We start from the raw sequence: 52805 nt of genomic DNA on the forward strand, positions 1-52805 counted from the left end.
GTTGGCACCCCAATTGCAACAGCGCACCCAGAAACCCGGGAATCTGAGGTCGAAGCTGCAGGCCAGAGGAGTGCGCTTGAGTCTATTTTGGTTGTTATTGTTTGGGGGGAGTATGAGACAGCCACGGCGGGAGACGCTGGACAGACAGACATGCCGGGGAGGAGGGGGCGCAGACGGAGGGATACCCGAGCGGAGGCGGTCCCGGGTCAGACAGGAGGAGCAGGCGACAAGCAGACGGCGGCTGTCTAAAGGGAAACCGGCAATTTGGGGACCCGGTTCTCCCCCGCTCCCATCACCGCATCCCCCCCACCCCGGGCTCCCGGTCGGCCCGTCTGTCCGCCCGGGCCGGTCCTGGCTGCGCCCAGTGCGGCCGCGCGGCCGGCCCGGGACAAACAGCCTGCCGGTTGCTAGGTGACGGCGTTCCACAGCCGGTCGCGTCACCGCGTCTGCGCGGGCGGGAGGAGGGGGGCGCAAGGAGACGGCGGCCGCGTCGTTTGTTGACGTTGCCTGGCAACCGCCGTGCCGCTGCCAGGCAACGCCGGCCGACTGTTCCTTCTCTTAAAGGGGCAGGCACATTGCACAGGCTCTGGCTCCCGCCGCGCGGCGGACCAAGGCGCTGCCGGGAGAAGAGGCGGTCGCTCCCTAGGCGTCGGGGAGGTTTAAGGGATTGGAGGCTGAGATAGGCCTTCCCCGAGCAGAGAAAGAATCTGAGGCGGGAGCTGTTGGTCCTTGAACCAAAGTATTTGAGCTGTTGGTGTTATATATTAGATTTATTGCATGTGTGCAGAAGCGCACTTGTGGACACGTCCACGGGGCAATGGGTGGCAGAGATAAACGGCTAGAGAAAGCTGGGTTCAAATACCCGCTCTGTGACCTTGGCCTGTGACTTCCTTTCTCTGAGCCTCTTTCCTTCCTGAAATGGAAGTGATAACATCACCGACCTCCAGAACTGTGACTGTATGAAATCCTGTTAAGCACTTAGTACATAGTAAGTGCTCCGTACGTGATGGGCGTAATTATGTTATTTAATAACTGGGTTCTGTCCTTACCTCACTGGGTTTTGGAATAAATGAGATGGTGTTTGTAAAAGCTCAGTGCACCTAATACATGGGGGGCTGTTGTATTATTACCGGGTTTTTTATGATTATTTTCTCTGCTCTGTAAAGGAGCACATGATGGGGCATTGCCAGTCATTGTCGTTCTTGCTGTCTTGGGGTGCAAAGGCTATGGAATCAGGCAGATATAGTTGGAATCCTTGTCCTGCTGGATCCTGGCTGTGTGACCCAGAGGAAGTGCCTTGCCCTCTCTGACCCTCTGCTTCCCCCTCAGTGAAACCCCTTATCCCTCACATCTCAGGGTCACTTTCAGGTAACGGTCCTGGAAGGGTGAGGGGTTCCCTCTCCTTAGGCGTGTCGGGTCAGTGCCCCATGTCTTCAGCATGACTCACGGGGCTATGTTATGTAAAGCTCCTAGATTCTGCACAGAGGGCAGGTTATATAAATGTATTTGATGTGCATCCTACTTACAGGACCTGGGGAGGGGACCTGGCTTGGTAAGCCTGCGATTGCCAAACTATGGCACCAGCTGCTTCTCAGAAGTAGGGCCTATCAAACTCGGGCTGCGTGTTTACCGTCTCATTTAAAAGCAAATGTGCCCCTCTTGGGGTCTCTCTATACCCTTAAATGGCTGTCTGTCTCTCAGTCTCTGCCTCTTAATGTGTCTCCATCTCTCTCTGCCTCTTTTTGACCCCTATCTCTCTGTCTCTGTCTCACCATCTCTACGCATCTCTGTCACTCTCTGCTTCTGTTCCCCTGAGTCCCTTTCTGGGTCTCTGCCCACGCCCCCTCCCCCCCACCTCTCTTTCTCTGAGTCTCTACCCATTTCTGGGTCTCTCCCTGTGATTCTCTTATTTTATTATTTAACTTAACTCCCAAACTTGTTCCCAGAGGGGTCCCAAGGAGGATCTGGACGGCACGGAGCCCCTTGTAGCTGCCTGCTGTGTGATGTTGTGGTAGGCCCTCTGCTCTCTGGGCCTCTGCTCTTTCCTGTGTACAAAATGAGGTGGAGGAACTAGTGTAGGCCGACGGGCGTCCTGCTCACCCGGGGAGCTTTGTAAAGGTGGCTTTCTCCAGTTCCGCACCCAAAAGCTGTGGGTCAGGACCTCAGAGGAAGAGGCAGCAGGGATCATGACACGTGAGATCTTCCCCGAGTGATTCTGAGCAGCCAGCCAGAACTGCTGACCTGGGCCTCCAGGCACTTGTCCCCGTGCCAGGTTCTGATGCCACATAATAGGTGAGGTTCTATGGTGACACATGGCCGGGGACAAGAGTGATTTCAATCCTGAGTGTGGAGGAACGAGAGAGACAGCGCTGGGGGTGAGGGTGAGGTCAGAGAGAGCCAAAGAGAGCAAGACAGAGACAGAGAGAGATAGAGACCAGATAGAGACAAAAAGATACAGAGACATAAAGAGATGGAAAGAAACAGAAATTGTGTGTTTTCTGCACACCACCTGAAAATACACCTTCACGATGGAGGGCCATATACCCGTCATCATGCCAAGGCGTGATTGTGTTTAACAGGTCGCTGTCTGTGTGCGAATATGTCCCTGTGTTTAACAGGTCTCTGCAGGTAGCCCTGGGGTGTGCCTGGTCCAGCGCTGGCACTGAGTGTGGGAGGCAGATGCTGGGCTGGGAGGTTCTGGGTGGACCCTCTCTGCGTGTACCTGCCTGCCTCTCAGCAAGTGTCCTGAGCCAGCACGGTGACTGCCTGACAACCTAAACACCAGTCAGGCAACATTCTCCCGTCGGGCCATCGCTTTCTACGCCTACTAGGTGTGGCTGATGAAATTGATCCAGGAGCCCTCGGGCTCATGTGGATGAGTTTGTCGCTCCGGGCATGGAGGGTGTTGTGTTTGGGTGTGTGGACTTGGGAATAGCCACCCTAATAGAGAAGTACCATATTTGGAGCCAGACCAAGCTGTGAGTCCTTGGGCAAGCTGAGTGACCTCTTTGGGTCCCAGTTTCTGCATCTGTAAAATGGAGATGATAACGACTTCTCTGGGGATGTTGTGAGCACCACCTGACATAATGGGAACTGCTGCCATCTATTGAGGGCTTGCCACGAATGTTCTTGTCAGCAAATTCTTCAGCTCTGTGTTCAAACACATCCAGAATCTGACTCCTGCAACCCCTAGTCCAATCTCCATCACCTCTGCCTGGACCATTGCCTGGGGCTCCTCACTGGTCTCCCTGCTTCCACTCTTGCCTCCCCAAGAGTCTTCCCCACAAACAGCCAGAGGGATGCTGTTAAGATCAAAATCAGTTCATGTCTGTCTTTTGCTCAAAATGCTCACGAGTCTCCTGACTCAGTAAAAGTCAAAGGCCTCGCCGTGGCCCATAAGGCCCTGGGTGCCATCTGCCTTCCTCTCTCTGACCTCGTCTCTGCCACTCCTCTCCCCTTGTTCTCTCTGCTCCCGCCACGCTGGCCTCCTCTCTGTGCCTCCGACACACCAGATATGCTCCCACCTTGCAGACTTGGCACTTGCTGCGCCCTCTGACGGGGATGCTCTTAGCCCAGATCTCTGCATGGCCTCCCCGGCACCAACTTCCCGCCTTCGCTCAAACATCACCTCCTCGTGGAGGCCTTTCCTGGCCCCCTACTGCAAATGGCAACCCCAACTCTCCCTCCCTCTCCACGTGCCCAGCACTCATTCCTTTCAGATGTGCTATCCCATTTGCTTATTTATGTTCATGTATCGTTCCTCAGTCCCTCCCCACTCCCAACGCGGAAGCTCCCGGGAAGACAGAGATCTTTGTCTTGTTAACTGTTGTACACCCAGCACTCACCACAGTGCCTGGCACATAGTAGGTCTTCAAGAAATATCTGTTGAATGAATGAATGCATGAATGATATGTCCAGGAATTGTGCTACGAGCTCCAGGTCGGTGAATTCACTGAATCGTCACCATGGCCCTATTTGCTAAGCGCTACCCATTTTACAGATGCGGAAACTGAGTCAGAGAGGGGCAGTCCCTGGCACAGAGCGCAGAGGTCCTGACCACAGAGGTAGATTATCCTGGTTCAGGGAAGCCCCTGCGGGCCTGAGGCTGTCCGTGTTTAATTTCGCTATCTCTGCGTTTATTTCCGGGGCCATCCTTGCTCGCTCTGTCTCTGTCGCCTGGTGTCTCTTTATCGCTGCGTCCCAGACAGCGCCCTGTGCCTTCGGCCTCCGCGATTTGCTCCCAGCTTCTTGCTCCGGGCCCTGACTCTCTCTTTCCGCGTTGCTGTCTCGCCGTCCCCGGGTCCCTGCAGACCTCTGGCGGCGAGGGCCGGGGCTCGGTGCGCCCGCCCCGCCTCCGCGCGCAGTCTGGGCCCCGGCGGCGCTGCCGGGCTCGCACCTGGCGGCCCTGGGGCGGGCGGGGCCTGTTGCCCGGAGACCAATGTTTTGCCGCCGCAATCTGGGTCTCTGGGCCACCGCGGGGGGGCGGCCTGGGAACCCGCGCCGGGCGTGGGAGCCGGCGGGGAGGCGCGCGGGCCGGCCCGGGCCCGGGGGCGGGGAGGGGCCGGGAGGCGGGGCGGCTGTCTGGGACTTTGGGGAGGGTTATGGGGGGCGTGATTTGGGGGGATGAAGTAAGGATATCGGGGCAGTTTCAGGAAGACAAGAGGGGACTGGGCTGGGATTAGGGAGGAACAAGAGCATTAGGGGTCAGTTCAAGGGAGGTGAGGAGGGGTGTGGGGAAGGCTGAGGTCATGGGGAAGCTTGGGGGAACCAAGGGAGGAGATGGGGGGCGGGTAGAAGCTGGGGGCCAGTTTGAGCGAGCAGGGAGGGTGCTCACTCACCGGGATGGGTGAGTGAAGGAAAGCAGGGGACACTGAGGTTTAGGGGACTCAGAAATCACGAGTGACGGGTGAGCGGGCAGGGAGTTTGGGGGAGGCGGGGTGTAGAGGACATATATTTGCAAGGTCAGGGAAAGGGCTGAATTGTAGGGGGTACAAGAAGTGAGGGTACAGAGTTTGGGGGAGATAAGGATCCCTGCGGAGAAGGAGGCTGGAACGGCCGGAAACAAGGGTGAATCAGAGGAGGGGGCGCCCCTTGCCACTTCCAGGCCCCCGGCGGGAGGGGCACTCTCCGCCCATTGTCCCTGGCCTGGTCAGGACGTCCGGCGACATCCCTGGGGACACGACGTCGGGTTATGTAACGCTGCCGGGCCCGAGGGAGGGGCTGGAGTCAGGACTCCCGGGTTCCTATCCACGCCTCATCCCAAGGGAGGGACAAGGGCCGGGATCCCCGAGGGCTGCTGACGTCACAAGTAGGCGGAGCCCACCAGCGGCGCGAACTCGTTTTCTTGCTCACCCCCTATCCCCCTGGAGAAGAGAGGACTAGGATCTGACACTCAGGGTGGGGAGGAATACCCCTAGATTCGCCTTTGGCTGAGGCAGCCTGATGGCCACGCTGTTAGCCAGGAGGGTAAACTGAGTCTCAGAGAGTGCTGACCCCTTTCATTTGATTCATTCATTCAACAAAGATGTACTGAGCACCCCCTCACCCCCACCGTGTGCCAGTTACTGTCCTAGGTGATGGGGACACAGCAGTGGACAAAACGGGGGTCCCTGATCCCAGCAGCCCCTGCTCTGACCCCTGATTCTGAGCCCAGACTGATTGCACCCCAGCCCCAGCTCCTTGAAGCCCAACCTCCTTCACTAGACCCCGCCCCCAAAGATGGAGCCTCACACCCAACGTCTGCGAGACCCGGCCCTAGCGCAGGGAGCAGAGAGCATCGCTCAGCTCCTGAGTCCCTGTCACCCCCACCCCCATGGCCTGTCACTTCCTCCTATCCTCATCCCCCCCACAGGGCATGACTAGAGGCTGGTCGTAACAGGCAGTTGTCGAATCACTCAGACGTCACAACAGCCGGCTGTGCTCTCACCGTGTCCCTGACATGTCATCAAGCAGCCTCAGTCTCCTATGAACACTTCTGGGGCCCCGTGGGCCTGAGGAGGGGACCCTGCCCTGGTGCCAGTAGTACCCCAGCCCCCCTCCCAAAAGGAGTGATTTATTTCCATCCAAACCCTTCATCAGAAGGCTCTGGAAGGCACCTTCCTGGCTACCCTCACTCCTCCTCCAGGCAGCCTTCCTTGAACTCCTTGCTGCCCACTCCAGTTCCCTTTTGGACCTGCCCCCTCTGATCTCACCCACTCCTGTGCCTTCAATTTTGAAAAGCGTTCAAAGTCACGCTCTCAGAAGGACACATCTCTGCACCTCAGTTTTCACTTCTCTAAAATGGGCACAGCAGTGGGGCCCGCACATCGGGCAGAGTGATGTGAGCAAGGTCACGTCTGTCACGGGCTTAGCACAAGCTGGGACACTGTGAGAGCTCAATGAATCCTATTGGGCAAGGTACACAGGAAGGAATTACCAGCGAGAAGTGGGGGTCACAGGGAGGAGAGAAATTCACTTTTTCCAGGCATACTCTTTTGTATTTGCCAATATATTTTTCCAAAATAAAAAAAGTATTATTATTTAAAAATTACCATCTCTGGACTGACTTTGAAACTTATCTGGGCGTCGTCCACCTCCACCTGCTCCTTCCTCCTCCTAGGCCTCATCTCAGGGATGATGCCACCACCCACCCTGCCACCTGGGTGGAGACCTGAGCTTCATCCTTCCCCTCACAGCCTCTCAGACACCAAGTCTGGTCTTTCCCGCTTCCTGTCTCCCAAATCTGCCCTCTCCTCCTCCTTCCCCTCCTCACATTCCTCCCTAGGCCCAGGCTCTTCCTCCGCCTCCTCCCCTCTTCCATTTACCTCCATAAGGCAGCCAGAAAGGTCTTAGGAAAGCATAAACCTGCTCCTATCCCTCCCCTGCTTAGAACCCCGCCATGGCTCCCCAGTGCCCTTGGGGGAATAGTCCAGGCTCCTCACCACAGCCCATGGGGGCCAGTTTGGTCTGTTCCTTGCTGACTTTTCCAGCCTCCTAATTTCTTCATCCAATGGCATGATTCTTCCTGCCTTAAAAGACCCTCCAGCTCAGTCTCTGCCTGGTGGCTGAGTCCCCAGCCATCCAGACAACATAACAACTGGACGCCTGGCTGAGGCTTGGTGTCCTGCAGGGACAGGGACCTTACCACCACTTGAGGCTGCCTTCCATCCACAGCCAAGCAGTTCTGCCTGAATTTTCACTGAACCATCATGTGTCTCTGGGGCCATACACGACAGGTCAGTTCCTCTGACCTGCGATATTTCAGAGACTAGAAAGGTGCAGTGTTGCCTTTGAGCCTCGTCTAAGATCCTTGAGGCTGATTCCTGGAGTAGGCATTGCAAGATCACAGAATATCAGAACGGGAAGGTGCCTTCGAAAAGACCTAGGCCCAGCGAGAGAAGGGCTCCGGCTGTTCCCACTGCCTGGAGCTGTTATATCCATCCAATCACTGACTTGCAGGGGAGGCAAGAATCCTAGCGGAATTGGGACGGGTGAACAAAACAGTAGGTGCCAGGCTGCGCCCGGACTCCGGAGGCACAGAGACCCCAACCTTGGTGACAGACCTGTGTCTGTCCCCAGCCTGAGCCCCAACCCTGGGCACAGGATGAGGAACGTGACCCAGCCCCAGCCCTAAGCCCACCCGGTCCACTGCAGAAACAAACCAAGAAGGCAGAGCCTCACCCCCAGCGCTCTGCGTGTCTGGCTTCCTGTGACCTCCACCCCACCCCCATAGAGGTTGGGCTGAGACTGGGATTGGGGGAGGGGGCAGAGGCAGATTCGGAGAGGCCGGAGGTTGGTGCTTTGGGTGGGGAGAACAGGGACAGGGCTTCGGGATGGGTGGGCTGAGCGATGGGGATGAACACCAGGTGGGGGGGGCTGGGGATGAAGATTAGGAAAGGGGGAGGGGACAATGGTCCAGGATGAGGATGCAGGGGAAGCTGAGGACGGGTTGGGGGCCAGGGGGTGGGGAATGTGGGGGGACGGCGGGGAGAGGGGAAGGATGCAGCGAGGCAGACAGGCTGGGGTCGCGGTGGGGGCGGGGCGGGGACGGCGGAGCCCAGCACCCCCCCCCCCCCCCCCCCCTCCCCCTCCCCCCCCCCGAAGCGCTGAGTCGTCCTGCCTTATCTGGGGGCCGCTATTTCGGGCTCCGCTCCGAGTGCGGCGACTATTTTTAGCCGCGCTCGGGTAAAAATGGACGCGGCGCCGCGCGGGTTCCCGAGGCCGCGCGCGCCCCCTCGCGAGAACTGCGGCCGCGCGCGTCCCCTCGCGAGAACTGCGGCGGCGCGCGCCTGACTCACCCCCGCCCGCCCCCTGCGCGGCCAGGAGCGCGGCTGCCGGCTCCGGACGCTCCGCATCCGCTCGAGCCTCCCCGGCTCCTGGGCGCCTGGAAGGCGGCGGGGCGCAGAATATTCCAGGCACGTCGGGACGCGTCCACCGATGGCCGACTTTTGGGCAGAGGCGCCGCGCCCCCTGGTGGCCCCCGCGGGGATCGCAGGCAGGAGCTGGACCAGCCGTCCATCCCCCTACAAGCCCATTTTATCCGGGAGGAAACTGAGGCCGGGAGGGGATCTGGAGTGGGGTCTTGCAGCATGAATTGCAAGTTACGCTCGTTCAGCTTCCCCTTGGACACTTCCCTGAATGGAGAACTCACTACCTATCAGAAAAGTAGGCACGATTTGTAGTTATGGAGCGTTCAACAAATATCTGTCAAGGGTTTGCTCTGTGGCCGGCACTTTGCTAGGTGGTGGGGACACAGCAGTGGACAAGACAGACAGACATCCCTGCCTTCCTGGGGCGGACGTTCTAATGGGGGAGACAGAAAGTAAATAGATGATTTCAGATTGTAATAAGCACTGTAAGGAAAGTAACCTGGGATGATATATTATAACAAAGGGGATATTTTGGTAAGAGTAGGCAGGGAAGGCCTTTCTCAGAGGAGGTGACACTTCCTGCAACCTGAGTGATGAGAAGGGGCACGTAAAACGACTTTCTGGTTTAATTCAATCCCCTCGTCCCATTTCATAGATCTGGAGACGGAAGCCTGAAGAGGAACCAGCTGGGGACTGAGCTGGCAGAATGTAGATTGCAAGAGCTTCCACGGTGGGATTGTTCGGCCTCAAGTTGGTTCCATCCTGTGTGGGGGAGCTCATTACCTCCCGGCATACAGACACCGTTCATTAGCAGCAGTAGTAATATTGATTACTATTTTTAAAATAATAGCTACCATTTATCCAGCACCTACTCTTCACGCGGCAGTCTGCTAAATGCCTTACCTGCATTATTTCACTGAATCTTTGCCCTAAACCTAAGAGGTGAAGTATTGGTCCCCCTCCATTAACAGATGTGGAAACCTATTTCCCCACCTCCCTTTCCTCCCAGCCACGTTGGCATCTATGGCTTCCAAGGCCTTCTGCGTGTCCTTTGGGAAACTACCCCTCTTTATTTTTTTAAATTTTTGTGAGGAAGATCAGCCCTGAGCTAACACCCATGCCAATCCTCCTCTTTTTGCTGAGGAAGACTGGCCCTGGGCTAACATCCATGCCCATCTTCCTCCACTTTATATGGGACACCGCCACAGCATGGCCGGACAAGCGGTGCATCGGTGGGCGTCCAGATCCGAACCCCGGGCTGCCAGCAGCAGAGTGCCAGCACTTAACCCATACCCCATGTGGCCCGCCCCCACCCCTCTTTAAATTTCAGTTCAGCTGGTTGTCTTGGAGCTTACCCCATCCTCCCTTTCCAGGGAAGGGCACATGACCCAGGACCAGCCAATCAGAGCATTCCAGTTCTTCTGTCCTCTGATGACAGTGATTGGTTCAGAGGTGGGCGTGTGACCCAGTGGGGCCTGTGAGTGATGGAAGCATTGGGCAGGAGACCTTTCTTCCCTTTGGAGTTGCTAAGAGGGTGGGAGGTGAGCTTAGAGCTGCTGGGGTCATCTTTGCTGCCTCAAGGGAAGTCTTCCTGAGGAAAAAAATTAGAGAAATATGGATCCCAGAGATGGGACAGTGACTTCATATCATCATCATTTGAGCTCCTGGATCAAGCTGTGACTGAAGCTGGTGTTACCCCTTGACCTTCTTTTAACATGAGTCAATACATTTCCCTAAACCAGTTAAAGCTGAGAGACTCCTGATTAATTCAGTTTCCCTCTCCAAGCCTCCCTGGGAACTGGTCCTGACACTTTCCACTGCCCCTAGTCCTTGGGAATGGATCACTGTACCCCCTGAAACCCCCCTTCATCATACACTGTCCCCATAGAAGCATGGACTGCTTGTGTGCATCCAGGCACCCCCACTGGGCAGGCACTCCTGTGGGGCTCTGGGTCTGCTCATCTCTGTGTCCCTGGGCGTAGACCAGGACGAGAACCTGGGCACCAACCGAGGCTGCTGTCCTGGGCAGGGCCACTGTCCACAGTCATTGCTGGGTGATGGTGACGTTACCTTACTGCACCTTCCACCTTCTGCCACTGTCAGGATTTCAGCCCTGTCTGACCTCTGACTGCCCCCCAGTCTCAGCCCTACCATCTCTCCTGCACTCTAGGCCCATGTGTCTAGCAGTCTCTTGGGTGCCACCTCCTGGGTGTCCCCCAGGATTTCACCCTGACCAAACAGCTTCCTTCCTGTGCCTCTTCTTCCCGGGTCCCCAGCTTAGGCACAGTCCCGTCACTGACCCTGTCTGCTGGACCAGAGGCCTGGGCCTTCTCCTGGCTGCCTTCCTCCCCTCACCTCCCATAGTCCATCTCTCCTCTCCATTCTATCTTTTAAAGATTTCATATGTTCTTCCTCCTCCCCTTCCCTACTTGATCCACTGTCCCCACTTCATCCTGCCCTACCCTCCTCCTGGTCTCTTGCCCCAGTCTCACCTCCTCCCATCTAGAAGGATCTTGCTACACCACAAACCTGCTGCTGTCAGGTCTTTCCCCTGCTCAGAGCCTGCTGTGGCTCCCCAGTGCTCCCGTCCCCTGACCTACACAGCCCTCCGTGGCCTGAACGCTGCTGCCTTCTTCAACCCCATCTCTTGCCTCTCCCCCACCCCCTACCCCTCGCATCCTTTCCCCAACACACATTCACTCTGCCCTCAAATAATACCCAAACTGCTTGCTTTTTCCCAAACACATCGTGCTCCGGCATGCCTCCCGACCATGAACATTCGGTTCCCTCCGCCCGGAATACCTTTCCCATCCTTCTCCAACTAGTGAATATTTCTCCATCCTTCAAGGTCCAAGTCAACCATCCCCTCCGTTGAGTCCCCCCAACAACCCTTGGGGGACAGGAACAAACACTCCCAGTTTCTGGATGAAGAAACCGAGGACAAGTGCCTCATGGAAGGAATTAGAGCCAGGGAGGGGACAGAGTCAGGATGTGAATTCGGGACCTCGCAGCAGCCTGGCTCATCCAGTGATGTTGAGTATTTATCTCAGCTTTGTCAATTTTTATTTTATAACATTGTCGATAGAGGCACACGTATATAATTTGTGAAAAAAAAATAAACTCCGTATACAGAGTGGCCACAAAGTCTTGGGTGGCACTCTGGTCTCTCTCACTTAAATAGCTTCTTCATCCAGGTATGATGGAGACATGGATTTCAGAGCATCTTTTAGAAGCCACATTGTTGGCATGACCATCAGTCGCTCTGCCTGAACATGCTTCTGACATGGAATGTTCCAGAACATCACAAGAAATCCTGAGGCTCCGTGGCCCAGAACATATGGCACCCCAGCCCCTGATGTCCTCCCAGATGGAAAGCCAGCAAATTCCCCAGACCAGTGCTATCCACGAGAAATGGAAGCGAGCCACGTGTGAAGGCTTATGTTCTAGCAGCCACACTAAGAAAAGTAAAAAGAAACGGGTGAAAATAATTTTGTTCATGTATTTTATTTACCCAGATATGTGCAAAATCTTATTTCAACATATACTCAATATCAGCAATTTTTTTTTGAAGATAATTTAATTTGTATTTATTTCTTTTTTTCTTTTTCCCCCAAAGCCCCAGTAGATAGTTGTATGTCATAGCTGCACATCCTTCTAGTTGCTGTATGTGGGACGTGGCCTCAGCATGGCCGGAGAAGCGGTGCGTCAGTGCGCGCCCGGGATCCAAACCCGGGCCGCCAGCAGCAGAGCGCGCGCACTTAACCTCTAAGCCACGGGGCCGGCCCCCATATCAGCAATTATTAATGAGATATTTTACGTTCTTTTTATCGCACTAAGTCTTCGATATCTGGTGTGGATTTTAGCCTCATGCACATCTCATTTTGGATCAGCCACGTTTCAAGCGCTCAAGATTCACATGCGGCAAAGTGGCTGCCATATCCGACAGCGCAGAGGTAGATGATGGTGCCATCACAGCTCTGGGAGGGTGGCTTCCTAAAATCCAGACTTAACATGTGACAATGTGCCTGACAAGGCTGATGGTCAAGACCCCAGACTCTGAAGCCAGACTGCGGGGTTCAAATATTAGTTCTGGAACTTCCAAGCTGCAACTCCAACCTCTCTGCCCCTCGGTTTATTCCTCTATAAAAGGGGGATCACTAACAAGACCTCAGAGGGATTTTGTGAGGATCAAATGAATTAATAAATATTAAACACTTAGAACAGGGCCTGGCACATATTCAGTGCGGTATGAGGGTTGGCTTTTATTATTGTTTGGAGGTTTGGGGAAGAGAAAATTTCTCGACTCCACATTAACAGCTGAAGAATGAAAAACTCCCTTCAAGACTTCCCATCCTCAGGGTGGCTTGTGGCATAGTGGTTAAGTTCGGCACGCTCTACTTTGGCGGCCCAGGTTCCGATCCCTGGCGCAGACCTACACCGCTCATCAAGCCATGCTGTGGCGGCGACCCACATACAAAATAGAGGAAGATGCGCACGGATGTTAGCTCAGGGCGAATCTTCCTCAGCCAAAAAAAAAAAAAAAAAAAAAAGAATTCCCATCCTCAAAGCTGAGATGCCCAGGATGTGGTGGGCACACATACCTTCTAACAGCACATGTGGGACGTATGGACCACTCTAGGTTCTCAAGGGCGAGTGTGCCCACAGTCTCTGCTGGAACAGGCCTGTGCGATCACAAAGCTTTAGAAAGCTCCCAGTCTCAACTCTGCTGCATATTTTCTGGCCCTCATTTTTCTGTTTGGATCTGTGTGGTGACTTGAATGGTGTGTACCCCCTGCCCGAGATATGTCCACCTGAGACCTGCGAATGTGAGCTTCTTTGGAAAAAGGGTCTTTGCAGATGTCATTCAGGTAAGGATCTCGAGGTGAGATCATCCTGGATTATCGGAGCAGGCCCTAAACCCGGCAGCAAGCGTCCTTATGAGAGAAAGGCAGAGAGCGACTGCGCACAGATAGTGGAAAAGAAGGCCTGTGAGGATAGAGGCAGAGACTGGAGCGATGAAGCCACCAGCCAAAGAGCGCCTGGGGCCACCAGAGGCTGGAAGAAGCAGGGAAGGATCCTCCCCTAGAACCTTCTAAGGGAGTGTGGCTCTGCTGACACTTTGATTTAGGTCTTCCGGTTTCCAGAGAGTACATTTCTGTTGTTTTAAATTACCAAGTTTGTAGTAATCTGTTACAGCAGCCACAGGAAATGAATACAATCTGTTTGGGGGCCTGCCTCCTCCACCCCGGAGGCAGAGTTTCTGTGGCTTTCACACGCCATCTCTTCCAACCCTCCCTCACAGGAGGAAACTGAGGCTGGGAAAGAGGGCGGGGCCAGCATGAGACCTCAGGCCCCCAGCTCCTCATCCAGCTCCAGGGGTCGCCGTGGAAACTTGCAGAGTATTTTGCCTGTTGAAAAAATATAGAATGCTCATTGAGTTTTCTTTGAAGGCAGTGGTAGAGGACAGAAGCTTCGGTTGGAGTCCTGATATCGTTGCTTACTTGCTGCGTGGCCTTGGGCAAGAGACTAACCTCTCTGTGCCTCAGTTTTTCCCTCTATAAAATGGGGACAACAGGATAAGTCATCTCAGAAGGTCGTGATGTGAAGTATATAAGCGTTGATCAACTTTACCGTTTGACCTAGTCCCGGAAGTCTCTGCACATGCTATAAGACAAGAAAAATAAATGAGAGGTGAAGATCAGAAGGCAAGAGATAAAACCGCCATTTGGATCATTTTCAAGGCAAAACTAAGAATCAACAAGCTATTTTAATTTGAGAATTTGGCCAGATTGCCTGTTAGAAGGTCAACCAACAATATTTAATAGCATTGATCAGCTAGAAATTATAATAGAAATAAGATGAGTTAATAAACTAGACATATACACACGTACACCCGTGACGCTCAGATTTCAGTCTTGAGCCCAGAGCTCCCTCCAGCCTACTTGACATTCCCACTGGGGTGTCTCAAAGATTTCGCCAATCCTAAGGGGCTCAGGCAGAGTTCTCAACCCCCTGCCCCAGTCTGCCCTTCTGGTTCTTGTAACTGCCAGTCCCTCAAACCTAAGACTTCCTCTTGACTCCCCAGCACCCCAGTCTAGGCTCATCCAGTCTTCCCTGGACAACTGCAGGCTCTTCCTCACTGGGCTTCTTGCTTGCATCCTTGTCCCCCGAAGGTCCATTTTCCACTCAGAATAAAATCCAACATACTTACCATGGCCTTCAAGGCCTTACTTGATCTGATCTCTTGATGGCCCAGCCTCATTTCTTGCCCCTCTTTCCCTCGCTCTCTCTGCTCCAGCTACACCGGCCTGTTTTGTGTTTCTGAAACTCACAGAGCAATTTCCCACCACAGGGACTTTGCACAAGCTGTTCCCGCCTCGTTGAAAGCTCTCCGTCCCTTCACCTCGCAGACTCCAACATCCTTTCAGTCTCTTCTTAAATGCTCCTTTGACAGAGAAACCTCCCTGCCCTCCCACAATGATGTCCCCACATTCTTGTCCTTCCTGGCACTTATCAGGTTTATATGAATATTAGTTCAGAGATTCTTAAACTCTTTGGCCACAGGCCCCCTTATGCTCTTAGAAATTGTTGAGGACCCCGAAGAGTTGTAGTTGGTGTGGGTTATACCTATCAATATTCACTGTATTAGAAATGAAAAGCTAGAAATTTAAGAAATATTTATTGATTCACTTAAAAATAATAGAAGCAATTGCATGTTAACATAAATCATATTGTTTTAGTTAAAAATAACCATATTTTCCAAAACCAAAAAAAGTTTAGTGAGAAGAGGGCACTGTTTTAAATTTTTGCAAATCACTTTAATGTCTGGCTCAACAGAAGACAGCCGGGTCTTCATATCTGCTGCTGTTGTGATATTGTGCAGGCTGCACTGTACACTCTGGAGAGAAAGAGAGAGAAAAAGGCAGGTAAGTGGCTTAATAGTATTATGATAATCATTTTGACCTTGGGGACTTCTTGAAAAAGGTCTGGGGAACCCCCCAGGGGTTCTGTGGACTGCGCTTTGAGAATCACTCCTTAGTTTGGGTTCTATGGGGCCTAGAGACCATATCTTGGGAACTGAACACCTTCAGGGCCAGGCGACTGGCTTCAAGAGACAGCTCTGACTACAAGCAAGGTGAGCTCAGGTATTCGCTGAGTCTCGGTTTCTTCATCTCCAACGGCGGATGGTGATAATGAAAATAATGAAAGCGCCTCCCTTGTAGGGTTGTAGCGGGACCCATAGGAGATGACTCTCTGAATCACACCCGGCATGTGGCATACAATAAACATTTGCTATTATAATTTGGGAAATGTCATTGTATTTTATTACCAACACTTTTTATTCATGCAATTAATTTCTCCAGTGGCCTGCCTTATGCTGGACAGTGCTGGGGACACCGTGATAAGTGAGAATGGCCTGACCCCGCCCTCTTGGGGCTCTCTGCTCAGTGGCTCACAAAGATTTTACTTGTGAAGGATTGCCCTTAGGTCCAGAAGGAGCATGAGTTCTTAGGACTTAGGAGGCAGGGAAGAGCATTCTAGGGGCTGGGAACAGAATGTGAGGAGCCATGGCAAGTGGAGAGGGGGACATGCTCTGGCCTGGCGACTGCCCAGGTTATTGTGTCCATTCCTCTGCCCCCAAAACGCCTCAATCCTGTTGCTGGTGAGAAACAGGTCTGTATATCTGGTTCGTCTCCCTTCCTTCCCAACCCCTCTTCTTGTATAAAGTTCCTGGATTCTGGGCTCTTTGGGGGAAGTCCCACCTCTGATCTAACCTTAGTCCCTCATGCTGCAGATCCTCTCTTTTGCTGCATATCCATCCACGGTGATGGGGGAAAGTTGGGATGTCCCAGCAGAAGAGGTGCCCGGGAGGGCGGGGGTCCGGGCCAGGTGCCTCCACTGCCCCTCATCCGGGGGCCGCCGCTCGGGGCCGGGTGAGTCAGCCCCCGGCGGCTCCCGCGTCATCCCGGCCGCTCGGCTCCGCGCTATTTCGGGCTCCGGGCGCTATAAATAGAGGCTCGGCGAGCGGAGCCGCCCCCTTTCGCTCGGGCCCCCCTGTGTCCCCGGCCCAGCCGCGATCGCCGGGCCGCGCGTCACCGCGGCTAAGTTTAGAGGCGGGTGGGGACGCCGGCCCGGTCACTGCGCCCCTCGGCCGCGCCCCCGCTTCCAGAGCCTTCGGCCCGGCGGCTCTCCACCCACCAGCCCTCGGGCGCAATTAGGGGCGGGGGTCCCCATGCTCTCCATCCCCACCCCTCCCCTTCCGAGGCGCAGAGGACACTAGAAGTGGGGACCAGGGGAAGGTTTGGGAGGGAGAGGGCGGGACCCCGGAGTCCCCGGGAACTTGGGCTGCATCGGGACTTGGAGCATCTGGAAGGAGGACGCGGAGCCGGAGCGAGGGCAGCCGGGGGATTCGAACTCGGAACTCCGGGAGCCGCCAAGACTCGGATCCGGGATCCCAAAGTGTAATCCGGGAATTGAGTGTGGAAATCAAACTTGGGAATAATGTAGAACCGAGAGCATCCCCCCACGCCCCCTTAACTAATGTCACCAGGCTCAGAGTTCCATTAGCCGCGCGCGGCGGAGAAACGGGTCGGGAGAAGCGGAGGGGCCGCCCGCCGCCGTCCCGGGGGTCCTGTTCCCGGTGGGTTCTGCCGGAGCAGCTCCCGGCGCCCCCAAACCTCAAATCCTCTTGTGGGGCGCCGTCGCCCCCTGGCGGAAAAGGCGTGAGTTGCAGGCTTGTTTGGCAGTTCCAGTCCCCAAAGGGAGAAACTGAGTCCCGCCCGGGGTGGCCTCCTTCTAGAAACGCGCTCTGCCCTTGGACGCAGAGACACATTTCTATGGTCCTTCTCTGTGTCGCTGGGGACTTGTTCCCTCATCTGTCCAATGAGCTGATGATACCTAAGGGGAGGGTTCTTGTGAGGCCTTAGCTCAGTAAGCGCTTGATGGATTTTGATTATAATCTAGTGGATGGCAGTATTTATTATTATTTATAGAGCCTTCCGTCCTGTGACTGTGTGGCCCTCTCCCCGGTCACCCGCTTCACAGCACGTGTGGCTTTCTGAGAGTCTGTTATTTGTGTGTTTCCTTCTTGTGGTCTGTGTCCCCACGTCAGCTCACAGGGCGGGGACCTGGTGTGATCGGCTCACAGCTCTGTGCTCAGCGCCTGGTAGACAGGTGGTGCTCGATCTGTAGTTATTCAAGGACTGAGGGAACGAGTCCATCTCAAGACAGGTCTCTGGTGTCTCATTGAATCCCTGCATCCTCAGCAGTTACAGATGGGGAAAATGAGGCTCCCAGCCGGGAAGTCACTTGCCTTAGGGCTTGGCGTCTGTTCTTTGTTTATTCACACAATACACGGTTTTGGAGCTCCATCTGGGTGCCCAGCACTGGGTAGGCGCACTGAGATACAGCAGCAGCCACACAGCTCCTGCCAGCCCAGGACTGGGTCAAGGGCTATTTTATTTATATGAGAAACCTGAATATAGCACCTACTGTGTGCCAAGTACAGTTTTAGGCACTTTACACATAACTCATTTCATCTTCCCAACAATTACACTCTTGTTATTCCATTTTAGAGATGGGCAAACTGACACCCACAGAGAAGCTGAGTTGCTCATATAAGGTCACACAGCTAGTAAGTGACCCTGGGGGAAAATTACACCCACTGATGAGACTGCTTTTGAAGGAAGGAGACTCAGGGGCATGGCAGATGTCTCATCAGCAATCCTGAAGTCAGGGAGATCGAGGGCCAATATCTTCTAACTTTGCAAGAAAAATAACAAGGAACCCAGAATTCGAGATTCCAGTTGTGAGGGTGAAATAAAGATAGTTTCATACAAGCAAGACGCAGAAAGTTACTATCCACAATGCTCCGTGAAAGAATGAGAAGAAAATGTACCCTAGCAAGAAGTAAAATGAATTCAGAAGGAAGAAAGTTATAAAAAGCAACAGAGAATTGTTATGGGTTGATTCGTGTCCCTCAAAAAAGATGCGTTGAAGTCCTAACCCCTAGGACTTCAGAATGTGACCTTATTTGGAAATAAGGTCTCTACAGAGATAATCAAGTTAAAATAAGGTCGCCGGGGTGGGCTCTAATCCAATATGACTGGTGTCCTTTTAAAATGGAGGAAATTTGGACACAGAGACAGACACACACAGAGAGAAGATAATGTGAAGAGACAGAGAGAAGACAGCCATCTACAAGGCAAGGAACGCCTGATGCGACCAGAAGCTCGGAGAGAGGCCTGGAACAGATCCTTCCCTACTGCATTCAGAGGGAGCATGGCCCTGCCGACACCTTGATTTCGGACTTCTAGCCTCCAGAACCGAGACAATAAATTTCTGTTATTTAGGCCACCCAGTTGGTGGTACTTTTACAGCAGTCCTAGGAAACTAATACAAACATGTATTCATAAACAATTGTATACATAAAAATTAATTACAAAAAATTGTTTACAGGAGGCTCCTAACAAAAGCCAAATTAATGGAGAGATAGAGACAAGATGTTCATAGATATGAAAATGATGTCAATCTTCTTGTAATTAATCCATCAATTCAATGCAATTCCAGTCTCAACCCCAATGGTATTTTTCATGGAATTAGAAAAGCAGTTGCTAAAATCTATCTAGAAGAGAAAATGTACAAGAATGGCAAAAACAGATTCTATTCAAACACTGAACAGAAGGAGGGACTTGCCTGATATGATATCAAAACATATCAAAATAAAATAATCAAACAGTATGGCATGGAGGCAAGGAACAGATATAGAGATCAATGAAACATAATAGAAATGTCAGAAATAGACCTCTGTATATAAGGAAATTCAGTACATGATAAAGGTGGAATATTAAAACTGGGGAACAGATGCACTTTTAAAATAAATGGTATTGGTACAATTGGCTACATCCACCATAAATTCTTACCTTAGCGCATTTTCAAAAATTAGTCTTATGAGGCTGGCCCAGTGGTGTAATGGTTAAGTTTGTGTGCTTCGCTTTGGCAGCCCAGGGTTCGCAGGTTTGGATCCCGGGCACGGACCTATGCACCGCTCATCAAGCCATGCTGTGGCGGCATTCCATATACAAAACAGAGGAAGACAGGCACAGATGTTAGCTCAGGGACCATCTTCCTCAAGCAAAAAGAGGAAGATTGGCAAGGGATGTTAGCTCCGGGCCAATCTTCCTCACCAAAAAAAAAAAAAAATAATGGATTATATGGATTAAAGACAGAACCAAAATCAAAAGTAGGAGAGTATTGTTAAAAATGATAGAATATATTTATGACTTTGGGGTATGGCAGGTCTCTTAAACAACACACCAAAAGCAAAAGTCAGGATGGAATAGATTGATAAATAGATGTGAAGAAACACTCAGAACTCCTGTGTCACAAAAATAAACAAAGTTAAAATACAAAGTACAAGCTAGGAGGAAATATTTGGAACATAGGTAACTGACTAAGAATTAGAATCGAATCCAAAAAGTATTCCTACAAATGAATAGTAATGAAAAAGGCATAACAGCCCTATTTAAAAAATGGGCAAAGGATATGAGCAAGCAATTCACAGAAGACGAAATATGCAAGAGCAATAAACTCACAAAAAAATGTTCCCTCTCCTTAGTAATCAGAGAGCGGCAAGTTAGAACAGCGTGATACTGCCCTTTCAGGAAATGACTAATACTAACTCATCAGCCAGGTCCCTGCTCAGATGTCCCTTCCTCCCAGGAAACCCTTCCTGACCATAGGGCTGGGTTAGGTCCCCACTCCCGCCGCGGCCCTGTGGGGTCTCCCATCCCAGCCCTGCCCACACTGGGTGGTCACTGTTTAGGAACCGGACTGTCTCTCCCACTGGGCTGTGAGCTCCAGGGGGGCAGCGCGGGGCTATCTGTTGGTCACCGCTCTGTCGCCAGGACCGCCCCGCACGGGGCCGGGAACCGAGGGGGCGCTCGGGGAACATGTGTGTAATGAATGAATGAATGGCGAAATTGAGACCAAGTCAAGGGTAGAGCTGAGATTCAAACCCATCTGTACTGAGAGAAGCGACCTAGTCGGATCTCCCGCCATCTCTTCTCCACTGAGCCCTGCCCAGAGCCCGGGCACACAGGAGGTGCTCAATAAGGGCACTGAACTTGAGCTGCTTGGCAACCAGAGACGCTCAGGTCCACAGACTCCCGGCTCTCTCCAACCCAAACCTCCCCAGTCCTCCAGAACCATAGAGAGCTGCGTGGGGACCGCCCCTCTCGATGCCCTACTCCTCTGGGGAACGGTGAGGGCGGGCTCGAGGGCTAGAGAGGCCGGAAGTGCAGCGAGCCTGGGGCCGCGCTGGCCGCGGCGGCGGTGGGACGTCTCGATCCCCCTCTGGTCTCTTCCTCGCGGGTCGGGGGCGAGGAGGTGAGTCCCCGCGGAGCTCAGACAGCGGGGCTGGGGCGAGAGGGGCGGGGGCGGTCGGTGGCGACTGGCAGCCGCGGAAGCCAATCAATCGTTGCAGTGTCTGCGAGAGGGACGAGATGGGGCGAAGGCTGGGTGGGCATCCAGGTGCGAGCCCTGGGGGCGGGGCGGACGGTGGGGCCCGGCAAACGGAAGGCGGGGAACAGTGGGGGTGGCGCGAAGAGACTGCAGGGGCCTTGAGGGGCGGGGCGAGTGGAACGTGTGGACCGGTAAGGGGCGGGGCGAGCCGAAGGTGGAGGCTCGATGGGGCGGGGCCTTATGGACCCTGCGGCGCTGGCCGATGGGACTGGATGCTATGGAGCCCTGGGGTCTTTGGGGGGAGACGCCTGTGAGTCGGGGTTCCTGCTGGGGAGATGGGAATGCAGACGCCAATGTCTCACCCGCTCCCGCCGCCACGTCTTCATTTTCAGGCTCCAGAAGCGCCTTGGGATGGACGAAGAGGCAGTACAGCAGACCACCAGGCCACCCACAAGGAAGAAATTCCTCATACCACTGGACGAGGATGAGGTCCTTCCTGCAGGGGTAGGGCGAAGAGATGGGGGGACCACTGGGAGGCTGAGGGGGGTGTTGGGAGGAAGGGGGACAGGAAGGGGCCTGTGGGGCCACAGTGTGGGTCAGGAAATGTTGGGGCCTGGGTCACCTTGGGAAGACAGTCCTTTGCCCTCTGCAAGTCTCAGTTTCCCTATCTGGAAAATGTCGTGGTTAGGAGGGCTAAGGCAGAGCCCCCAAGTTGGCAGCCAGCGAGTGGTCTGGGGCTGTGTTTTCTGTGGCCAGCACCCTGGTTCTGCAAGGCATGAGTTTACTGCTGACATTTAAGAATTGGAAGATTTTGCAATTTAAAAAAAGTGCACTTTTGATGTCTTTTGGTAAATCGAAAGATCTGACAACACTAAAATCTCGTTCCCACAGAGTGGTGCTGAGTACTGGCTGCCACCTATTTGCTATGAAGAAAAAGAAAGTAGGCTAAGGATATAGGGTGTGATGGGGGAGAAGAGCTACCTTAGATAGGATGATCAAGGGAGGGCCTCTCTGAGGAGATGACATTTTGGCAGAGACGTGAAAGAGGTGAGGGAGTGGGCTATGCAACATCTGGGGGGAGAGGGAACAGCCAGTGCAAAGGCCCTGAGGTCAGAACCTGACACGTTTGAGGGTAGCAAGAAGGCCTTTGGGGCTGGAGTAGAGGAAGCCAGGGGTGAGGTTCCTGAGACAAGGGGACGGGAAGAGATCTTCAAGAGTCTTTCGGGCTATGGTGACAGCTTTGGCTTTACTCTGAGGCAGGAGCCACCACGGGGCTCTGAGCAGAGGTGGCATGTGATATGACTTAGTGTGGGGAACAGAGTGTAGGGTGTAAGGGCGGAGGCAGGGAGTTGATAAGGAGGTGACTGCAGTGGTCCAAGGGAGAGAAGATGGTGGCTGGGACCAGGGTAGAGGCCGATTTTGAATAAATTCAGACTTTGAATGCGCCCCCTTCTCTCCCCACAGGCCAAGCCCTTATTCAAATCCACACGGAGCCTTCCCACCATGGAGACCTCGCCCCAGCCGGCCCCTCAGACCTATGCTGAGTATGCCATCTCAGGACCTCCAGGAGGGGCCGGAGCCCCATGCCCCATGGGGTCAGAACCCCCAGCAGGAGAGACTCCCAACCAAGCCCCCAAACCAGGGGCAAAATCCAACAGCATCATTGTGAGCCCCCGGCAGGTGAGGAGGGGGCAGATAAGTGGGGCTTTGGGTTTGAGGGGGGAATCCTGTTAGGGGGTGGCTTTCTGGTGGGTGGTAGAAAGAGATCTGAGTTCCAGCCATTGTGGTCTCAGCAGTGTCATTCATTCCTTCATTCATTCAACTACTGTGTGTGGGTTGAGGGTACCCCATGTTTTAGTCTGTTTGGGCTGCTATGACAAAAATCCCACAGACTGAGTGGCTTAAACAGCAAACACATATTTCTCACAGTTCTGGAGCCTGGAAGTCCAAGATCAAGGCACCATCTGATTCGGTGTCTGATGAGGACCCACTTCCTGGTTCAGAGACAGCCGTCTTTTTTGTGAGGAAGATTAGCCCTGAGCTAATATCTGTTGCCAGTCCTCCTCTTTTTGCTGAGAAAGATGGACCCTGGGTGTCCATCTTCCTCTACTTTGTATGTGGGACGCTGCCACAGCATGGCTTGATAAGCGGTGTGTAGGTCCGTACCCGGGATCTGAACCCACGAACCCCGGGCTGCTGAAGCAGAGTGCGTGAACTTAACCACTACACCACCTGGCCAGCCCCCTAAACTGTCTTGTAAAAGGCTACGTCATTTTACATTCCCACCAGCAGCATATGAAGGTTTCATTTTCACCATATCCCCACCATTTGTCATTGTCTGTCTTTTTTTTTTTTTTTTTGTGAGGAAGATCAGCCCTGAGCTAAGATCCATGCCAATCCTCCTTTTTGCTGAGGAAGACCGGCCCTGAGCTAACATCCGTGCCCATCTTCCTCCACTTTATATGAGACACCGCCACAGCATGGCCTGACAAGCGGTGCGTTGGTGCGCGCCCGGGATCCGAACCCAGGCCGCCAGCAGCGGAGTGTGGGCACTTAACTGCTACGCCACGGGGCCGGCCCTGTCTGTCTTTTTTATTTTGGCCATTCTCATAGGTGTAGGATGGACAAAATAATCCTTTAAAAATTAAAATTGGATCCCGCCCCTCCCTTGCCCAAACCCTTCCATGGCACCTGGGTGCTGCAGATCAGATGGCCCAGGGCCTGTGGGACTGGGACCCCTGCAGACCCTTCCTGTCCCAGCTGCTCTGACTAGCCCACACCCCGCGAGAGCAGACCCCACACCCTTATTACAATGGAATTCCACTTCACCTGGGAATTACACATTCATCCCTGAGACTCTTGTTTAATGCTTGTGTCCCCCATGGGGGCAATGACTTTTGTCTTGGTCCTGCTGTATCCCCAGCACTTAGACACTCAGTAGGCACTCAGATACTTGCTGAATGGGTTAGAGCTTGACTTGCTCAAAGAATTTCCCTCTTGGGCTAGAGGGTGAGGGGTATTCACAGAGAGGAGCCTGCTGAACAGATGCCAGGCTGTAGGGGGCTGACCCTGTGGAGGGTCACAGGCCACAGTGAGGAGTTTCCTCTTGTGGCACTCGGGAGCCACAGCAGGGTTTAGAGCAGGGGAGAGGCAGCTTTGTGCTTTAGGAAGATGCCTCTGGCTACTGTTTGGAGGGTGGCCAGGAGGGGACACGACTGGGGCAGGAGACCTGGAGGAGGTGCAGTGGGGGCTGTGGCAGTGGAGGCGGAGGGATCCACAGGGATGCTTAGAAGGTAGATGTCCCACCTAGGGGAGGAGAGGGGGAGGGAGGTGTCCAGGACAAGGCCTCGGTCTCTGGACGGTGGGACTGTCCCTGAGATGGGGCTGGGAGGAGGAGCAGGTGTGGGGGCTGATGCTGAGGGCAGTGTGGGTGCAGTGAGGTGGACATCCGGGGACAGGTGTCCCACAGACCACAGCACACACAGGTTGCGACTGGGGGGGAGGGCGGAGCTGGAGAGAGACCCAGGGACCCTTCAGTTAAGCCTGGGGTATGGGGGGAGGGGCCTAGGTCAGAGCCCCAGCACCCAGAACATTCCAGGCTGGGGAGAGCGAAGCTGGAAAGACCCAGGCGCAAGGCAGGAGGAGGGCGGGGAGGTGTTGAGAAGAGGTGGGGGAGGGGCATCCTGGGGTGGCCGTGGTCCTGGGGTCACCCTGTTGATGGCTTCGGCCCTTCCTCCCTCCCCAGAGGGGCAACCCCGTGCTGAAGTTCGTGCGCAACGTGCCCTGGGAATTTGGTGACGTGCTTCCCGACTATGTGCTGGGCCAGAGCACCTGTGCTCTCTTCCTCAGGTGAGCTCTGGGGGCGGCCCCACCCTCCAAGGTGGCCTGGGAGGGGTGTGCTTCAGTGTCCTGGGCCACTGGATGGGAGACCTCTGGGCATGGCCCTGTCGGCTCTGGGCCTAGGTGTGACCCTGTGTGGGAGGCAGAGGCCTGGAAGTGCCCAGAGCAACAAGAGCTGGGGGCCCAGGCTCTGGGTCTGAGGGAGGAGGGGCGGGGGGCCTAGGCTCTGGGTCTGAGGGAGGAGGGGCGGGGGGCCTAGGCTCTGGGTCTGAGGGAGGAAGGGCGGGGGGCCTAGGCTCTGGGTCTGAGGGAGGAGGGGCGGGGGGCCTAGGCTCTGGGTCTGAGGGAGGAGGGGCGGGGGGCCTAGGCTCTGGGTCTGAGGGAGGAGGGGCGGGGGGCCTGGGCTCCCAGGTCTGAGGGAGGAGGGGCCGGGTCACTCATGCCCCAGACATCCAGGACTAGAGCCAGGATTTCTCTAACCTCCACCGCAGTTAAGCAAGTTCCCCCTTCCCTCCTGGGCGCCCCTCTCCAGACAGAGGAAGTGAAACTATAGGTTCCTGTCTTCCCTGCGGGGTCACGCCCTCTGAGGCCACAGCAGACAGTCCCAGGGTGGGCCCTGCTTCCCGAGCCCAGCTGAGCAGTGTCCCCTGGTCCACACTGTAGGGCGCTGGTCTCCTATTCTCCACTAGAAGCGCAGGCCTCTTCCCTTCCTCAGTGAAGAAGCGGGGGCTTCTTCCCCCAGGGATCCAGAGCCACGCAGCCCTCACTGCCACCCACTCCTGTGCCCCTTCCTTGAAGGGTGACCTCGGGGAAGTCACTTAACTTCTCTGAGCCTCGGATCCCGGCCAGGCTGTCCCCTGTGCTGCCCCGGCCCTCTGCATTCCCAAGAGAGTGAAGAAGGGCTCCGGGGTCTCTGGGAGACTGACGTCCCCCATCCCTCCCTCTCCCCCACCCCCAGCCTCCGCTATCACAACCTGCACCCGGACTACATCCACCAGCGGCTGCAGAGCCTGGGCAAGAGCTTCGCCCTGCGGGTCCTGCTCATCCAGGTGGACGTGGTAAGCCAGGGGCGCTCCCCCGCCGGCCTCACCGTCCCCGCCTGTGAGATGGGAGTGTTGGGCCTCACAGTAGCCGAGTGGACTGTTGAATCCCTTCCAAGGAGACACGCAAGTTGAAACCTCAGGGAGGAAGCGTTTTTCACATGAGATTGACACCCTGTGTGGGCAAGGAGGTGGGAGGGTAAAATTGTCCATCTCCTTCCCCGCACCCCCTTCAACTAGTCCCAGCCCTCTGCCACCTAAATATTTCTTAAATCTGTTTCATCCTCTCTATCCTCACAGCCTGGCCCCATCCAGGCCCCCTCCTCTCTGGCCTGGGTCCCTCCCCCAGCGTCTTCCTTGTCTCATAGCCTCCAGCCTTGACCCCTGCCATCCTTACAGCAGCCAGAAGGGTCTTTCCAAAGCACAGATCAGATGTCAAAACCCCTCCATGGCTCCACAGTGCCCTCCATGGCCCGTGAGTGGCCCACCCCCGCCCATCTCTCTGGGCTCATTTCTATATATATATATTTTTTTTTAATTTTTATTTATTTATTTATTTTTCCCCCAGGGCCCCAGTAGATAGTTGTATGTCATAGCTTCACATCCTTCTAGTTGCTGTATGTGGGACGCAGCCTCAGCATGGCCGGAGAAGCAGTGCTGCATCAGTGCACGCCTGGGATCCGAACCCAGGCCGCCAGCAGCGAAGCGCGCACGCTTAACCGCTAAGCCACAGGGCCGGCCCTCTGGGCTCATTTCTAAGCTTCCAGGCGATCACCTTTCTTTCCCATCCTCCATCCCATATTGAGTGAATTGTGGTTCCTCAAGCCTTTCCCCTCACATCCTTTGCACGTGCTGTTCCCTGTGTCTGGAATTCCCTTTTTAGCTTTCCTTTGCTGCCTTCACTCCTCATCCTCCTTCAGGTCTCAGCTCAGATGTCCCCTCCTCCAGGAAGCTCTCCCTGATCCCCAGGCAGGGCATGCTCCTCTGGCTCCCCGGTCCCAGCTCTGGCCACTCTGGCTCATCACTGGCTGGGGACAGGTCTCATCAGACTGTGGGTCCCGGGAGGGCAGAGCCAGGGCTGTATCAGTCCCTGCTGGGTCCCAGCACTGCCCAGCACAGGAGTGTCAGTTGAGTGGAAGGCTCTTGGCATCCTAAGCTACTGTGTTTTCAAGACCATAATTCCTTGCTTTCTCCCAGATCTCTCATTCTGATTTTCTTTTCCACCCAGAAAGATCCTCAGCGGGCCCTCAAGGAGCTGGCTAAGATGTGCATCCTGGCCGACTGCACCCTGGTCCTTGCCTGGAGGTGAGATTGAGGCTCCCCACCCAGGTCAGGCTCTACCCTGAGACATTACCCTTCCCCCACCTTCCCAGTCCTTCCCTTCTCCTCCCAGGAGCTCCCTGTGTGAGCCTGGTCCAGGCTCTGCCTCTCTCTGGGCCTCAGTTTTTTCATCTATAAAATAGAGTCTTAATACCTTTCTTGTAGGGTTGTAAGCACAAAAACAGGTGACGTAGCTCAAATTCCCAGGACCATACTGGGCCCCTGTGAGTTAGACAGAAAATCTGGCTGAATAATTAATTGCATGTCTAGGTTTCTAAAGGCCAGTTAGATTGGCTCTCCAATTGGAAAAAAAGAGATCCCTTTCTCACACTGTAAAAAAAATTAAATCCTGACAAATTACAGACATAAAAAGAAAAACAATAGGGGGCCGGCCCGGTAGCGTAGTGGTTAAGTTCACACGCTGTGCTTCGGCGGCCCAGAGTTCGTGGCTTCGGATCCCGGGCGCAGACCTACGCACTGATCATCAAGCCATGCTGTGTCAGACGTCCCACATGTAAAGTACAGGAAGATGGGCACAGATCTTAGCCCAGGGCCAATCTTCCTCAGGAAAAAAAGGAGGAGTGGCAGTGGATGTTAGCTCAGGGCTAATCTTCCTCACCAAAAGAAAAAAAAGAAAAACAATAAAAGTCTGACAAGAAATCTTATGGGAGAATATTTTTTAAAATCCTGTGGTAGGAAAAGTCTTCCAAAGCCAGACCCAAAACCCAGAAACCATAAAGGAAAAGGTAGGCTGATTTGGGAAAATTTAAATTTTAAAATTTCTGGAGGGTAAGAGATAATCTACCTGGAGATAGCGTCACATCCCACGGGTTAAGGGCTCAGTCCCACAAGGCAGTCCCACACACACACTTCAGACGCCAGTCACGAGCCCGGGTTGTCACCTGTGCTTCTGACCAACGGGCTACAGATCAGAGGTTCCAATGACCCCCCTCGTCAGGTGATTAATTTGCTAGACTGGCTCACAGAACTCAAGGAAACACTTCCTGGTGTTTACCAGTTTATTTACTTATTTATTTTTTGTGAGGAACGTTAGCCCTGGCTAACATCCATGCCAATCTTCTTCTACTTTATATGGGATGCCACCACAGCATGGCTTGAGAAGCGGTGCATCAGTGCGCGCCCGGGATCCGAACCTGTGAACCCCGGGCTGCCGAAGCAGAGCTCGTGCACTTAACCACTGCGCCCTGGGCTGGCCCCTGTTTACCAGTTTATGAAAGGATATGATGAGGATTCAGAGGAACAGCCTGATGAAGCAATCCACAGGGCCAGGTCTGGGAGGGTCCTGAGCGCAGGACTTTCTGTCCCCGTGGAGTTGGGGTGTGTCACCCTCCCTGTGTGGATGTGCTCACCAGCCCGGAAGCTCTCCAGCCCTGTACTGTTGGGATTTTATGGAAGCTTCCTTACGGAGGCATGATCAATCATTAACTCTATTTCCGGCCCCTCTTCCCTCTCTGGAGGATGGGGGGTGGGGACGAAAATTCCAAGCTTCTAATCCTGGCTTGGACCTTCTGGTGACCAGCCCCCATCCAGGAGCCACCCAGAGTCACCTCATTAGAACAAATGATGCTCCTAGTTCTCTTAGAGCTTAGGAATTGACAAGGGTTTCAGGAGCTCTGTACCAGGAGCTGGGGGCAGAGAGTAACATATATTTTCTGTTTTCTCACAGTCGCCTTTTCAGATTGGCTTCTTTCTCTTAGCAAGATGCTTTTAAGGTTCCCCCAGGTCTTTTCATGACTTGGTTAGCTCATTTTTTATCACTGAATAATACCCCACTGTCTGGATCCACATTCTTTCTCAGCTGCATAGTATTCCATCGCCTGGATGGACCGGCTCAGCAGCCCCTAGTGGTGGACGCGTGGGTAGTTTCCAGTCTTTGCTGTTACCACCGACTCTCCCACTTCTGCCCTGAACCCCAGGCATGGGTTTGTAGGCAAAGGGCAAATGTGTCTGTAATTCTGTGCTCTTCCTTGGGGGGTGTAGCTCTCTACTGTTTGACTATTTGGAAAGATGCATTTATGTATTAGTTGTATATTAAAAGCAAGTGTCAAAATTACTCTATTTCGTGGGAGGTGGCACAGGATAGTGTTAAGAGCCTGGGGCTGGGTGATTCAGACCCACCGAGGGGGCTGTTCCTCCTCCCCACCAGCTGTTTAATCTTGGGCAAGTGACTTAACCATGCTGGTCTCAGTTTCCCCATCTGTATAATGGTTTGAAAATAATAACTGCCCTCCAGGATCTCTCGGGTGAGTCCAGAAGCTTCTGAACATAACAGGTTTCGGACAGTGCCTGCCACGCAGCTCGGCCCCCACGCAGGCAATATTTCCCATGTCTTTACATCCAAACTGTAGAATATTTTGCAACCATTACATAAATGGGGTCGAGCTCCGTCCGCTGGAAAGATGTCCTGATTATACTGTAGAGTGCAGAAACGAAAGCAGCTTGCAGAACCGGATATGTAGTGTGCTAACCTGTATGTCCCGAACAAATGATTAATAACAAGAACAATAACAATACTTGCTACAGTGAGAGAAAAGCAAAAACACCCATCTTACTGAAAAAAAATAGAATTAGGAAAATTGATGTTTCTTTTTTGTTTTTTTCTGAGGAAGATTCGCCCTGAGCTAACATCCGTGCCAATTTTCCTTTATTTTGTATGTGGGATGCCACCACAGCATAGCTTGATGAGCGGTGTGTAGGTCTGCGCCCAGGATCCAAACCCGGGCCCCGAAGCGGAGCATGCAAACTTACCCACTAGGCCACGGGGCCAGCCCCTATGTTTCTTTCAGGAATGTAAATCATGGTTTAATCAACAAATATTGCTTACTAGCTAGACTTGGAAGGCTAAGAAACTTCCTCAAGACAAATACTTGATTTACTTCCACTCAAGTCACTGTTCTCAAGTTCCAAAGAAAAAAAATGCCAGCATTTTCCTGGTGCTGATACACTTGAGTTACTTTACACCCATATAGACCCTTTTTATGATTCAGTCGTTTCGACTACCTTTGAAACAGTTAATTACATGTAAAAAACAGTACCTCTTGTGACAATGAATGGCGATTACGAAATCGTGTTAATTGCTACAAAGGATTCAGCAGCCTGTGCCCATGGCTTTCCTTTTGAAGGTGCACTATATTAAAAACCTTCAAAAGCTCCATTTCTCTGGGTGCTGGGAAGCTGAATGGTTCATGAGGTTGTCTTCCTGCAGTTGGGAAAATAAACAGTATTTCTGGTTTGTCTCCCTCTCAAACCCGGGGCAACAGCTCCGTGCGCGGACTTCTCTTGCCAGGATAGCTAACGTTTCTTAAACAGGCTTCTAAGTGCCAGGGACGGTTCTGGGCACTTACAGATCATTGACTCATTTGATCATCACAGTTTTGCCATCCAGCCCGCTTTACAGATGAGGCAGCTGAGGCCCAGAGAGATTAAAATCAGTGGCCCCGGGTCCCTCAGGTGGGAAGTGGGCTGGTCAGGCTCCCAAGCTGTGGTCCTGGGCCAGAAGAGATGTGTAAAGATGCGCCCAGCAGGGGTTGCCACCAGGGGGTTCGTTTTTCTCTATAGTCTTAGAGTTTGGAATTGCTAGCATCAGTAATGACTACTACCATAATGAAATGAATCTAAAACATGACCCCCCTCACCCCGAATGTTCTCTCACCCCAGCCCTGAGGAGGCTGGGCGGTACCTGGAAACCTACAAGGCCTATGAGCAGAAGCCTGCGGACCTCCTGATGGAGAAGCTGGAGCAGGATTTCGTCTCCCGGGTGAGGCCACCTTGCCTCCCTCTAGCTCCTTCCTGGGTGTTTGAGCCTCAGTTCTGATCTCAGGTCATACCTCTCCTCCCCAGTCCCACCCTCAGCTTCTAGTCTCCCCTCTCCCACCCAGAGAGCAGCTAGAGGGGTCTTCCTAAGCACAAACCTCATCCTGCCCTCTCCAGCTCAAAAGCCTCCCATGGCTCCCCAGTGCCCTCAGGGCAAGCCCGGCCTTCTCACCATGGTCTACAAGGCCCTGCCTATTTGGCCCTGCAGCCCGGTCCGCCCCCTGCCCGCACATCCTCTGTCACTTCTCCCAGGCTTACCTCGCTTCGCTAAATATGTGCCCACTGTTCCCTCTGTGATTACCTGCCTGACCCCATCTTTCCCATCTCAGCTCTGATGCCTCCTTCTCCGGGAAGCCCTCCCTGATCCCCAGGCCAGGTCAAGCGTCCCCGCTGGGCTCCCCCATCCCAGCCCTGCCTATCTGGGTCCCCACTGTCTGGAACTGATTTGTCTCCGGGACTGGACTGGGAGCCCCAGGACAGCAGGGTTGGGCTGTGTGGGTCCCCGCTCTGTCCTCAGCACCACCCAGCACTGTGGGTGCTCAGAGTATTTGGTGAGTGAATTGTTGAATCTGGGCTCCAATGATAGAGTAATGGTGGATGTTCACAGCCACTCGAGGTGGGTACCATTAGGACCCCTGTTTGCCTGAAAACAGAGGCCCAGAGAGGTCAGTGCCCTCGCCCAGGGTCCCACAGGGAGTAAGCAGTGGGGCCTGGTTTTGAACCCAGGGCCAACTCCAGAGCCACAGTCTTCCCCTGGGCAGAACCAGCTCAAGATAAATGGCATTTATCTTCTCATCACATGACTGACACCCTCTCAGCTAGCCGGGGATAACTCTGAGATGAACTTTTAATTAAAAAAAAAAACAGGCATTTATTGAGTGCCTCCTGCATGCAGGGCAGTTGGGGACACAGCAGTGACTCAGCGCTGTCCTCACAGGCTCAGTTGTGCTCTCTCCTTTTCTCTCCCAATGCATCTCTGCCTCCTCCTCTCCTTCCAGGTGACTGAATGTCTGACCACCGTGAAGTCAGTCAACAAAACGGACAGTCAGACCCTCCTGGCTACATTTGGGGTAAGGACCGATTCCCTTGTCCCAACAGGCATTTCTACCCCCTTGCCGTTTCAAGGAAGCCACCCCACCCATTTCCTTCCACCTCCCTGCCCCTGCCCCCATCCTTCCTGCTTCCCCTGCGCTCCCACAAGACTTCACCTCCTTCTGGGAATGTCTTAGACCTCTGATCAGCTGGCCCAGGGTAGAATTTTGTGCTCACCTCCCCTGACCCTTTGCTCCCACCTTTCTCAGTCTCTGGAACAGCTCATAGCTGCATCGCGGGAAGATCTCGCCTTGTGCCCGGGCCTGGGACCCCAGAAGGTAAGAGCTCTGGGAATGGGCTGGAGGGGTCGGGGGCAGGAGGGAGCCCCAGATAAACGGGACCTCAGATCCCAAAGTTCTAAGGTTTCAGAAGGCCCACAGTGCCTCTCCTACAGATGGGGGAAAACCGAGGCCCAGAGAGGGTGGGAACCAGCCCAGCCTCACACAGCCAGTCTGAGACAGAATCCAGATTAGGCTACTTCTCTCCTAGCCCCCAGAACCCCCTCTAAGCTGGGAGAAAAAGAACCAAAAGCCCACTCCGGATGTTTCAAACAAATGGCTTCTTTAATGACCGGCTCCTCATCTCCTGCTCCCTCCCACCCAGGCCCGGAGGCTGTTTGATGTCCTTCACGAGCCCTTCCTGAAAGTACCCCGATGACCGCAGATGCCAAGGAGGCCCTCAGTGTGATAATAAAGCATCTCCCAGTGCAGGCTCCCACTGGCGTGCTGGTGCGGTCGCCGGGAGGGGTTCTCTGCTCTCGCCGTCTGATGGCCCAGGTGGCCACCTTCAGCTCTTCATAGTTGCAGCCGTCAGATTCCCTGGAGGAGAGGACACAGGATCCTGCGGCAGATGCTTCTTCCTCTTCTTCTCCCGTCCTGTGGGAGCCCCCTCCCCAGACTCCGGATTCAGAGAGGGCTCTGACATCTCCTGGGATGCCGTCTCTGGCCCCCCGCTTTCCTGGCCCCGCTTCTTCCTCTTCTTGGTGGCTGTCGGATCTGCCCTGGCCTCAGGCTCACCCTCATCTGGCAGCTCAAGCTCTATCATCTCACCTTGCGGGTCCATCATCTCAGCCCCTGGCTCTGTCGCTCTGTGCCCTCTTTCTTTCTTCTTCTTTTTCTTCTTGGTAGATGCTAGAGCTGCCTGAGGCTCAACGCCGCCTGGCAGCTCGGGCTCCATCACCTCTTCCTGTGGCTCCATCACCTCTTCCTGTGGCTCTGTCATCTCTGTCCCTGGCTCCGTCATCACGTTTTGCCATTTTTCTTTTTTCCTCTTCTTTTTGGTGAATGCCAGAGCTGCCTCGGCCTGAGGCTCAACTTCACGTGGCGGTTCAGGCTCCATCATCTCGGGCTCTAGAGCCTCAGCCCCTGGCTCCATCATCTCTGTGTACCCCTTTTCTTTCTTCTTTTTCTTCGAGGACGGCAGTGGGATAGCTTCCTCCTGTGGCTCCATCTTCACCTGCAGGTGAGAGTCAACTGTCACCCCCTCCACTGGCTCCATCCCTTCTGTCCCTTTCCCCCTCTTCCTCTTCTTGGTGGGGGAGAGGACTGTCTCTTCCAGAGGCTCAGTTTTAACCATGAGTTCCAGTTCCCCTGTCTTGTCTTCTGGCTCCACCATTTCTGCCTCTTTGAGCTTCTTTTTCTTCTTCTTGATGGTGGATGGGAGCAGCACTCCCAGAGGTGCCGACATCTCAGTGGCGGGCTCTGTTGCCACGGGCTCCATCACCTCCAGTTCTGTCAGCTGCTGCGTTTTTTTCTTCTTCTTCCCCACATCTGTCTCCAGGGTCCCCAAAGCTGTGTCCACCTCCAGTGCCCCATGCCCATTCACTTCCTCCTGAGGAATGGAGGCCTCTGGCCTATGCCTCTTCTTTTTCCTCTTCCCCGAGGCCGGTGACCTCAGTGCCAAGGCTGACCCCGGCCCTGTGACTGGCCGGCTGCCTCCAAAGGCACAGAACCGAGGCCTCAGGCCAGGGGGGATCTGTGGTGGGGGGCTTGCTGGAATGGGCTGCAGGGGGGTCCCTGAAAGGGATTCTTGGGGACCCTCAAAGATGCTTAGCCTGCCCTGCAGGGCTGGGGCACAGGTGAGCCCCCCTCCTGCCTCCGCTGAGGGGGCCAGTAGGGTCGCTTCTCCAGCCTGGGGGCCGCTGCTGCTCAGGACCCGGTAGCGGTGCCGCTTGCCTGCCAACTTGCCCTTCACCAGCTGGGAGCCAGAAAGAGGCACGAGCCGCCCGTTGAGGCTGAAGGGAGAAAGGGAGAGAGCAGAAGCTTGGTCAGACTCTCTTGGTGGGAGAGAGAAAAGGAGCTGAGAAGCAGCATTTGTGGGTTCCTCAGGAAAGCCCCTCTAAGTGTCCCCCAACTTCAGCCACTGGGGTGGGGAGTATTCCGGGAAGGTGGCCTGGGACCACTCACCAGTCTGGGGCGAAGTCTACAGGGGCCTGGATGAGCCATAGCTCCGTATCTGGGCCGGTCAACGCCTCCAAGGAGAAACGCGTGGGCTCTGAGGCTGGGGGCGTCGCGGTAAAGTTGGGGGGACAAGAAAAACGGGCAGCACCTACAGAAGGGGAAACGGGGGTCTGTTGACAGCTTCCTGGCGGTCCAATCCTCTAGGGCGCCTATCGGTCCATTGGTCTCAACCTCTAGAGCGTCCCAGTCCCCTCACCTGGTCCCTCCTCTGTCCGGCTATTTCCCAGAGGCGCCCCTATCTCCACCGGTCCAACCCCTGGGGGCGCCCTTCTCTCCACCGGTAGCCCCCCCCAAGATACCCTCTCTTCGTCTGAACGTCTTCCCTCCGCAGGTCCTGTCTCCGGGGATGTTCCTTTTTCCGTCCGAACGCTCCCGAGCGCCCGTTTCTCCTCCCCCCAGCCAAATCTCTGCACCCCGTCGGCCCGCCCTGAAGCATCTCACCGCCGGATGGGGTCCCCGCCATCCCGGGACCCACGCTTCCCCAAGCCCTGGCGGCCGGAGCTACGCCGGCCCCGCCGCCGACCACGAGGAGCCAAAGGGGCGGGGTCTCATCCGGGAGCGCCCATGTGGCCCGGAGCGCGGGGGATGTCGCTCGGAGCCCGCTCGCTCTAGGAGCAGAATTGGGGGAAGTTTCCACTTGTGCAGAGCAGAAAACCGAGGAAGACGTCTTTTCCTAAAAATCTGCTCCAGGAAGCAGCTGATTCGCTGTTTGGCGGGAGTGAGAACCTGACCAGGTCCCGGCGGCTCTCCCCCCAGTTTCTCTGACATTATTTGCCCCAACGTCGCCTTAAAGGGGCAGCCACATTGATAGGCTCTAGCTCTTAAAGAGACAGGAAGATCGATTGAGCTGAAATTCTTAAAGAGACAGGTAAGAGGCTTGGTTGGTAGCGCTGTGCTTTCAGTGTTACAATCCTTTCTAGGGGGGGCCTAGATGCCTGGGAATTTCAGAATTTGAGTAGGAAAGGTGGGAAAATGGAGGAATGGGGGTCAGTCCGCTCGGGGGGCGGGGCTTCTGGACTGCAGGGGAGCGGGAAACATACGGGGAGGGGCCTGTGGGTCCCGGGGCGGAGCCTCCAGACTCCGGAGCTCGACACGCGTGGGGTGTGCGGGCTAAGCGGCGGGGCGTGTGGATCAAATGAGACGGGTAGATGCCCCCACGGATTTAGGCTCGTGCGTGGGGAACATTCCCGAACGCTTTGAGGAAGGGAGAGGGAGTGAAAGCCCTGAGCCGAGCCCCTTCCCTGCCCCCGGGCGCGTGTAAACAGCGGCACGTGGATGCGGATTTGGGGGACGCACCCACGCCCCTTTCCTGCGTGGGGCGGCGGGCGCAGCCGCGGGACGGCGGCTAGACAGGGTGACCCGACTGCATTCCAGGCCGGTGTGTCAGCGCCGCTTCCCGCCCCCTCTGCCGAGATTTCAGATCCTACTCCAGAATTGGGGCGCCCTCCTTCTCAGGGAGAGAGCGACTTCCCAGAGCGGAGAGAGGGCCAGGGGAGGGGGACGCGTTCCCTTCGCCCGGGATCGCCCAAAAGTTCCCGCGCGTGGGCGAGACACCCGGGCGCCGCCCCTGGGGGCTCCGGGACTACAATTCCCAGAGGATGCGAGGCGGGGAGGCCCCCGACATCCGTCGCGGAAGCTGCTGGGGATTGTAGTCCCCGTCTCCGATTTAGGGGGCTGTTGCTGGAAGTCCTGTAAAGATCCAACCTGCCCTTTTTACCAACGGGGAGATTGAGGCTCAGAGACCCGAGGGAACACTGATTTAGCAAGACCCTCTTCTCACCTTAGGGGCGGGGCATGTCGGTCTCCCCCAGTTTCCAACCTTCGACCCTTTTGGTGGCTTCCAAATCTTCATTCAAGAAGGGGGAAACTGAGCCTGGAGGGGTGGGGCAGGGACTCAGGGGTCCGTTTCCTGCAGCCACACGGAGGTGGGAGTCTGAACTCTTACCTAGATGGCCAGGTCACCCTCGGCTTCTGGACCTCGCCCTTCCTGTCTGTGAAATGGACTTCGGGTGAGTCCCAGTGGGAACGTCTCAGTCTGCGTCCTGCTCCTCCGGGACTACAAGTCCCAAGGTGCTCAAGGCGACCCCGACTCCCCGTCCCCTCCGGACCCGCCTCCCTCCAGCGGGAGTCACGTCGTCTAACCTGTTCCCGGCGCCTGCCCCGCCCCGTCCTCCGCTCCCGCAGCCAGAGCCGGAGCTGGAGGAAGCCCCCCGGTGCCAGGATCTGCCTCGGATCCGTGAGTTCCCCACCCTGGGGTCCAGCGGCTCTGGAGGAGCCGGACACCCGTGTCCCTGGGAGGACTGGGAGGGGACTCGGACGCCGGGTCCCAGGGTGGAATTGGGTGCGCAGTCTCCAGGGTGCTTGGAAGGTGAGAACTTGGATGTCTCATTTACTTGGCAGAAGGAAAGGGGCTCGGATGCCTGAGTTCTTGGAATGGAGGGCTCGGACGCCTTGGTCCCGGGGAAACGCTGGAGCTGGGACTCCTGAGTCTCTTGAATTTGGGGGATTCTCGGAAGCCTGAGTCCTTGAGTGGAATTTGGGTATCGGATCCCTGAGTCTCCTACAGAAATGGGAGGCTCGGACTGGTAGGGGTCTGGAATGGGCGGCCACCTCTGCCACCACCATCGAGCTGCCTTCTTGACCGAGCCTCTAGGTCTCCGAGAAGAATTAGGGGTGGTGTGGGGATAGTGGAACCCGGGTCCCTGAAATGGAGCAGGACAAGCCGCTGGGGTCCCTCTGGAGGCTGTGTCCCGGCGCTCCCCCTGCTTTCCGGCCCTTCCCCTCCAGCAAGGGAGGGGAACCGGGGCAGCTCTCCAACATCCTCTGCCGCTGCGCGATCCCCAACATGTCATTAACCGGGGCGTCAGACCTGCCTAACCAGAGGAGGGACCTCCGCCCCAGGGCGCCCCCTGGCGGAGGCGGGGGGCCCTCGGATTGTCCCTTGGAGGTGGGAAATATTTGGGGTTTACAGAGGGCATACTGGAACCCAGGGGAGAATTCCAGAAGGTGGGGTTGCATTCTGGGAGGCTTGCATGGCTGGGCACTAGACAGCCATTACACAGAGAAGAAGAGGGTAAATAGCCTTAGAGGTCACACAGGCAGCAGAGTTGGGGTCAGGATCTGGCCTCCCCTTTCCTCTGCAGCTCTCTGGGGGACTGGATTCCATCCACTCCCACCAGATTTTCTGACTCACCTCCCTCCCAGGGCTCCTCGCCCTGACCCTGAGGTGAGAAATGTCACCTCCACCCCCATCTGTCTGACCTGAGGTGGTGGGAGATAAGGGAGGCACAGACGCTAATTCTGGAGGTGTGTCTGTCCTTGAAGCTGGGGGAGGGCAGGGCCTGGCACCTCCCTCTGTCTGTCTCCCCCTTCTCTCCACCCCCATGTGTCATGTGAGGGGGTTAAACAAGGGGGGGGTCAGGGGGTTCTGATGAGAGAGGGAAGAACTTCTAATGTCTGGGCTTGAAGGGCATTGGATGAGAGCCTGAGATGAAATTAAAAATAATAACCGTGGCTGCCAAGACAGAACTCACAGCTTGCCAGGCTCAGGGCTGGCAGGTACATGGGATGGTTCCATTGTCTACATAAGTTTCAGGCAACCGCCCAAAAGTGTCACTTGCAATGAGGTTTGGTGACCCCACCCCATGGAATGACTTCTCTCTACTCCAGTGGGGAAACTGAGGCAGGAGAGCAGGCACAGCCCACTCTCTTGGCTTTTCCCACCTTCTGTCTGGAATCTTCCGGGTCTCCCCATGCCCCCGTGCTTAAAATATTAGGGATGACCACTGCCCAGAACTCGGGAATGTGCCAGGAGAATTTAGGGCTCAAGAAGTTGAGATTCCAGAGGTCAAAACTCAGGGCTTTTCGAATCTCAGAAAGAGCTGAAAAGACCCTTTTGGTGGAAAAAAATTACTTTGGGTCTTGAGCCCTCAGTCTGTGTCAGACCCTGTGTTATCTTAATGAACAGCCGAGGAAGGCCAGAAATTGAGAATCCTATAGGTGTGAACTTGATTTCACACCCTGCACTGTTCTAAACACTGACATAAATTATGTCACTCAAACCTCATACTCCTTTGAGGTGAAGGTGTTAATTCTTCCATTACACACACGAGGAAACTGAGGTACAGAGAAGCTAAATAAACTAGCCCATTCCACAGACGTCCACGAGGGGAAACCAAGTCCCAGAAAGGGTGGGGTCTCTCCCCGTGTCAGTCTGTAGGAACAGAGCTGTCCGATTCCAACCTGGGTATTCCCAGCCCAGCCTGGCGCTCTGACCTGTTCCTACTGAGGATGATTCCTCCAGGAAGCCCCCCACCCCGCTCCGGGATTCTTAATGCCGAAGAACCTGGCTGGGGTGCAGAGGAAGCCTGGGAAGGAGATCTAGGAGTGGAGGGAAGGAGGGAGCGGAGGCTGAGGTTGGAGCGGAGCCGGGCGAGGAGGACTTGGGGGTGGAGGCCAGGGACCAGGGAGCAGAGGCGCGGCCCGCGCCGCCCCCGCGCCCCACCCGGCCCCCGCTCGCCTGCCGCGGGGGGTGCGGCACCTGCCCAGGCCCGCCGCGCATTCCCAGGGTCTGAGCTCAGGCGCTGTCCGCCCGCCGGGCTGGGGTCGGGCCTTGAACCGGAGCGCCCCCTGGCGGCCCAGACACCCCCTCCGCCGGCGCCAGCCCGGGGCCGGCCCCACGCCCAGGCTTGGCATTTCCTTTGGAGCCAGGGGATGTCAGCGTGGGATCTGAGAGTCTTAGAGTTGGGGAATCGTGAAATCCCCCAAATCGCTGTCAGAATGTTGGCACTGGACGCTGCATGGAATTGTTCCTTTTTATATTTTAACAGACACTTACAGAGTGTTTCCTGTGTGTCTCTGAGATTCTGAAAGCCGAGTTTTGATTCCTGTACTCCCTACTTTCTGAGGACTCAGTTCTCAGAGCTTTAATTCTCTAGCACTTTCTGGCCAGTTGGGTTCTCACAAGAGTCCTCTAAGGTGGAGCGCTATATATCCCCATTTTACAGATCAAGAGGCACTCTTGTCAGGGCTGGAGAGTGGTGCCCCCAGATCTGAACCCTGGAAGTCTGCCTTCCTCCGGGCTTTCTCCTGCTCTGAACCATTCCATTATACCCTGCATTCACCTAGACTTTTTTTTTTTTTTGATGAGGACGATTCGCTCTGAGCTAACATCTGTTGCCAATCTTCCTCTTTCTTTGCTTGAGGAAGATTCGCCCTGAGCTAACACCTGTGCCAATCTTCCTCTATTTTGTATGTGGGATGCTGCCACAGCATAGCTTGATGAGTGGTGTAGGTCCACGCCTGGGATCTGAACCTGAGAATACGGGCCACTGAAGCAGAGTGTGTGAACTTAACCACTATGCCACGGGGATGGCCCCTACCTAGACTTTTAGGACAGTGGAATCCTGGGGTAGATAGAATGTGGTGCAGGAAGACAGAGAAATCTAGGCTAGCCAAATTGCAGAGTTCTAGAATGTTCTAAAGATAGAGTCTTGGACCAGTACTTTCGAACAATAGATTCTCAAGCTGAGGGTTTTAGGCTCTGTAGAACTTTAATAACAGTCTCAAGATCCTTACAATTTCAGAATCCAGGCCTCTGAGAGATTGAAGAGGCCTCTCAGAATAGCTGATCTGCCTCCTCCTCTCACTCTTGGGGAAACTGAGGCCCGAGGAGTGGAGGAGACTCATCCCCCAAGGTCACACACTCCCAACACACCCAGATGAGCCACCAGCCCCAACAGGTTCTGTTTGGAGGCTTCCCAGACAGAGGCTGGAATCAGCATGCTCCAGCCCGCCCCGTAGCCCACGCCTGTACCACCAAGCCAAAGCTAAGAGGTCGGCACAGCCAGGAGGTGGCAGAGCTGGTGGGCGTGGTGGCTTCCATGGGATGAGGATGGTGCCGGCCTGACCGGTTCCTGGTGGCCTGGCTCCCTCCCACTGCACCGGTCACCACAGCGGCCAGCCACCCCAGCCACCTCCCTGTTGTTCGTATTAACACTGGGTCTGTGCGAACCAGGGCTTATCTGGGTGGAGACTCCGGGGAGAGGGAACTGAGGGGTCCCTGCCCTCTGAGACCCTCCAGTCTGGTGGAGATGACCCAGAATGACAAGTCAGATCCGGGGTGAAACCTAGTACACTGACTTCTTGCAGGGTGACTTTGAACAGATGCTCTGAGCCCCCGTTTCTTGCCTGCTCTGGTGGTTTTGACCTTGGAATGAAGTATCTGGTGTACAATTCTAGGAGGCAGTGGCCCCTCAATAAATGGTGGTGGGTTTTGTGTGTGTGTGTGTGTGTGTGTGTGTGTGTGTGTGTGTGTGTGTGAGGGAGATCAGCCCTGAGCTAACATCCATGCCAATCCTCCTCTTTTTTTTTTGCTGAGGAAGACCGGCTTTGAGCTAACATCTATTGCCAATCCTCCTCCTTTTTTCCCCCAAAGCCCCAGTAGATAGTTGTATGTCATAGCTGCACATCCTTCTAGTTGCTGTATGTGGGACGCGGCCTCAGCGTGGGCGGAGAAGCAGTGCGTCGGTGCGCGCCCGGGATCCGAACCCTGGCCGCCGGTAGCGGAGCGCGCGCACTTAACCGCTAAGCCACGGGGCGGCCCAGTGGTGGTGGTTTTATTTCATTAGACCCTCAAGCAAACAGCACAGGTCCTGGCACACCGTAGGCAGCACAATTATTATTTTAACAAATATCCCCAGCATCTAACACAGTGCCCCCTGATCCGTAGTAGGCATGCAGTCCTTGATTGTTATTTTTATTGCATCTGCTGTCCACTCTAATGCCTGGCACATAGTAGTTGATCAGTGGATATTTGCTGAAGGAATGATTCAACAATTAGGGCTGAGATAGAGATATGGACAAGAAGCCACGTAAAGAGAGTGAATTGTCCAGAGCCTTCCAGGAGGGCTTTGAAGGAGTTGGCGTTTCCCAGCCCGGAAAGCGGAGGAGCATAGCGCTTTCAGTGGAAGGAACTAGAAAAGTAAAAGCGCTGTCCCGCTCCTCGCCGCCCTGGGTCTGCGGGCGGGGCCTGGAGGGGCGCCATCTAAGAAGGTTCTCCCCCGCAACGCAGGCGCCCCGCTCCGGCCGGCACCATGGACAGCGAGGCGTTCCAGAGCGCGCGGGACCTCCTGGACATGAACTTCCAGTGTGAGCTGGGGTAGGGGGCGGGGCTTGGCGGGGCGGGGCTTGAGGGGGCAGAGGCGGGGTCCTGCCAGGAGGGCCGGGTCCTTACCGCCACTCCCGCCCGCCCAGCTCTGGCCATGAAGCACATGGATCTGAAACAGATGGAGCTGGACTCCGCGGCTGCCAAGGTGGACGAACTGACCAAGCAGTTGGAGTCGCTGTGGTCAGACTCGCCAGCGCCCCCTGGCTCGCGGGCCGGAGCCCCCCCTAGGGTGAGCCTGCTGGTCACCCCTCTGTCCCCAGCTTCTCTACTGCTGGAGTTCAGGCAGAGCTGCCCCATAGAGGTGTGCAGGTTGTAGGCTATTTAAGGGCACTCGAAAGAGGGGACCAGTGGAAGTGGACATCTAACAGGACCCTTGGAAGGAAAGGGGCCTTTTTCTAAGCAGCGCAAAGGCACTGGATGGGCTCGCCTCAGCCCTGATTTCAGGGTTCTCTCCCCAACACCCCTCACCTGGGCTCCCTGTGCCTGAATCTCCCAGTCCAACTCCCCTGAGTTGATTTTTGATGACTTCTTTTGACCTCCTGCCAACGCCTCTACTAATGTCTGCTTTGACCTCTCAACGTCCAGGCCTCCCCAAAGCTGTCCCGGTACAGCTCCAGCTCTAGCCCGGTCCTCGAGCCCTTCGGCAGCCGCGGGTCCCCCCGAAAGGCGGCCACCGACGGCGCGGACACCTCGTTCAGTCGCTCCGAGAGCGCCCCGACTCTGCACTCCTACAGCCCGCTGTCCCCTAAGGGCCGGCCGTCGTCGCCGCGCACCCCGCTCTACCTGCAGCCGGATGCCTACGGCACCCTGGACCGCGCGCCCTCGCCCCGGCCCCGCGCCTTCGAGGGCGCAGGCAGCTCCCTCGGCCGTGCGCCCTCCCCGCGGCCCGGCCCCGGCCCGCTGCGCCAGCAGGGTGCCCCCACGCCCTTCGACTTCCTGGGCCGCGCCGGCTCCCCCCGTGGCAGCCCCCTGGCCGAGGGGCCCCAGGCCTTCTTCCCCGAGCGCGGGCCCTCGCCGCGCTCCCCAGCCTCGGTCTACGACGGGCCGGCTGGCTTTGGGAGCCCCCTGCTGGGCGCGGGCGGCAGCGCCTTCGCCCCGCCTCTGCGCGCGCAAGGTGAACGCAGGGGCCGAACTCGGGGGGTGGAAGGGGTGCGGGGCCCGGGACCAGCCTTCCCCCATATCCCCATTCGCCACCTCTCCGCAGACGACCTGACGCTGCGCCGGCGGCCCCCCAAAGCCTGGAATGAGTCTGACCTGGACGTGGCTTATGAAAAGAAGTCTTCGCAGACAGGAGGCTATGACCGTGAGTGGTGGGAAGCCGGGGAGTGGGGGAGTCGGAGGAAAGGCGCCCCCAGACCCTAATGATCCCCCCTTCGCAGGCTTGGAGGTCTTTGCGCGGCCCTCCTCGCCGGGCCCGCAGCTGTTACCCTGGAGAGAAAGCAGCCTGGATGGGCTGGGGGCCTCCAGCAAGGTGAGGGGCGGCTGGGGAGGGGCTGATGGGTAAGGGCGGGGAGCGGGGTCAGGGCTAGTCTCTCCCTCCTGGCTTTGCCCTCGGTTTCCGTGCCCTTCCCCACGCTCTTCCTTCTTTATCCTAGATTTCCACCCCCTCCCTGACCCTCTTCCCTCATCTCCTGCTCTCCCTTCTCACCTTTTGCCCTTCCCTCCCTCCCCCTTCCCTCCCCCTCCTGACTGTTCCCTTACCCCTATCTTCCTCCCTTCTGAGCCCCTTCTTCCGTCCCTCCTTCCCTCTTTCTCTCCCAGGACAACCTCACCAGCGCCACCCTGCCCCGCAATTACAAGGTCTCCCCTCTGGCCAGCGACAGGCGTTCTGATGTGGGCAGCTACCGCCGATCGCTGGGCTCCGCGGGGCCATCGGGCACTTTGCCTCGCAGCTGGCAGCCTGTCAGCCGCATCCCCATGCCTCCTTCCAGCCCCCAGCCCCGCGCTGCCCCCCGCCAGCGCCCCATCCCCCTCAGCATGATATTCAAGCTGCAGAACGCCTTCTGGGAGCAGGGGGCCAGCAGGGCCATGCTCCCTGGCTCCCCCATCTTCTCCAGAGCTCCTCCGCCTAAGCTGCCTCCACAGCCCCAGGCGCCCCCCCAGCCCCAGGTGCCCCCACACTCCCAGCCCCAACCACAACCTCAGGCCCAGCCTCAAGCCGCTGCCCCAGCCCCCCAAACCCCCCAACACACTTGGCCCCCTGTGAGCGAAGGTGAGTCAGCAATGGGGGTCCCTGGGGGCTTGGTGAAGGGAGGACGAATGGGGGGAGGACCAGACAAGCTGGAGAAGCCATCACAGCCAAACCCCTGTTTCCAGACACTGTCCCTGCAGAGAGCTGGGCCACGTAAGCTTGGGAATTTGCTCAGGAGCTAGGGATAGCACAGTGGTTAAGCATGGACCTGAAGTCCGACTGCCTGGCTCCATGCTGTGTGACCTTGGGCAAGTCACCTAACCTCTCTGGACCTCAGTTTCCTTGAGTGTAAAAGATGATTAATGATAGAACCTATCTTACTGGGATATGGCATTAGATTATTTAATCCATATACAGTCCTTAAAATAAGGCCTGATGTATAGTAAGTTCTCAGTAGCTATCATATTAGTTATAATAATTATTAATATTTTTTGGTGTGAGACCAGTGCAAGGCCTGGAGTTAAGCAGAGTGGGTTTTGAGCCCCTCTCCACCACTGACTTGCTGTGTAACTCAGGATAAATTAATGAACCTCTCTGAGCTTCCATTTTCTCATCTGCGAAGAGAGATTAATAATATCTACCTCGTAGATTGTGATGGGCATTCAATGAAATAATGTATAGAGAGTGATTGTTATTATTTCTACCTGCCTTAGAGGCTCTGATAGAGAGAAACAAGATAGAAGAGACCATCAAGCAGCAGGATTCTGGTCCCAGCAGGAGTTTTCTGCCTGAAATGTTAGGAGAGGAAGTTCTTAGAATCTTAGAAAGTCAAGTCTGTCATAATGGTAGGAGCACAGATTTTGGAGTTAGATAGAACTGAGTTCAGATCCCAGCTGTGTGGCTTTGGGCAACTGACTCGCCCTCTCTGAGACACAGTTTCCTTTCTGTAATAAGGAAATGATATCCACCTCTTCCTCACAAGGCGTGGTGAGAATTCAGTAAGACAGGCGCAAAAGTGCCACGTACATGCAAAGTGCTTGACTCATGGGAGACCTCATCACTGTATAGTATTCACAGCCCAGGAAATGTGCTGTGTAGCCCAGAGAGAGCAAGGAACTGCCCTGAGGTCACACAGCAAATCAGTTGCTGGTTGCAGGTCCTGGAAGTTGTGGGGAGGGTGTCTTGGGGGTCTCCTGGGGAGTCCTCCTCTGATGGGGCTCTTGTTCTTTCTAGGCACCCCCAAACCACCCGCTGAGCTGGAGCCTGAGCCAGAGCTGGAGGGGCTGCTGACGCCAGGGCTAGAGGCTGGTGATGCAGATGAAGGTGCTGTAACTCGGCCCCTCAGCCCCACGCGGCTGCAGCCAGCGCTGCCTCCTGAGGCACAGTCAGTGCCCGAGCTGGAGGAGGTGGCCAGGGTGCTGGCAGAGATTCCACGGCCCCTCAAACGCAGGGGCTCCATGGAGCAGAGCCCTGCTGTAGCCCTGCCCCCCACCCACAAGAAGCAGTACCAGCAGATCATTAACCGCCTCTTCCATCGTCATGGCGGGCCTGGAGGGCCTGAGCCCGAGCTGTCCTCCATCACTGAGGGATCTGAGGCCAGGGCGGGGCCCCCTGCTCCTGCCCCACCAGTTCCCATACCGCCCCCAGCTGCACCCCAGAGCAGCCCACCAGAGCAGCCACAGAGCATGGTAAGTAATATGGGAGGAAACTAGGTTATTAGTTAGCATATGGGAGTGCCCCTTCCCTTTTAGGAAAGCTGGAAATTGCATGCATCACATCTGCCTCATCCCATTGGCCAGGAACCCAGCCACAAGGGAGCCTGGGAAATGTAGTCTTTGGGTGTGCCTGTGTTCAAAAGAAAGGGAGAGTATATATGGAGGGGCATCCATAAGTCTTGGCGGCACAGAGACTTTCTCTGCTCCACCCCAATAACTTGCCCCCCAGGGCATCCCCTCAGGAATCTTGATGTCTTACAACCTGGAAGTGACTGCGTCTTGGCACGATGGTGGGTTTATTCTGGGACCTGAAAAATCTGCCTGAATCAAGGCAGTCACCATTTCTCTCCCAGGTTGTCACAGTCTCTCCTGTCTGTCTTCTCTGGGGATCTGCTCTCTCCTCTTATATCTCAGCAAGCCTGAACCATGGCTAGAAATGGCCCACCCTGCCCTGACTCAAAATGACCTCTGAGTTCAAGTCCACGGTATCCTCTGACTCCACTCAGAGCTGCTTCCTTTCAAATTTTCAAGAGCGAGTCTCTGGTCTCTGAGGCTGAGGGTGTCATGGTTAAATGCACCAGCTGCAGACCTAGGTTGCCTGGTTTGAATCCCAGCTCCGTGGCACTTAGCTGTGCAACCTTAGGCAGGATACTTACCCTCTCTGGGCCTCAGTTTCCTCATCTGTAAAATGGGGATGAGAATAACCATAGGGTTGCTATAGGATTAATATATTAATATAGTGCTTAAAATAGTGCCTGGCACTTAGCTGTTGACTATAATTATCGTTGTTTTCGTTTGACCAGGAGATGGTCTCCTGCCGACCTTGGTCCACTCTCTGCATTTTGGCTGGGGGTGGGGAGTGTAGTCACATGGAACAGTCCTGATCACTCAGTGTGGGTAAACAGAGGGAGGGGAAGAATTCCCAGAGAGGAATTGGGGGCCAGGTAGACACCCCAAAATGCCTATTCCCAGGCCCTCCTGAGGGTGGAGCCAAGAAATATTGATGCTCAGGATCTTGAAATCAAGAACGGAAGAATGACAACATCTTGAAATGATCAAGTTCCCTCACTGTAGAATCACAAAGTCCCAGCTACAGAGAAACTTGAAAAATTACAGAATTCAAAAATTCAATCCTGGTATCACAATCTCAGAACAGTGAAATTTCAGAATCCTAGAGCCCTGGAGGTTTGAAGAGCAGGATCTTAGAATTAAAAAGTTAGTAACACAGACCCTGGTTATCACTGATACTTGAAGTCATTACAACTGAAATTCAAGACCCTTATCACCTGAATCATAAAATCACAGATTAGTGCACTAATATGTTGTAATACAGAATTGTATTTTCAATGAACATTCTCCACTAGAAAGGAATACACAAAGACCATAGAAACTAGGAGGAAACAGATCAAAGTGGAATCAAGAGACCAAAATCACAGCACTCAGAGAGAACCATGATTAACATTTTCAGTATTTCCTTCCAATCTTTTGGAATGAAATTCTAACCATAAAATATTAAAGTTTTCAACCACAGAATCTTGGGAAGGCAACGTCCTGGGTCCTCAGCAATTCAAAATGGCACAACTTAGCATTTCTGGACTCACAGTATTGGAAACATGAAATAACTGAGCATCAGAGATTTTAGAAATTCTTGGGATCTCTGAATTCTAGAATCTTGAAATCATTGACAGCAAAGACCAAAATCACAAAATGCATGCTCAGAATAAATTGAATCTTGCAGGAGGACTATTGAAAATCAAAAATAAGAAAGCACAAGGAGTAATATGGTAAATATTGCAATTCCAAACATTTGGAATTAACACTTGGTAACCTTTTGTCATGTGTGTTTCACAGCATTTATTTTTTATGAAAGAAATGAGACTATGTATGGATTGAATTCCACAATCATCAACTTGATGGTCTTCCAGCTTCTCATGTCTCAGGGAGCAAGATTCCAAAATCACCAGATGCCCTGACTGTTGTAGGGAACTGGAGGCTGTGGAACCGAGGCATCCCCTCCCCACAGGGCTCTGGACTCAGGCTCTGTATCTCCCTGGGTTCCATCCCAGCCTTCTCCTGTCTAGTTGGATGAAGTGGGGCGGCTGCCGCCTGGTCCCTGAACCTCTGTTTCCCCCTCTGAGTAATGGGGGAATTAACAATCCCTCCAAGTCACTGAAGCGCCCCCTCCTGTCCCTCAGGAGATGCGCTCTGTGCTGCGGAAGGTGGGCTCCCCGCGCAAGGCCCGCCGCGCGCGCCTCAACCCACTTGTGCTGCTGCTGGACGCGGCGCTGACCGGGGAGCTGGACGTGGTGCAGCAGGCGGTGAAGGAGGTGAGTGATGCCAAAGAGCGGACTGGTGGGCTGGGGGCGGAGAACGCGGGATGGCAGCCGCGGGACTGAGCCTCCTGGTCCCCCGCCCGCCCAGATGAACGACCCGAGCCAGCCCAACGAGGAGGGCATCACCGCCCTGCACAACGCCATCTGCGGCGCCAACTACCCCATCGTGGACTTCCTCATCGCCGCCGGCGCCAACGTCAACTCCCCCGACAGCCACGGCTGGTGAGCCCTGACCCGCGGGGGCGGGCGCGCGCGGCGGGCCGGGGCACCCGCGGGGGGACGCGCGGCCTCTCACGCACGCCTCCCACGCCCAGGACACCGTTGCACTGCGCGGCGTCGTGCAACGACACGGCCATCTGCACGGCGCTGGTGCAGCACGGCGCGGCAATCTTCGCCACCACCATCAGCGACGGCGCCACCGCCATCGAGAAGTGCGACCCCTACCGCGAGGGTTACGCTGACTGCGCCACTTACCTGGCAGGTGCGAGGCAGGACTGGGGCACGCCGGCGGGTGGGCTGGGCCTTCTGGGGGAGGAGGTCGTGGGGGCCGAGCCCCCCAGCTGGCAAGTGTTGGGGTGAGGGGCAGCAGACTGCCACTCAAGAAAGAGAGGATGTGGGGGCTGTGCCAACCATGTGGCAGCATCGCAGAGAAGGGGGCTGCAGGATGGGGCACCTGCCAGGTAAGGAGATTGGACCTCCCACCTGGCAGGTGCAAGCAGGGTGTGTGGGGGGAGCAGACTGTGCCACCTCGAGGGAGAGGGGGACGGGGGGCTGTACCGTGCAAACTGGACACCTGGGGGAGAAGAGTGGCTGTGGAGATTACGCGACGCTCAACTGCTTTCTCACCTGGGGGGTGGAGAGTTGGACGTTAACAACTATACCTTCTACCTGGCATAGGGCAGGGCAGGTGGGCTGTGCTACTGTGGGAGATACAGTACCACACAGCCGGCAGGTGAGCAGGCCATGGCTTATGGGGAGGGGCCTGGGGACTCTTCCACCTTTGGGGACGACGATTGCGCCATCACACCTTTGTCACAGGTAGGTGGAGCCTGGGAGATGTGAGGATTTTACTGTCCTGCCTGCCTCGGACGTGGGAAGTTCTGTGAGAGTGAAGTAGAGATTGGACAGCGCGCCTGGCGGGGAGGGGAGGAGAAACTGGATCCCGGTGGACTGAACCACTAGAGAGGGGGAGCACGGTGGACTACCCCATCTGGGAAGGGGGCTAAATCCGTGATGGAACTTTTACCACTTAAGGGGTGGGGGGAAGGTTTGGGTGAGCTGTACCTTCTGGAGAAGTTATTACTTCGTCTTTAGAGACTTTGCACTTGGGGAGGGGAAGTCGTGTGGACTGCACCATCCGGAAAGGAGAAGATGGGACCACTTAGGGGGAAGAGGAGTAGGGCTGTACCATCTGAAGGAGGGGTTGAGGCCTCTATAGAGACTGTACCACCTAAGGGGGGTGCAGACGACTGTACCTCTGGGAGTGACACTGGGACTTAACAATGTACAAGAGGGAATGGGGACCACTGACCCTGCCTCGGAGGGTGGTGGCCCAGCTTGATGCACCCCAGTGTTCTCGAATTTTAGAGACTGCCAGCCCCGGCAGCTGACTCCAGCTCAGGCGCCCCTCTCCAGACAGGGGTACACAGCTTTTCAGGTGGCTCATCCCCCAGCTGGGGCAGGCACCAGGTCCCAAGGCCTGTCCCTGTCCCCAGCGTGTCTGGTGCCCCTGAGTGTTCCGGCCTCCCTTGACCGGGCGCTCACGATCCCTGCCGTTTCGTGTTTCAGACGTGGAGCAGAGCATGGGGCTGATGCACAACGGGGTGGTGTACGCCCTCTGGGACTACAGCGCCGAGTTCGGCGACGAGCTGTCCTTCCGCGAGGGCGAGTCGGTCACCGTGCTGCGGAGGGACGGGCCGGAGGAGACGGACTGGTGGTGGGCCGCGCTGCACGGCCAGGAGGGCTACGTGCCCCGTAACTACTTCGGGGTGAGCCCAGAAACATCGTGCGGGCCTCCTGATGGCCTTTTGGGGAAAGGGGTGATGTCACAAGAATAAGAGGGAGAGAGAGGGACAGTCCATTACATTGGGGGGGATCAGAAGAGTCCATTATTGGTCGTGGGGAGGTGAGGAAAAAGCCCATTATAGTTATGGGGGGAGATGAGGAACAGTTGACTGGTTCATACTCAAGTATTTTTATTATCATCCCTTAATGTATTACTGGGGAGGTAAAAAATAATGTATTTTAGCCCGGGGGAGCAATGAGGGATCCCATTTGAGTGATGAGGAGAAAGTTACTTGTATATTACAGGCATGGTGGTGAGGAAGCTTTTGTGACACAGCATCGGGCAGGATGAGAAAGAATCCATTAATAAAATTATGGTAGAATGGAGAGAGATTCTACTAGGTTAGGGGAGGAGACCAGGAAGATCCCATTATATTCCTAGGAGAGAAGAAGATTCTTGTAATTCGGGGTGGGTGGAGGTGGGTCCCAACCAGACAGCCATGGTGGTAGGGAGAGGCAAGTGTCTCCTTTACGGCAGTGTGGGAGACTCAGAATATTCCATTTCACCAGCCGGGCTTCTAATTGGAAGGCTCCATCTGGTGCTTGGAGGTGATGGGACTCGGGGATTCTGGAGTGGTTTGGGAGATGCTAGGAGAGTCCATTAGGAAGGGATGGGCGGATGGAGGCAGTCCCCGGGTCTGGGGGTGGATTAGGTGACTCCATTAAATTTAGGAGTAGATTAAGGGGACACACGCTCCTGGTGTCTGAAGCCCCTGTCTTGCCTCAGCTCTTCCCCAGGGTGAAGCCTCAGAAGAATAAGGTCTAGCAGGAGAGAAGGATGTTTCCAAGCGAGACGGGAGGCCACAGCCTGCCTTCGCTCCAGACGTCCCTCTCCGTTACTGCTGCGTCTCCCTGCTGCCCCAAGACCTGCAGGGGTGGGGTCCTCGCCACCAGCTCTCTGCCTCCCTGGAAGCCCCGGCGAGAAGGAGAACCCCAGCCTTAAGTTTAGAAACCTGCCTGAGCCATGGGAGGTGGTGGTGGGGCTGGGAGTCATGGGGGGCAAGAGACACCTCCACCCACTTGCCAAATCACATCCCGTCCAAAGTGCCACCCACTCCTACTGCCAACCCCGCCGTTTCCCCTCAAAGCAAGCCCACCCACCATCCCAGCGGAGCCTGGGATGGGTCACCTCTCCTGGGTTTCCCCGGGAGTCACCTCCGCCCCCGTCTCTCCCAGCAGCCTCCGGGGCTGGATGAGGCACACTGCTCTCTATCAGGCTCCCTGCCCCACCTCTCCCCAGTCAAGTGCCTTCACACAGCGCTGGGTTTATAACAAAATGGGGACGTTTTTCTTTATAAATAAAGGTAGTTTGCACAGAAATTGACTTCTTCCTCTTTGGATTCCTTTTGACTTAATAAGTGCTCACCATTATTACTATTTTTGGCAAACCAGTCTGAAAAAGCCTCTTTCTAAAGGGTTTCCCTCATGTAAATCCATCCTTCCTCTTTCAAATACATCTGCTCTTTTTTTTTTTTTTTTTTTTTTTTTGTAGTGTCTTGATCTTTTTTCATGTCTTGGGTTCATTTTAAGGATAGTCATTTTGGGGCCGGCTTGGTGGCGTAGCTGTTAAGTGCCAGCGCTCTGCTGTGGCAGCCTGGGGTTCGCAGGTTCGGATCCTGGGTGCACACTGACACACCGCTTGTCAAGCCGTGCTGTGGCGGCGTCCCGTATAACGTAGAGGAAGAAAGGCACGGATGTTAGCCCAGGGCTAATCTTCCTCACAAAAAAATAAAATAAAATAAAATAATAAAGTTTAAAAAAAAAGCATAGTCATTTTATAGTATATGTCTGATAATCCGATCATCTGAAGTTTGGGGCCATCTACTCCTGCGGTTTGTTGTGTCTGCTGGTTCTCACTCGTGGTGGATTGTTCCCTCATGGGTGTTGAAATTACAGACTGTGGGATCATCTTCAACAGAGCTTTATCTGCTGGGAGTCCATGTGGCCTTGTTGAGGGTACGACCCTGAAGAGTGATTTTCCTTTGCCTCTGCCCCTCTTTATTTCATAAACTGCTCCTTGAAGATTTTTGACACAGCATATGTTTCTTCTAAGTATTTTTCGACAAGTCGTAAAGCTACAGCGTTGTTGTCGTCTGCAATGTCCAGTACAACTGCCACCGACCTCATGTGACTATTTAAACTTAAATTTATTAAGGAAAATTAAATAAAAATTAAGGATTCAGTTCCTCAGTCACACTAACCACTTTTCAAGTGCTCAGTGGCCACATGTGGCTAGCGGCTACCCTTTTTGGATAGTGCAGATAGGGAAGATTTGCATCATGCCAGAAAGTTCTATTGGATAGAGCTAATATACCACATTTCCGTCATCCAGAAGCTCCCTCGCTGTGCCTCTTCCCAGTCAATGCAAGTGTCCCCCTCCCTGTAAGGGGTAACCACAGTTCTGACTTCCATCATGTCAACTGGTTTTCATGAAGATACTTTAAAAATCAACCATTACTTACATAGTTATAGTGAGAAAAAGCAGTCACCTCTCCCCACTCTCCTGTCTGCTCTCGAGAGGCCACCTCTTTCAACTGCTTTAGCTATTTCTTCTGATATTTTCTTCCATGTTTCTAAGTAATATATTGACATTGCTATGTCATGTTTTGTTTAAATTATTTTATTGAGGTCATAATAGTTTATAACATTGTGTGATTTCAGGTGTACGTTACTATATTTCAGTTTATGTATAGACTGTATCATGCTTACCGCCAATAGTCTAGTTTTTATCCGTCACCGTACGTGTGTGCTCCTTTACCTCCTCCACACGCCACCCTAACCCCCTTCCCCTCTGGTAACCACTAATCTGTTCTCCTTATCCGTGTGTTTATCTTCCACATAGGAATGAAATCACACAGTGCTTGTCTTTCTCTGTCTGGCTTATTTTGCTTAACACAATACCCTCAAGGCCTATCTAGGTTGTTGCAAATGACACGATTTTGTCTTTTTTATGGCTGAGTAGTATTCCATTGTATATATATACACCAACTTCTGTATCC

The 52805-nt window shown here is 54.8% G+C and overlaps 3 protein-coding genes across 8 annotated transcripts; 2 read left to right on the top strand and 1 right to left on the bottom strand.

The window, feature by feature from the left end:
• Nucleotides 1-20617: 20617 nt before the first annotated feature.
• Nucleotides 20618-32650, top strand: ERCC1 (ERCC excision repair 1, endonuclease non-catalytic subunit). Of its 2 annotated transcripts, none has more exons than XM_004440152.3 (10): nt 20618-20735; nt 21203-21314; nt 22275-22490; nt 24556-24659; nt 25609-25708; nt 26919-26995; nt 30689-30788; nt 31843-31914; nt 32146-32214; nt 32540-32650. In XM_004440152.3, exons 2-10 carry the CDS (start codon nt 21222-21224, stop codon nt 32591-32593), a joined length of 885 nt encoding a protein of 294 aa, XP_004440209.1. In that variant the 5' UTR covers nt 20618-20735; nt 21203-21221; the 3' UTR covers nt 32594-32650. The 2 variants fall into 2 exon arrangements, with proteins under 2 accessions (XP_004440209.1, XP_087277680.1); XM_087421554.1 differs by lacking the exon at nt 20618-20735 and adding an exon at nt 21096-21120.
• On the bottom strand, nt 32635-34927 carry POLR1G (RNA polymerase I subunit G). 2 transcript variants are annotated; one of them, XM_004440376.3, is made up of 3 exons: nt 34837-34927; nt 34342-34483; nt 32635-34169 (listed from the first exon to the last, which is right to left on the bottom strand). In XM_004440376.3, the coding sequence occupies exons 1-3, from the start codon at nt 34856-34858 to the stop codon at nt 32723-32725; spliced, it is 1611 nt and encodes a 536-aa protein (XP_004440433.1). In that variant the 5' UTR covers nt 34859-34927; the 3' UTR covers nt 32635-32722. The 2 variants fall into 2 exon arrangements, with proteins under 2 accessions (XP_004440433.1, XP_087277679.1); XM_087421553.1 differs by lacking the exons at nt 34342-34483; nt 34837-34927 and adding an exon at nt 34695-34836.
• A 79-nt stretch (nt 34928-35006) lies between these two features.
• Nucleotides 35007-51263, top strand: PPP1R13L (protein phosphatase 1 regulatory subunit 13 like). 4 transcript variants are annotated; one of them, XM_014795224.2, is made up of 13 exons: nt 35007-35263; nt 41468-41544; nt 41650-41792; nt 42149-42677; nt 42768-42866; nt 42943-43034; nt 43325-43775; nt 44928-45382; nt 47605-47736; nt 47831-47964; nt 48057-48223; nt 49531-49730; nt 50534-51263. In XM_014795224.2, exons 2-13 carry the CDS (start codon nt 41490-41492, stop codon nt 50570-50572), a joined length of 2496 nt encoding a protein of 831 aa, XP_014650710.1. In that variant the 5' UTR covers nt 35007-35263; nt 41468-41489; the 3' UTR covers nt 50573-51263. The 4 variants fall into 4 exon arrangements, with proteins under 4 accessions (XP_014650710.1, XP_014650706.1, XP_087277677.1 ...); XM_014795220.2 differs by lacking the exon at nt 35007-35263 and adding an exon at nt 35537-36631; XM_087421551.1 differs by lacking the exon at nt 35007-35263 and adding an exon at nt 35537-36404.
• Nucleotides 51264-52805: the final 1542 nt, after the last annotated feature.

Source organism: Ceratotherium simum, chromosome 33 (assembly GCF_057802395.1).
Source record: "Ceratotherium simum simum isolate JZ-2026a chromosome 33, ASM5780239v1, whole genome shotgun sequence".
NCBI lineage: Eukaryota > Metazoa > Chordata > Mammalia > Perissodactyla > Rhinocerotidae > Ceratotherium > Ceratotherium simum.

What these genes read in the sequence shown, in the direction of transcription:
- POLR1G (XM_004440376.3), bottom strand. Translation starts at nt 34,858, where the DNA reads ATGGCGGGGACCCCATCCGGCG. An exon ending in GGCGGGGACCCCATCCGGCG is followed by an intron (nt 34,484 to 34,836) that starts GTGAGATGCTTC and finishes CCCCTTCTGTAG; the next exon opens with GTGCTGCCCGTTTTTCTTGT. An exon ending in GTAGACTTCGCCCCAGACTG is followed by an intron (nt 34,170 to 34,341) that starts GTGAGTGGTCCC and finishes TTCTCCCTTCAG; the next exon opens with CCTCAACGGGCGGCTCGTGC.
- ERCC1 (XM_004440152.3), top strand. Translation starts at nt 21,222, where the DNA reads ATGGACGAAGAGGCAGTACAGCAGACCACCAGGCCACCCACAAGGAAG. An exon ending in ATGAGGTCCTTCCTGCAGGG is followed by an intron (nt 21,315 to 22,274) that starts GTAGGGCGAAGA and finishes CTCTCCCCACAG; the next exon opens with GCCAAGCCCTTATTCAAATC. An exon ending in TCATTGTGAGCCCCCGGCAG is followed by an intron (nt 22,491 to 24,555) that starts GTGAGGAGGGGG and finishes CTCCCTCCCCAG; the next exon opens with AGGGGCAACCCCGTGCTGAA.
- PPP1R13L (XM_087421551.1), top strand. Translation starts at nt 36,190, where the DNA reads ATGTCGGTCTCCCCCAGTTTCCAACCTTCGACCCTTTTGGTGGCTTCC. An exon ending in GTCTGTGAAATGGACTTCGG is followed by an intron (nt 36,405 to 41,467) that starts GTGAGTCCCAGT and finishes CCCGCAACGCAG; the next exon opens with GCGCCCCGCTCCGGCCGGCA. An exon ending in CCCGCCTCTGCGCGCGCAAG is followed by an intron (nt 42,678 to 42,767) that starts GTGAACGCAGGG and finishes ACCTCTCCGCAG; the next exon opens with ACGACCTGACGCTGCGCCGG.